Source organism: Hevea brasiliensis, chromosome 6 (assembly GCF_030052815.1).
Source record: "Hevea brasiliensis isolate MT/VB/25A 57/8 chromosome 6, ASM3005281v1, whole genome shotgun sequence".
Classification (NCBI taxonomy): domain Eukaryota; kingdom Viridiplantae; phylum Streptophyta; class Magnoliopsida; order Malpighiales; family Euphorbiaceae; genus Hevea; species Hevea brasiliensis.
Window position 1 is genome coordinate 2,949,199 of NC_079498.1, and position 72,089 is coordinate 3,021,287.

The 72,089-nt window shown below is 33.6% G+C and overlaps 5 protein-coding genes, 1 long non-coding RNA gene and 3 pseudogenes across 9 annotated transcripts; 5 read left to right on the plus strand and 4 right to left on the minus strand.

Annotated features, from left to right (window-relative positions):
* Positions 1-4,575: 4,575 nt before the first annotated feature.
* Positions 4,576-5,797, minus strand: LOC110672206 (protein SMALL AUXIN UP-REGULATED RNA 12-like). Its single transcript, XM_021834920.2, has one exon. It carries the CDS (start codon positions 4,939-4,941, stop codon positions 4,576-4,578), a length of 366 nt encoding a protein of 121 aa, XP_021690612.2. The 5' UTR covers positions 4,942-5,797.
* A 7,246-nt stretch (positions 5,798-13,043) lies between these two features.
* On the minus strand, positions 13,044-35,785 carry LOC110672221 (dolichol kinase EVAN-like; annotated as a pseudogene).
* LOC131180730 (uncharacterized) lies at positions 21,788-22,763 on the plus strand. Its single transcript, XR_009149358.1, has 2 exons — positions 21,788-22,038; positions 22,350-22,763. It is a non-coding gene; the product is annotated as an uncharacterized LOC131180730 (long non-coding RNA).
* On the plus strand, positions 26,938-27,646 carry LOC131180729 (uncharacterized). Its single transcript, XM_058148208.1, has 2 exons — positions 26,938-27,441; positions 27,535-27,646. The coding sequence occupies exons 1-2, from the start codon at positions 26,940-26,942 to the stop codon at positions 27,591-27,593; spliced, it is 561 nt and encodes a 186-aa protein (XP_058004191.1). The 5' UTR covers positions 26,938-26,939; the 3' UTR covers positions 27,594-27,646.
* A 249-nt stretch (positions 35,786-36,034) lies between the features above and the next one.
* Positions 36,035-37,773, plus strand: LOC110672218 (UDP-glycosyltransferase 86A2-like; annotated as a pseudogene).
* Positions 37,774-37,854: 81 nt separating this feature from the next.
* On the minus strand, positions 37,855-45,845 carry LOC110672217 (ABC transporter G family member 3). 2 transcript variants are annotated; one of them, XM_021834931.2, is made up of 13 exons: positions 45,721-45,845; positions 45,486-45,635; positions 44,122-44,741; positions 43,931-44,010; positions 42,520-42,806; positions 41,787-41,958; positions 41,438-41,551; positions 41,036-41,164; positions 40,235-40,426; positions 39,998-40,084; positions 39,178-39,450; positions 38,585-38,692; positions 37,855-38,343 (listed from the first exon to the last, which is right to left on the minus strand). In XM_021834931.2, exons 3-13 carry the CDS (start codon positions 44,591-44,593, stop codon positions 38,086-38,088), a joined length of 2,172 nt encoding a protein of 723 aa, XP_021690623.2. In that variant the 5' UTR covers positions 44,594-44,741; positions 45,486-45,635; positions 45,721-45,845; the 3' UTR covers positions 37,855-38,085. The 2 variants fall into 2 exon arrangements, with proteins under 2 accessions (XP_021690623.2, XP_021690624.2); XM_021834932.2 differs by lacking the exon at positions 45,486-45,635 and having other exon boundaries at positions 45,721-45,744.
* Positions 45,846-54,371: 8,526 nt separating this feature from the next.
* Positions 54,372-59,673, plus strand: LOC110672211 (cell division cycle protein 48 homolog). 2 transcript variants are annotated; one of them, XM_058148209.1, is made up of 9 exons: positions 54,372-54,524; positions 54,606-54,774; positions 55,432-55,660; positions 56,337-57,103; positions 57,393-57,614; positions 57,754-57,825; positions 57,927-58,208; positions 58,445-58,804; positions 59,161-59,673. In XM_058148209.1, exons 1-9 carry the CDS (start codon positions 54,496-54,498, stop codon positions 59,449-59,451), a joined length of 2,421 nt encoding a protein of 806 aa, XP_058004192.1. In that variant the 5' UTR covers positions 54,372-54,495; the 3' UTR covers positions 59,452-59,673. The 2 variants fall into 2 exon arrangements, with proteins under 2 accessions (XP_058004192.1, XP_058004194.1); XM_058148211.1 differs by having other exon boundaries at positions 54,373-54,524; positions 54,609-54,774.
* A 3,564-nt stretch (positions 59,674-63,237) lies between these two features.
* LOC110647179 (uncharacterized) lies at positions 63,238-67,077 on the plus strand. 2 transcript variants are annotated; one of them, XM_021800884.2, is made up of 4 exons: positions 63,238-63,370; positions 65,374-65,585; positions 66,464-66,612; positions 66,712-67,077. In XM_021800884.2, the coding sequence occupies exons 1-4, from the start codon at positions 63,325-63,327 to the stop codon at positions 66,797-66,799; spliced, it is 495 nt and encodes a 164-aa protein (XP_021656576.1). In that variant the 5' UTR covers positions 63,238-63,324; the 3' UTR covers positions 66,800-67,077. The 2 variants fall into 2 exon arrangements, with proteins under 2 accessions (XP_021656576.1, XP_021656577.1); XM_021800885.2 differs by having other exon boundaries at positions 63,262-63,370; positions 65,381-65,585.
* A 245-nt stretch (positions 67,078-67,322) lies between these two features.
* LOC110647174 (high affinity nitrate transporter 2.3-like) overlaps positions 67,323-72,089 on the minus strand; it is a 6,023-nt pseudogene continuing 1,256 nt past the window's right edge.

Genomic DNA, 72,089 nt, shown 5'->3' on the forward strand with positions numbered 1-72,089 from the left:
CCGGATCCCACGGACTAGACTGGCACTAGAACCTGGACTGACATAAAGCCTCCGATACTCATAATAAGCCTTACTGCTCCCCAAATCCATAATCAGGACCAAAATCTGATGCCCAACATGCAATTAAAATAAAATTAAAATATTATACTTTTATTCTGGCCAAACCAACCTGATAACCATCAGATACTAAAGTTAGGAGAGCGCAGCTCAACCCTGATACTACCATTTGCAAACAATTTAAATATTATAAAAATTTTGCATTTATTAAAAACACAAAAACTTAAATTTACATAACATCTGACAAGATTATTATTATTGCTAACACATGCAAAATTCTAGATTATTATTTTGGAAAATAATAATACAAGCAAATAACTACTAACAAACCTGCGAGGAAGAAAGTAGGTTATTCTGAAAAAGAATTTCTCCTGTAGCATGAAAAAATAGGGTGAACAGTAGTGAGCGTTTGACTTATAGAGTAAGATATTAATTTTACATATAATTTTTATAACTATCTAAGTCTAGTGTATCCCTAAGAATGAAATGCAACATCTTCACACAATTCAAACAAGTCAAATCATAATCACACCAAAGGCAATCTGGAGCACTCACACACCCGTGTGTTAAATTCATACTTATACATACATATATGGGAGCTGATCGCTTATACAACTCTCTTAGTTCCAACCTCTGTCAGCGAGATTAACTCAAAGCCGGACTTTCTCTTAATATCCAAATGCAGGGGCTAGCAAGATCAACTCGAGCCGTGCCTACCCTAACTTATTCATAATAAGGATCAGGTCCCAGCAAGTCAAACTCCAGCCTCGTCTACCCATCTTACCCATATCCTTATACACGCCAGACACACTAAACTCACGCACACAGCTCCAAATTACTATAAAGTAACATATACAGCAAGTCATCAATTACATATGCAACACAGGGCGTGCCTAATAATTAACTATGTACATATATTTATAAGTGATGCATGAGCATGCCTTGAATATATAATAATATTAAAATTATAAATAAAATCAATATCTGCTCACTAGTTAACCGGTGACTACTGTAGCGATTGGGTGGAAGAAGACGGCTGACCCTGATCACCTAAACAATTGTATTATATTTTCATTAGTACTAGCTCAAAACAGGACTTTAAAGAGACAAAAGACACTCTAATTTATACTAAAAATTCGACAGAGTTTTCCCTATACTTAGGACTTACCCAACCTGTAAAAGAGTTTAAATAATACTTCTAATCACAATTCCCACATCCATATCCCATCAACATCACATAGCCCTTTTGGGCCCTCCAAACCAAGCAAAACTCACAATATCAGAAAATTTTGTTTTAATCCTTAAAACTAATATTCTGCAAAAATTACTTAAATGAGTTTTAAAAATTTTAAAATTTTGTCCCACGGTCCTTAATAAGATTATAAGGCTATTGCAAAAAGAATTATAATTTTCTAATCACCCATAAATATTTTATGAATTTTTATTCTAAACTCGATACTAGAAAATTAAGGAAACTTAGGGTTCAAATTTACCTATGCCGATTCCAATACTTGGAACGCGTTGGGGTATCTGAAAATGCTAGGATCGATTATAATATTAACCACGTTTTGGGACGGGCTACCGGACAGTCAGGTCTGGCCGAAAACGTTGTCCTGAGCGCTAGTGAGCTATTATCAATCCGATTACACCTACATTAAGCCCAAAAATTATTAAAAATTTTCATATAATTATTTTAAATTTTCAGGTATCAAAAATTCGAAAATCTCATCAAGCGATCTTAACCATCCAATGATCACCTTTTTCAAACAGTATCCGATTGGAGCGGGGCCGGTCCCATCTCAAAGATTTTGTTGCCCTGAGTCCAACGGTGGTTTTGAATTTTCGATCCAATGGTCGGATATTCCTAGATCTGACCAAAAAACTTGAAAAATCCGAAATTTCTCTCCTTCATATCTCACTTATCTGACCTCCATTTGCTACAAAATTAATATCAAAAGAAAGTTTTCGGAACAAACTTTCCAACACCACCTGAATCGCTCGATCGGACGTCGGATGAAGTCAGAATCGCGCTTGGAAATTGGGCCACCTGCACGCACATTTTAGGAGGAAATTCCTCCATTTGCTCCACTACCAGCGTTGCTCTGGCCAGCAAACTGGTCGCCAACGTCACCCAAGGTGGGGGAAGCTCCTCGCCGGCAACGATGGTGGGAGGTTGCAGGAAAAAATGGAGAAGGGAAAGAAAAGGGGTGGGGGAGAGAAGAGAGCATTTTTTTTTTTGTAAAAAAAAAAAATTGCTAGGATGAATATAGACATACATATTATCTAGATTTATTCCTGAAAAAAAATTGCAAATAAGTCCTTGATCTTTTATATATTTTTCAAATAAGTCCCAAAATACTATATATGAAAAATTAAACCATAATAATAATAATAATAATAATAATAATAATAATAATAATAATAATAATTAAATCAATCTTAGAACTAAGGTTAGAAATAATGTAATACTATACCCTGTTAATTGATTAAATACTAATATTTAAAACTAATTATTTCAATTAAATTAGACTATTAAATAATTTATAAAATATGTTTAGAAATAATATTAAGAATATATATATATATATGGGGTTTTACAAAAATTATAAATTAGTTAGATAATATTAAAATATTATTAAAATATTATATATAAAAATATGAAATTTATATATATATATAATTTTTTTTTAATTCAGGTTATTACATTCATTAACCCGACAAACATTAACTCTGTGATGCTCACTTTTGCACAATGCAACTCTATCTTTATTAAGACTCAACCTTACACCTCATCAATATTTCCTCTTATAATTCAATCAGACTCACCTTGATAGTCTTAAAATATGACCTATTAATTCATTAATTAGGGTTTATTTTATTGTAAATTTAGGTTTAATTAGTTTTACTTTGGGGATTAGAAGTGTTAACCTAGAAACTATATTGGCATTTAATGAGACAATTAATAGTGAGGTTCAATTGTATTGAATTTCAAATTTCAAGATATATTTGTTAAAAAAATAATTTATGATACAATTGTAGAAAAAATGGTAAAGTTTGGGAATTTTTTTTAGACATTTTCACTATAAGAATTAACAACGGAAATAGATGATAGGATGTAATTATATAGAAGTTCAAAAATTATGGTGTTTTTGTCCAAAAAAAAAGTTTAGGGGAAAATTATAAAAAAAATATGAAAGTTTAGGATTTTTTGAGACATTATCCTAAAATTAAATTTAATAAAATTTTAAATTAAATATTTTTATTAAAAATTTATATAAAATAAATTAAAATATATACATAATTAAAAAAATAAATATATAAATTTTGATATAACTCTTAATTTAATAAATGCTATTTTTTTATAAAATGAATTTATAGTAATTGCATTTTTAACAAAAAGTAGTACTTTTAATCAAGGAATAATCGATTTGGGTGTGGTATATATATATATATATATATATATATATATATATATTCTTTAACACAGTAATTTTAATCAAGGACTAATTGCTAAATTCTAATATTTTGAATGAGAGGTTTCAATTTTTTTTAATTAAAAAAATTTATTTTTAAGAAAATAAATTATATGAAATTTAATTATTTTTTTTATACAAATAATTTATCGCAAATGAAGTCATTATGGTCACTTCTGTTAGGAAATGGTTCCATTTCCTAAGTTTAATTTTTACATGCCTTAAAAACAATAATTTTTACATAAAAACCATTATTGTTAATTGAATCAAAATTCAAAATTAGTCTACATAGTTTAAATTATTCAAAACTTTTTTTGCATTGATGATACAATAATAAGCAAGTCGTCCGATCATTTTATTATTTAACGAGATTATGGACCAAATAAATATTGATGTGTTATATAATAAGAGATATAGTTATTTTGTGTTACATAATAAGAGATATAATTATTTTCATTAATAACTTCACATTTCATAATTGGTAGATATATTCTCTCTTCAGTAAATATATAAAGGTTCATGTAATATAAGTTTGAAGTTATATTAAAACAAATTTAAGAATTATTATATTAAACATTTATATTGAAATTTATGTAAAATTGAATTGAGTGTGTATGAGTGTAGAAATCTAAATATAGATAAATATTGATCTAACAGTTATAAACTCATACTTGTATAAAGTCGAGCTGATGATAACTACACATAAAAATATATCAATGCCACAATTTTCTAATCCCAACAACTCCTTGATTAATTTCCCTTTCGGGAGAAAGCTACACATAATGCAGAACCAAACATCCAATTCCATTTGATATTTCCCAATGGAAAGGAAAAAGGAAAAAAATGTTAAAAAAAAAAATCCATTTATACAAAAGATATAAATGCATCGTGTTGTTCTTGTGGCATTACACATATAACGTCACAAGAATCCTAGCATTTAGTTCATTTAAAATAAAAATCTTTTTGTTATCATAATTTCCACGACAAAAAAAAAAAAACAGCAAATTTAACTAATAAAACTCAAATTAATTAATTAATTCCAGTGCTAGATAGCCCATCCTCTTGAGTACCTGCATTCCTCGGCCAGTATCCTCTCAAGTTCACAAGGACGACAGAGGATTGCAAGAACACCCTCAGGATTGAAACCAAATTCTTCAGCAGCTTGTTCCAGGAGGATCACAAATGCAGGGTGAGTCAAGAAACGCAATGGAACAACAAATCTTCTGCTTTCCTCGTTGCCCATAGCTATCACTGCAAAATGTCCTTCTTCAACATCTTCAGGAACATATTCATTATTGCAGGAATTAGATCTCTTCCCCAAGCGAAGACTCTTTTGCAGCTTTTTAACTACGGCATTGAGCTTTCTCATGCCACTGATCTTTTCGCGAGGACTGCTACTAAATTTAGCCATGGATTGTCTTCTTTATTTGGTTGGGTTTTTTTTATGGGATTTTGTTTTGGTTGAGCTTGATTTATAAGGCATTATGAGAGACGAGAGATAAAGATTATAGGGTTCCCAGGCATTATGTTACGCTCATCCCACATCGGTCAAATAAGAGGGGTTCTTGGGGCATATAAGTGGGTGTGCTGCACACCCCATTAGGTGCATCTTTTGGGGAGATGGTTTTTACCTTGTAACAAGTGGTATTAGAGCTAACCTCGTAATGATCCGACCTCACGCCAAGCTTCTCAACGAGACCGAGGTAGGCAGGGTGAGCCAGTCATGACGAGGGCATCACGAGTTTGGGTGGGGAAGAATGTTACACTCATCCCACATCGGTCAAATAAGAGGGGTTCCTGGGGTGTGTTGCACACCCCATTAAGTGCATCTTTTGAGGAGAGAGTAATGACTCCGTAACAACAATTCTCATTGAGTCATTGACAACTGACTGACAAGGATATTCTTACATCATGGGAGACCACTCCATGTGAAGTCATTTTCTTAAATTTGATGGTAAATCAAATTTACTTCCCTTTTCACTCACATCTTATTTTCTCTCCATCTTTTTTACACTTAGAATTCAATTGTTAGCCTCTATTGTTTCCTTTCTCTCCTTATTCCAACACATAGGTTGGATGTTTTGAGAGTTCTATTGATTTGGATTTATTCTTAATAATACAATAACAACAATTAAGATTTAATTTCAAACTAGTTAGAGTCAGTTATATAGATTCTTTTTCACCATTTAGCTTTGTTAGACATCAAGTTCGCCTCAACATTCAAAATTTGTAAATCTTGTGATATACTACTTCCTTTCATAACAGTTTACGTCTTTCCTTTTCCTACTAACTTATCACACTTTTAAACTAAGGCATTTAATTCTCTGTATTGTACATAACCAAAGCATTTTAAACGATCCTTTCATTTTATCTATAATATGTGCCGACATACATTTTTTTAGTAAATATAGTCATTCCTAATCTTATCCATTATCATGATACATTTATTCTAAATAATATTACATCTAAAATGTATCACCTGTATCACTAAGCTAAGACTCCAGTAGATTTATGTGGTTGAGATAACAATTCTTATTAATGATGATGATGTTACCCCACATGAAAGATAAGTGACATAGTAAATTAGTTTATAATAATCAGTATGAATCAACCATTTGCCCTAACCTCAAACTTTTCCTCGCCCCACCTTGAAATATACAATTCATTCATATGCAAGAGCACAATGGTCCTAACACACAAGAGTTTCTAATATTTGTGTGGATATGAGATTGATGTGTCTTTGTATTAAACTATTTCACTCTTCCAAGGCCATAGTTGACTGGCTAGCTACCAACATTCTACAATTTGATGATTTGAATCAAATTCTATGTTATATTTATGTGCCTTGAGTTTTGAATATGTTTTTATGAACTCGAATTGTGATCCAATTCAAAAGTTTTTCACTGTGACCCTGAGATTTATAGAGATGCAGGGACAACACTCCATGGTATGTACCAGTATAAATATTATAATATTCTGTCTTTTGTGAAGGAGTTATGAAATATTTCGAAAACATACTAAAATTAGAGTTTGAGAGTTCTAAATGATTGTATCTTACTCTTTTTATCATAGTAAAATTTTTTCTTTTGTCTTACCCATAAACATAAATCTTTTGATCGAAACATGTAAATCTTATGTTATTATTCTTCTCTTTTTTTATATTATGTGATTGTATAATTATATACATACCTTGCATACTATGACATTCTATTTGATTTTTCATGAACGATGAGCACTAGCATCTAATAAGAGATTAGAACAGCCCGTGTTCCCATGTAATACCTAACCATGTGGTGGCTACTTGCTAGAATTGGTACAAAACCCGAAGCTATTTAGTAGGTTCGATTTTAGACCTTAAAAGCTACTAATTAAAAAGTAATTTGCAAATAGCACTGGGAGGGTACGGCTGTTTAGTTCTGCTACTTGGTCAATTGCTAGTCGTCAATGGCTAGTAATTAAAGGCATAACAACTGAAAATTTCAGATTTAAACCTGCGAATTACATTTATAATTTACAATAATTCATAGTTAAGGAGATCTAGTCTTGCCGTGTGAAAATTGACCTGAAAATACTTTAGCTATATAATTATTTTTTAATAAAGTATATAAAGACAGGATCCCTTTCCTGAAGACCAGGAAAAAAAAAGTACAGATTGTCATAACACAACAGTAATATAACAGAGTTCACTGATTTTATACAAATCTTCAAAGTGGCTGACTAACTCTTTGAATTTTATATGCTAGGCCTAAAAATCCAAGAATTGGCTGACAAACATAGTGTATGAACCACAAATTTCACTAAAAGAACGGGCCGCACTACCAGTCCAGTATAAGAAAATCAACCTCTACAAAACAAGTTTTACTTGTTGCACATCGATTCAACAAAATAAAACTAATACTTCACCCTAGATCTGAAGACAACACACAAGAAAAACACGAAAACATTAGATCTAACATTATTCAAAAGAAACACAACTAAAAAAAGAAAGAAAATCATGGAAGAAAGAAAAAAAAAACACTAAAAAAAGAAGAAAATAGATGGGAAGAAGAGTAGCAAAAGGTGGGAAGGGAATGCTGTCGACCAAAATGGCCGGAGCATCCGACTGCGTGTCTTCTAGACGGTTTCTTCGATAGGCAGGAGCAGTTTGAGCAATTTCAAATACTCTGACCGTATATAGGAATCCAAAAAATGTTAACTTTTGAACCATTTTTCAATTTGGGTAACATTCCAAATTCAAGTACGATGTTTCTCTTCTTTGTAAACTCAAAAACAAGGTAAGTTCAGGCACAAAATATTCATTACACATTAGAAGATGCAGAAAACAACCATCAAAGAGTACCTGGGCATGGATAATTTTTTCCTTCACAAGGTTAGGATTTTTTTTTTCTTTTTTTTGATATTTTTGGTGTCGGAGATGCTCCAATCATGACTGGACTGAAAAGTTTCACTGAAGGGATCCAAATGGATCATTTTCACATGCAAATTTTCAGTGATATTCCTGTCTCTGAGAATTTAGACTAAAAGCGTTTTGGGGCTCCACACACAATTAAATCAGCTGGGAGAAAAGCAGGAGCCAAAAGTGCAAAAAGTTGATATACTATTACTTTTCTTGCAGTACATACAATTATGCAAAAAAATCCCTAGCTGATGTGAGATAGATATTTTTAGTACATAAACATCTTTGGCTATACCTATTATTGTCCCTATATAGCATGCATTATTGAAAATGGTACATTACAAGTGCAGACTGGGCAACAACTTAAACATGGTCCATGCCCAGCAGCTTCCATTAAAAGTGGGGAAGCTTTATGTGGTTGAGAAAGGTTTTTTAATTTTCCCTTTGGATTGTTAATTGATAGATGATGAATCAAAGATTTGCCAAGCCCACGTAATTAATTTGAACTCGACACCTTAAATCTTGAATTGCAATGGAGATTATGATCCATCGATCAAATCGACTGATTAAGCAAAATTATTATTAAGCACAATTTCTATAACTATCTAATACTAATGCATCCCTATGAATGAAATGCAACATAAATAATCATATTCAGCCAAGTTTAAACAATACTTGCACAAAGAATAATTTAGAGCACTCACACATTCATATATCACATCAAATATGTATACGTATGGGAGCTGATCCCCTATACAGCTCTCTTAATCCAATGCTTGCCAGCGAGATCAACTTGAACCGAACTTTCGCTTAATAATCTAAATGTGGGGGTCAGCAAGATCAACTCTAAACTGTACTCACCCCGACTTTAATAAAAAGGACCAAGTCCCATGCGAGACTAGCTCAAGCCGATTTACTCGTCCTACCCATATCTATTACACCATACCACACGTACGCCGACACACATATACAGCTCTAAATTACTCTAAGGTGACATCCACATCCATTTTTGCAAATAAGAAAATGCAGCATAAAGCGTGCCTAGTATTTAGCTACATACATATATTTATATAAGATGCATGAGCATGCCTTGAATATATAATAATATTGAAATTATAAATAAAATTAATATCTACTCACTGATTAATTGGTGACTACTGTAGTGGTTGGGTGAAGGAAGACGGCTAACCCTGATAACCTAAATAATTATATTATATTTTCATAAGTACTAACTCAAAACAGGACGTTAAAGAGACAAAAGATACTCTAATTTATGTCAAAAATCTGATAAAATTTCTCCTATACCTAGGACCTACTCAACCTGCAAAAGAGTTCAAATAACACATCCATATCCCATCAACATCACATGGCCCCTCCTGGGCCCTCTGAAACAGGCAATTCTCACAAAATCGAAAAATTACGTTTTAGTCCCTAAAACTAACATTCTACAAAAATCACTCAAATGAGCTCTAAAAATTCTAAAATTTTGTCCCGTGGTCCTTAACAAGTTCATAAATCTATTGCAACAAGAATCATAATTTTCTAATCACCTATGAATATTTTATTAATTTTATTCTAAATCAAGTATTAGGCAAAAATAAACATCTTAGAGTTCAGGTTTACCTAGGCCAAATGTGACACCTGGAACGCTTCTGGAAATCTTAAAACACTAGAATTGACTAATAACACGACTCCCTTCTGGGACAGCCTACCGGACACTCAGACCGGGTTAAAAACTCAGTCCCGGAGATAGGGAGCTATCACTGATCCGATCACACCTAAATTAAGCTAAAAAAACTGTCAATAATTATCATAAAATTATTTTTAATTTTTGAGAATTGAAAAAGCCCAAAAATCTCACCAAGCAATTTAGATCGTCCGATGATTGCCTTTTTCGAATAGTGTCCGATTGAAGCGGGGCCGGTCCCATCTCGAAGATTTCGTTGTCCTAAGTCCAACGGTAGTCTAGGATTTTCGATCCAACGGTCGGATCGTCCTAGATCTGATCGAAAACTTTGAAAAACCCGAAATTTCTCTCCTTCATATTTCATTCATCCGACCACCAAATGTTGCAAAATGAGTATTAAAAGAAAACTCTTAGAATGAGCTTTCTAACGCCACCTAAATCGCCTTGATCGAAAATCGGATGAAGCAGGAATCGCGCCTGGAAGTTGCTACCTGCACGCGTATCTTTCTCTCTCATCCCTTCCTACCGCCACGTCAGGTAGTGTTGCCGGCAGGTTGGTGGCTCACCGACGTCGCCTGAGGCCGAAGGAGGTGCTAGGAATGAATCTGGACAAGCATGTTGTCTAGATTCATCGCTAGAAAATTTTTTTAATTCTTTTCTTTCTTTTTTTTACTAATAATAATAATAATTATTATTATGATACATGTAAAATAATATTCATTTAACAAAAAATATTATTGTGAAAATATTAATTGTAATATAATGAATAAAATATCAATAAATTATTAGCTTAATAAATGAAAATATTTATTAAAAATTTTATGTTGTTACATTCTTCCCCCCTTAAAGAAAATTTATCCCCGAATTAAACAAGGGACATTAAAAAGAAGGTTATTAGGGTAGGTGCAAACGTTTACTCCTCCAGCTATGCAAAGATGGTTAAAACATTTTATTCTTCAAACTCTTCGCATACTATCGGTCACATTCTACTGCTCTCTGACTCTTCTGTAGTGTCCTAGCTATCATCATATCCTTTCCTAGAGAGACTCTTACCTCTATTTCATTGCACCTTAATGTGTCTCTTAGTGATTTCAATCCCCATTCCTCTATTTCAACAATCTCTGCTTCCCAAAGACATGACTTATGTTCCTTATTCTATAGTATCCTATGAGATGCTTTTCTGTAACACCTATTATAGGCATCTTATTCGAAATCTTTACTTGTCCTATGACCTCAATGTCTGTAATACCATCCTCAGATACCACACATGCTCTTGGTGTAGGGTACACTTGGCACTTGGATGGAGCTCTACATGACTAGTTACATAAGATGGACAAGAGTTGGTCTAAGGGCCTTAGTGATGACACAAAGTAAAATGGAAATTCAAAGTATCATGGGAGTAAGAAGGTGCACAGGTATTGACCCTATAACAACCCGCCTCTTCAGGATGACAGTAGCCACATAGAGAACACTACGATAAAGGGCTAGGCATTGCTTGAGATCCAGGGCATGGGGTAGAAATGAACCGAGTCCCACATCGGAAAGGGAGGGGAAAGTGATGGGCTATATAAGTGGCAAGCCTTTTAAATTGGATAGGGCGTTTTTGGGCCTCAAAGAAGGGGTCCAAAGGACAAAGCCATGAGGCCCAGTGGGCCAAAACGGACAATACTATCTAGTGGGATGGAAGGAGCGTTACATATGGTATCAGAGTCGACTTCCCTCAGTACAGTATGGTTCGAGGATGAACAAGGCGAAAGATGGTGGGCCTGTAACAACCCGCCTCTTCAAGATGGCAGTGATCACGTAGAGAACGCTGCGATAAAGGGCTAGGCATTGCTTGAGGTCCAAGGCAAGGGCCATGAATGAACCGAGTACCACATTGGAAAGGGAGAGGAAAGTGATGGGCTATATAAGTGCCAAGCCTTCTAACCTAGATAGTGCGCTTTTGGACCTCAAAGAAAGGGTCCAAGGGACAAAATAATGAGGCCCAGTGGGCCAACGCATACAATACTATTCAGTGGGATGGAAGGGACATTACATTTTCTAGAAAAAATATTTTAGCGAAGACTTTATTCCTTTTCAATGAATATTTTTAGCCAAGCCTTTATTCCTTTTCAATGCATAATAATAATAATAATAATAATAATAATAATAATAATATTTATTATTATTATTATTATTATTATTATTATTATTATTATTATTATTGAAAGTTGATTTGAGAATGTAATGGATTAGGAGTTAAGTCATGCTTCATGCTTGGCATTTAGATTTTGAGTTAAAATGCGCTTTAAAAAATTATTTTAGATGCTATTTAAAATACAACATAAAAAATTATTTTATTATTTTAAAATTTTTATAATTAAAATAAATTTAATTTAGTTTTAAATTATTTTTTAATATTTAGAAAGTATTGTTCTAAACATAATAAAAATAGAGTAAATTACTATGAAGTCTCTATATTATATCAAAATTAATTACTTAATTTTTATTTTTTAAAACACAATTAAAAAGTTTCTATATTTTGTAAAATTAAATTCTTTAATCTTTATAATTTTAATTATTTATACTATTTAGTCCCTATAATTTTAACCGTACATACTATTTAGTCTCTCTAATCAAAGTTAAAACAAGTTGACTAATGTTTTATTAAATAGAAATCTAACAAAAGGATTAAAGAATTTAATTTTACAAAATATTAGGACATTTTAATTGGATTTAAAAAAAAAAAGACTAAATAGTACAAGGACTTATCATAATTTACCCTTACAAATAAAAGCAGAGTGAGAGAGGACATGAAGATTGTCCTGTTGGTACTGAAAAGTTAGAAGCCAACCTGGAAAATGCCCCCACTACACAAATATATGATCGGTCGGTGAGCCTGAGCAGTCTTGGGTAAAGTACCAGGCTACTACCTACTGACATTATGTTTTGGAAGAGCAAAAGCTGTACTGGAAAGAAACAAGGAAACCTATCCAGGGAAAAAGCACAAGGGAGAAGTAATTAGTAATTTATCTGTGACGAGGTCAACCATTTGTAAAATGTGTAATGGATGTTAACTTCATTAAGGAATTCTGGCGTATGTGCCAAAAAGTAATGCATTTCAAGTTTCAAACTAATGCATGAAAGATGTGTGAATCCAAACTTCCCATCTTATTTTGAATGCAAGGAATAACATTGCCAATCCAAGATGTTGAAAAGAACGTACTCATAAGGGATAATTAAAGCCTTGTACAAGTTGAGTGCTCTCGCAACCTCCTAACCACATCAGGAAACTTAAAAGACAACCTAAAAATTACTTTAGATTATCAATACCAGCAGAAATTGACTGCTGATTTGCTAAATTCAAAATCCCCCTCCATATAACAGACATGATCACACAATGCACAGCAGTGAAATTACCAGAAATATCATGCATACTTAAAGTAAATTACTGAACTATCGTTTCTTTGCTCCATATTAATCAGTGAAACAATCTTTACAAATCAGACAAACTCACACGCCGTTTGCCCTACAGGAATTTCTATATTGAGACCTTCCATTAATACAACAGTACAAAAAAAAAGTTCCTAAAATTCTCTACTGATCTCTCTCTAGCTTAACTCTGTATGCTTCATTAATGTACATGTGGGGGCTCACCCCGTTTCGTGAATGATCAAAACACCCAGCAGTACCGTATGAAATATGGTCAGTCCTAAGCATACCCAAAAGCCATCTCAACCTATGAAAGAATATAGCAAACAACAAGCAGTTTGTAACAGTACAGGTTAGTTTGTATTCTCAAGGGAAGCATGTGATATAAATCATGAAATTTCTTGGATAATTTCATTATTGACAGTTACCAACATAAAAGGCTGTAGAAAACAAGTGGTATAAAATATTCACCACAAAACAAACAGTGCTAAGACTTGATATGAACTCGTTTAACTCTACCTCAAAAGTTAATTCATAAGGAGAGGCTTGCAAACCTATATACATGACACCCAAAACCTCCCTATAGAACTGATATGAGACACATCAAGACTTTATTCCTTTTAACGTATGAAAGAACAAATTATTATTATTATTATTATTATTATTATTATTATTAAAAAAAAAACTAGTAAGTTGATTTGAGAATGTATTGGATTAGGAGTTGAGTCATGCTTGGCATTTGAGATTTTGAGTTAAAATGCGCTTTACAAAAATTTATTTTGAATGCTATTTAAAAAATAATATAAAAAATTATTTTATTATTTTGAGATTCTTATAATTAAAATAAACTAAATTTCACTTTAAATTAATTTTTAATATCTTCTCATTAATATATTTAAAAAGTGTTTTCCTAAATATAATCAGAAATAGAGTGAATTACTATCAGGTATAGCATGTCAAAATTAACTAATTAGTCTTTATTTTTTAAAATCCAATTAAAATGCCCGTCTTTTGTAAAATTAAACTCTTTAATCCTTAAAGAACACGCTAAACTTGTTTTTAACCTTGAACAATTTATACTATTTAATCCTTATAGTGTTAATGATTCATACTATTTAGTCCCTGTAATTTTAACTGTACATACTATTTAGTCTCTCTAACCAACGCTAAAATAAGTTAACTAACGTTTTATTTGATAGTAACCTAACAAAAGGATTAAAGAGTTTAATTTTACAAAATATAAGGAAGTTTTAATTGAATTTTTAAAAAATAAGGACTAAGTAGCTAATTTGACAAAATACAGGGACTTAATCATAATTTACCCTTAGAAATAAAAGCAGAGTGAGAGAGGACTGAAGTTTGTCCTCTTGGTACTGTCAAGTTAGAAGCCAACCTGGAAAATGCCCCCACTACACAAATATGATCGGTCGGTGAGCCTGAGCAGTTTTGGGTGAAGTACTAGGCTACTACCTGCTGATATTATGTTTTGGAAGTGGAAAGCTGTACTGGAAAGAAAAAAGGAAACCTATACATAGAAAAAGCGTACGGGAGAAGTAATTAGTAATTTATCTGTGACAAGGTCAACAATTTGTAAAATGCGTAATGGATGTTCATTTCATTAAGTAGTTCTACTGTATGTGCAAGAAAGTAATGCATTTCAAGTTTCAAACCAATGCATGAAGATGCGTAAATCCAAGCATCCCATCTTATTTTGAATGCAAGGAATAACATTGCCAATCCAAGATGTTGAAAAGAACATGCTAGTTAAGGGATAATTAAAGCCTTGTACATCGTGGAGTGCTCTTGCAACCTCCCAACCACAGCCAGCATCAGGAAACTTAAAAGACAACCTAAAAATTACTTTAGATTATCAATACCAGCAGAACTCGATTGCTGATTTGCTGAATTCAAAATCCCCCTCCATATAACAGACATTATCACATAATGCACAGCAGTGAAATTACTATACATATCATGCATTCTTAAAGTGAAATTACTAAAGTATCATGTCTTTGCGCTTAGCCGGTCCCAAGCCCAGATAAACCGGATAAAGGAGGAGGGTTGCGGTAGGTGACAACCAGCGTAAAAATTTCGTCACACCTTATGATATGGATTCAAATGATATAAACGTTGGGGCGTCCTTTACTTACGACGCGCTACATCGGAGCCTGGGTGTAGCGAGAAATATGCAAGGGTGTAAGGCGTTCACCGAAAGCGACGTGCCATGCCGGCGCCCGGGTGTGGTGTTAAGTGAGCAAGGGTTCCCACATCACGGACGGGTGTGGATAAAGAAGTTAATTCATAGGACAGATAGTAGAACAGATAGTGGAACAGAACACAAGATAGACATAGAAAACAATAGAAGATATCATAGAAGGAGACCAATTAGAAAGGAACAGGATAGGAGGAGGATCAGGGTTGGTATTTAGAATGTTGGATCACTTATAGGAAAATGAATGGAGCTTATGGACATAGTTATTAAAAGCTCAAGGCGCACTAAGGCGCCAAGGAGTCCTGGAGCCTAGGCGCAAGGCGAAGGCCACACCTGAGCGAGATGAGATGCAAAAAAAAAGTAAATAAAATAAAATAAATATGAATATTCCATCAAACTTCAAATAACATAAAACTAAAAATAATAATAACAAATAAGCATTCAAGTACTAAATTATTAAAACTTTAATAGTCTTTTAATCTTTCATAACTAAAGTTAAAAAATTATAAAGTAACTATATCTTCTTCATCTTTTTCTACACCTTCATCCTCTTAATATTCATCTTCAAAATCAATATTTTCATCATTTCCCTCACCTTTAAAAACTAAAGGAGTATTAACTTTTTTTTTTTGAAAAAGATAATGAGTGGTAGTGTTGAAAATGAAAATGAGAGGTTTGTAATCCTAAGCATGTTAGTTTGATGAGATTTAGGTGACTAGTTATTACCAACGATACTAATTTTGAAAACTTCTAGATCAACAAATTTCGAGTTGGATGGTAGTGCTTTTTGTCAATGAAAGTACTCGCCGAATGTAGAAATAAAAGAGGCGCGCCTTTCTCGCCTTACGCTTGGAACAAGGTGCACGCCTAGGCTCATAAGGCGAGGGCCTGGTGAATGTTGCCCGCCTTTCTCCTGTAGAGGCGCTAGACTGGAGCCTGGTGAGCCTAGAGCTTGAGGCGCGCCTTTAATAACTATGCTTATGGATACCTTGAAAAGGAGAATGGTGAATATTGCTTGCATTCAGGAGACTAAATGGGTAGGAGAAAAAAACAAGGAAGTGGGTAATTCAGGGTACAAACTGTGGTTTACCGAAAAGGAGAGAAACAAGAACGAAGTGGGCATAATCATAGATAGGACATTGAAAAACGCTGTAATAGCAGTGAAAAGAGTAGGAGATAGAATTATACTAGTAAAGCTAGTACTAGAAGAAGAAACAATAAATGTAGTTAGTGCTTATGCCCCACAAATAGGACTAGATAGTGAGAGTAAATAAAAATTTTGGGAAGATATGGATGATTTAATGCAAAGCATACCAAATGAAGAGAATATTTTCATTGGTGGAGATTTGAATGGACATGTAAGAAGTGATAGGCAAGGTTATGAGAATGTTCATGGAGGTTTTGGTTTTGACAGTCGAAATGAGGAGGGAAAAAGCATCCTGGATTTTGCTATGGCATACGACCTAATACTAGCAAATACCTACTTTATAAAAAGAGAATCACATTTAGTGACTTTCAAAAGTGGGCAACATAGAAGCCAAATCGTCTTCCTCTTAACCAGGAAGACAAATAGAGCTCTATGCAAGGATTGCAAGATCATTCTAGGAGAGGCTTTAACAAGTCAACATCGGTTAGTAGTCTTGGATGTCAAGTTTAGGAACAATTCAAGTAAGGTCAGAAGAAATAATATAGCTCGAACAAAGTGGTGGGAGTTCAAAGGAGTAAAGCAAATGAAGTTCAAAAATGAGCTTCTCGAGTCCAAAGCATGGAAGCTGGATATGGAGGCCAATGATATGTGGATACAGATGACATCAAAGGTTAGAGAAGTAGGTAAAAAAGTACTTGGAGAGTCTAAAGGATATGAACCACCATCAAAAGAGAGATTGTGGTGAAATAAGGAAGTACAAAAGGCAGTAAAGAAAAAAAGAGAATAATTTAAGAAATTACCTAAATGTGATAATAATGAGGCATATGAACAGTACAAGATAGCAAAGAAAGAAGCAAAAAAGACAGTTAGTCAAGCAAGAGCACAGACCTTTGAAAAGTTATATAAGAAACTTGGAACTAAAGAAGGGGAGAAAGATATTTATAGATTAGCAAGGAGGAGAGAAAGGAAATGTCAAGATCTCAATCAAGTTAGGTGCATTAAGAATAAAGAAGGAAAAATGTTGATGAAAGATGAGGACATTAAAGAAAGATGGAGAAATTATTTTAATGATCTCTTTAATAATAGTCAAAATGGTAATAGCGTGAATATAGATTATAGAACAATAGAAAAGAATGTGAATTATACTAAAAGGATTAGATCTTTAGAAGTAAAGGAAGCACTTAAGAGAATGAAAGTGGGTAAAGCCTATGGACCCGATGGAATACCAATTGAAGTGTGGAAGTGTTTGGGAGATATGGAAGTGGCATGGTTAACTAAATTATTTAATAAGATTATAAACTCAAAGAAAATGCCTGATGAATGGAGGAGGAATATTTTAGTACCTATTTTTAAAAATAAGGGAGACATACAGAGTTGCTCAAACTATAGGAGAATTAAACTCATGAGCCATACTATGAAGTTGTGAGAGAGAGTTGTGGAGCATCGACTACGTCATGATACTTCTATCTCTCTCAATCAATTTGGCTTCATGCCCGGTCGTTCAACTATGGAAGCGATCTTTCTCATTAGAAGCTTGATGGAGAAATATAGAGATATGAAGAAAGATCTACACATGATTTTTATTGATTTGGAGAAGGCTTATGATAGTGTTCCAAGAGATATCTTATGGAGAGTGTTAGAACAAAAGAGGGTATCTATTAGGCACATACAAGTGTTGAAAGATATGTATGAAGGGGCAACTACTATTGTGTGCACAGTGGGAAGGGACACGAGATTTTCCGATCTCAATTGGATTACACCAAGAATCAGCTATAAGCCCTTACCTTTTTACATTAGTTTTAAATGATTGACGAAACATATACAAGAGAGTATTCCTTGGTGCATGATGTTTGCGGATGATATAGTTCTGATAGATGAGACATGAGAAAGAGTCAATAGAAAGCTAGAGCTTTGAAGAAGTACTCTAAAGTCAAAAGGCCTTAAATTAAGTAGAACGAAGACAGAATACATGCATTGCAAGTTCAGTGAAGGCCAAACTGGTAATAGGGAAGGAGTTAATTTAGATGGAGTGGTACTGTCCCAAAGTAATCACTTTAAATATCTCAGCTCAGTCCTTCAAGTAGATGGGGGATGCGAGGAGGATGTTAGTCATAGGATTAAAGCCAGATAGTTGAAGTGGAGACGTGCCATGAGAGTTTTATGTGATCGCAAGATTTTCAACAAGTTGAAAGGAAAATTTACCGTACAGCCATACGACCGGCTATGTTACATGATAGTGAGTATTGGGCACTGAAAGAGTCGTATGAGTCTAAGATAAGAGTTGCAGAGATGAAAATGTTAAGGTGAATGAGTGGCCATACTAAACTAGATAAAGTCCGTAATGAGAGTATTAGAGAAAAGATAGGAGTGGTACCAATTGAGGATAAATTGAGAGAAGGGAGATTGAGGTAGTTTGGTCATGTGAAGCGTAAACATATGGAGGCTCCAGTTAGACAAATAGAGCACATTAGGTTAGAGGATAGAAAGAAAAAAATGAATAAACCTAAATTGACTTAGATGAGAGTAATACAACATGACTTAGAAGCATTACACATTTATGAGGATTTAACCCAAAATCGTTTAGAGTAGAGAAAGCGAATCCATATAGCCGACCCCAAATTGTTGGGATAAAGGCTTAATTGAGTTGAGTTGTATGAGCCTTTGCTCCATATTGATCAATGTAGCAATCTTTATGAGTCAAACAAACTCACATGCATTTGCCCAAAAGGAATTTCTATATTGAAACTATACATTAATACAACGTTACAATAAAAAAAATGTTCCTAAAATTCTCCACTTAATCTCTCTCTGGACATGTGGGGGCTCACCCCTTTTCGTGAATGATCAAAACACCAAGTACTACCATATGAAATATGGTCCGTCCTAAGCATACCCAAAAGCCATGTCAACCTACGAAAGAATATACCATACAACAATCTGTTTTTGTATTCTCTAAGTACAGGTTAGTTTGTCTTAAAATGTTTCTCAAGGGAAGCATGTGATATAAATCTTGAAATTTCTTGGATAATTTCTTTATTGACTGTTAGTACACTTCATTTTTGAGGTTGAAGTTGCAGTTACAAACATAGAAGGCTCTAGAAAACAAGTGGTATAAAAGCATTATCAAGTTGTGCTGTGTAGGCTTCCAACAAACCACTCACAATCACTGCTAGGAGAAGAGAGACCCAATGCTGCATAAATTAGTGCTGGAAATATCAACCTGTGAATAAATAACACAAATAGGGCAAGTAGAAATTAATCAATCACATAATAAGATCTTCAACATACCTTCTTATTATTTAAAATTTTCGTTCCTTTTTTAGAAAGGGAAAGCAGATATTAGAATTATGAATATGGTGTGCACACACAATAGATGACAGGAGGTTTGAGCCCAGAAGTTTGTTATAAAAGCACAAGCAACTGGCAGGAACTTGTATGAAGAAGATTCAGGCATCAGAACTTGGAAAAAGACGTAATGAATTTGAAATGTGATAAAGCATAGGCATCTAAATCTCAACGGCATTAACTAATCCATAAGGTATTGGTCCATGATTATGAGGCTGATTTTGAAACCCTAATGCAGGAGCTCAATTAAATTGATTCAGTCAGGCTCATATCCATAAAAGAATAATAATAGACTAATTCACTTAGTTCAATCATCCAAGATATTAGATTCAACAGACAATAAGATGATCATCTGGGAAACTAGAAGCACGTGCACAGGCATGCACTTGCTAGTGTGCAAATACATGTGTATTTTCATGAGGGGGCTAAGGAGACAGACCTGGGTAAAAATATATCCAGTGGATGCAATAATTGGAAGCAAAACTAAGCAAGCAGCCAGTACAGATGTTATAACAGCTGCAGTGCCTTCAATGGTTTTCTCTAGCATGTAGGGAAATTTCACAACATATTGGCAGGGTAAAAAGTAGTACTGACCAAGAATAAACTCCTTTTCCTTTCATTCTTCTTTAATTTTTCTAAGCGAAAAAGAACACTTCAGTTTTACTCCACCTGAGAAAACCATATTTGCGCCCAACCATTGATGCCTGTACATACATAAAAGCAAAGCCACTTTTTATTCTAGAAAGGACATAATTACATATGCACAACACGAGAATAAAACGCTGGCAGGAAAAACAATGGGTTTACTCGAAGTTATATCCTGTTATGGAAAGTCAATCACTATGTTATGGAAAGTCAATCACTATATTATTTCTCTGTATATTCTGTATTCTGTATTCCTATTTAGGATTTCTTATTTAGGATTTCTTCCTAATTAGTAGAACACAATTATAGGAATCAATTGTATATATATACCCATGTACAGATTAATTGAAATTAATGAGAATCATCTCTTTCTACATGGTATCAGAGCAGGTCATTAATCTAGGGTGACTATTTGTTCTCACTACCCAGCTCAGGAGAGACCTTGGCCACCGACCGGCCGTTTCAACCCTGATCAACATCGCCGTCGTTGCCTCAACCCCCTTATTCCACCACTGTGTGCTGTTGCCTAATCCAGTATACCATTAAAGGACTTCTGAGGTTTAGCTCTCAGATCCTATTTCGATATTTGCTTGATTTGTGATTTTGGGTTATTTTGCTGCTATAAGCACTTTGGATTAGCGTTTCGGTTAGTTTTCTTTGCCTCAACAAATGGCAGACAATAAGAATGTTATTTCTGATGTAATTCCGGTGGTGACTAAGATCACGGAACATAAACTTAATGGTTCGAATTACCTAGAGTGGAGTAAGACTGTTAGGGTCTATTTGCGTAGCATTGATAAGGATGATCACCCTACTAAAGATCCACCCACTGATGATAAACGACAAACTTGGCTAAGGGAGGATGCTCGGTTGTTTTTGCAACTTCGGAACTCGATTAATAGTGAGGTAATTAGTTTAATTAATCACTGTGAATTTGTTAAGGAATTGATGGATTACTTAGATTTTCTGTATTCTGGTAAAGGGAATATCTCCCATATTTATGATGTTTGTAAGGCATTCTACCATGCTGAGAAAGAGGATAAGTCTCTCACGGCTTATTTTATGGATTTTAAACGGGTATATGAGGAACTTAATGTATTATTGCCTTTTAGTCCTAATGTGAAAGTTCAGCAGGCCCAACGGGAGCAACTGGCTGTTATGAGTTTTCTTACAGGCCTTCCTTCAGAGTAAGAGTCTGCTAAATCTCAGATTCTCTCCAGTTCTGAGATTTTCTCTTTGCATGAAACGTTCACACGGGTCCTTCGTACAGAAAGTACTCAATCTTCACAGCCTGCCAGTAGTGCTCTTATTAGCCGTAATCCAAATGGACAACAGGGTAATAAAAGAGGAAGTAGAAGAGGAATTACAGCAAATGTAGTAATCAGAATGGAGAGGCTAGTTCTAATCAGGACTCAAGAGGAGTCATTTGTTATTATTGCCATGAGCCTCGCCATACAAAATATAATTGTCTGCAATTTCAGAGGAAAAATCAGCGATCACAGATGGCAAATATGACAACAGAGAATTTTACAGCAGAGAATTTTACAGTATCTTCCTCTGATAAAACTATTTTGGTATCTGCAGAGGATTTTGTACAATTTTCCCAGTATCAGGCATCTCTAAAGCCTACCAGTTCACCTGTCACTGCGATCGCTAAGTCAGGTAAATCTACTACATGCCTTGTGTCTTCTTCATCCAAATGGGTTATTGATTCTGGTGCAACAGATCATATGACAGGTAATTCTAGTCTTCTATCTGCTTTTCAGTCTAATCTCACTTCCTCTACTGTTACTTTAGCTGATGGTTCTACTTCTTGGGTCATGGGTTCTGGAACTGCGAACCCGACTTTGTCAATTTCTTTGTCTTCTGTTTTGCGTCTATCAAAATTCTCTTTTTATCTACTTTCTTTTAGTAAACTTACTCGTGCCTTAAATTGTTCTGTTTCTTTTTTTCCTGACCAGTGTTTGTTTCAGGATCTTACGACGAAGCAGATTATTGGTAGAGGACGCGAGTCAGGTGGTCTCTACATTCTGGAAAATCATGTACCGCGGTCGCTTGTTTGCTCCAGTACCTTAACACCTCTTGAAACTCATTGTAGATTGGGTCATCCTTCTTTGTCTACCATGAAGAAGTTGTGTCCTCAATTTCAGTCTTTATCAGTACTAGAATGTGAGTCGTGTCAGTTTGCAAAACATCATCGTTTGCCTTCTGCGTCTAGAGTCAATAAACGGGCTTCATCCCCTTTTGAGTTAGTTCATTCTGATGTTTGGGGTCCTTGTTCTGTTACATCTAAAACTGGATTTCGTTATTTTGTTACTTTTGTTGATGATTACTCTCGTGTTACCTGGTTATATTTAATGAAGAATCGTTCTGAGTTGTTTTTTATCTTTTGTGCCTTTTGTAATGAAATCAAAACTCAATTTAATATTTCTATATGCATATTAAGAAGTGACAATGCCAAAGAATATTTTTCAGCACAATTTCAGCCTTATATGACACAAAATGGCATTCTTTATCAGTCTTCCTGTGTGAATACCCCATCCCAAAATGGCATGGCCGAAAGAAAAAATCGTCATCTTCTTGAGGTAACTCGTGCTCTTATTTTTCAGATGAAAGTACCTAAACACTTTTGGGCGGATGCAGTTTCTACGGCATATTTTTTTATTAATCGTATGCCGTCTTCTGTCCTTAATGGGGATATTCCTTATACTACTTTGTTTCCTACAAAATCTTTGTTCCCTATTGAACCCTGTATTTTTTGTTGTACCTGTTTTGTGCATGATGTTCGTCCATAGGTTACTAAATTGGATCCAAAATCTCTCAAATGTGTCTTCCTTGGGTACTCCCGGCTCCAAAAAGGGTACCGTTGTTTCTCTCCTACTCTTAATCGTTATCTTGTTTCTGCAGATGTCACATTTTTTGAATCCACTCCATTTTTTCCTCCATCATCTGTGTATGAGAGTCAGGGGGAGGAGGATGATCTCTTAATATATACTGTCCAACCAATGTCTAGTCCTCTCACACAGCCTGTTCCTTCTGTCTCTAGACCTACTCGACCTCCCGTTGTTCATGTTTATTCCAGGAGATTGGAGATTCCTGACTCAAATCCTCCACCAGCTACTTCGTTGGGAGATCCTGTACCTCATAATGATTATGATTCTGATCTAGACTTACCCATTGCTCTTCGTAAAGGTAAACGTTCATGTACTTATCCTATCTCTTCTTTTGTTTCTTATTATCAATTGTCTTCTTGTTCTCGGTGTTTTGTTACTTCTTTAGACTCTGTTCCTATCCCTAATACTGTTGATGAGGCACTGTCTCATCCTGACTAGTGTGATGCTATGAAAGAGGAAATGGAGGCTTTAGATGCTAATGGTACATGGGAACTATTGCCTTTGCCCACTGGTAAGAAAGCTATTGGTTGCAAATGGGTATTTACAGTAAAGGTAAATCCTGATGGTTCTGTGACTAGGTTAAAAGCACGCCTTGTAGCAAAAGGATATGCTCAGACATATGGGGTTGATTACTCTGATACTTTTTCTCCTGTAGCTAAACTTACTTCTATTCGCTTGTTTATCTCTTTAGCAGCTACATATGATTGGCCCCTGCATCAATTGGATATCAAGAATGCTTTCCTTCATGGTGATCTTCAGGAGGAGGTGTATATGGAGCAACCACCTGGGTTTGTTGCTTAGGGAAAGTTGGATAAAGTTTGTAGGCTTCAAAAGTCTCTTTATGGCTTGAAACAAAGTCCTAGGGCATGATTTGGGAGATTCAGTGAAGCAGTACAGGAATTTGATATGCAAAAGAGTAAGTGTGATCACTCAGTATTTTATAGGCAATCTAAGGCTGGTCTAATTCTCTTGGTAGTCTATGTGGATGACATTGTCATCACTAGGAGTCAGTGTTATCAAAGCGGCGGCGCCCTTGGAGGAGGCGAGGCGAGAGGCGGCGACGCCTCTTAAGTGGTTTTTTTAAATTAAAAGTCAATAAAATCCCACCAAAGATACACTTTTCTCCTCAACCTCACGAAGACGCTTTTCTCTTCAATGGCTCAACCTCGACTTCACGACGACAACAGGTACACTCTCTCTCTCTCTCTCTCTTCTTCTTCTTCTTCCGCTTCGATCTCTCTCTCTCTTACGTCCCTTTTTTTTTTCTCCCTCTCCACCTCTGTTCGATCTCTCTGGTCCTTTTTTTTTTTTTTCTTTCCTGCTGCGCTGCTCTGTTGATCGCTCTCATGTCCCTTTTTTCTTTCTTGCTGCGTTGCTCTGTTGATCGCTCACGTCCCTCTTTTTTTTTTTTTTTTCCTCTCCCTCTCCACTTTTCTTCTACTGCTGCTCTCCTCTGTTTCGATCTCACTTTTCTTCTACTGCACGTCCCTTTCCTGCTGCTCTGTTTTTTATTTTTTCTTTTTTTTTTTTTTCTCCTCTCCTTCTTCTTTCAGCAGTCCCTTTTTATTTTTTCTTTTTTTTTCCTTCTCCTCCTTTTAATTAATTAGTTATTATTATTTATTTATTTATTTATTTATTTAATTATTTTATTTTTGTTAATTAATTATTTAAATTTTATGGGTATTGATAAATTGATTATTTTACTTTGTATTCTTGTTTAATTAGTTGATTAATTAATATGGGTATTGTTGATTTGTTGGTATTTAGTTTAATTTTTATTTGGTATTTAGTTTAATTTCAGTGAAGGCCAAACTGGTGATAGGGAAGGAGTTAGTTTGAATGGGGTGGTACTGTCCCAAAGTAATCACTTTAAATATCTAGGCTCAGTCCTTCAAGTAGATGGGGGATGCGAGGAGGATGTTAGTCATAGGATTAAAGCCGGATGGTTGAAGTGGAGACGTGCCACGGGAGTTTTATGTGATCGTAAGATTCTCAATAAATTAAAAGGAAAATTTTACGTGGCAGTGAGTGTTGGGCACTGAAAGAGTCGTATGCATCTAAGATAAGAGTTGCAGAGATGAGAATGTTAAGGTGGATGAGTGGCCATACTAGACTAGATAAAGTTCGTAATGAGAGTATCAGAGAAAAGGTAGGAGTGGTGCCAATTGAAGATAAGTTAAGAGAAGGGAGATTGAGGTGGTTTGGTCATGTGAAGCGTAGACATACGGAGGCTCCAGTTAGACAAGTAGAGCACATTAGGTTAGAGGATAGAAAGAAAAAAAGGGGTAGACCTAAATTAACTTGGAGGAGAGTAGTACAACATGACTTAGAAGCATTACACATTTCTGAGGATTTAACCCAAAATCGTTCAGAGTGGAAAAAGCGAATCCATATAGCCGACCCCAAATTTTTGGGATAAAGGCTTAGTTGAGTTGAGTTGAGTATTCTTATTAATTTGATTAGTTTTACTTTTTACCTTGTTAATTAGACATTATTTATTAATTATTTATTTATTTTATATAGGTATTATTAATTTATTGTTAATTTAATTTTTTATCTTTTTATTATTGTTAATTAATTATTTAATTTATATGGGTATTATTAATTTATTATTAATTAGTTTACCTTTTACTTGTTATTATTGTTAATTAGTTTTAATTTGATTAATTTTACTTTTTTCTTGTTAATTAGATATTAGATGTTTATTTTATATGGGTATTATTAATTTATTGTTAATTTGATTATTTTTCTTTTTGTTCTTAGTAAGTAATTGTATAATTTATATGGACATTATTACTTTATTGTTAATTAGTTTACTTTTTACTTCTTATCATTGTTAATTAGTTGTTAGATTAATTAGTTTTACTTTTGTCTTGTTAATTAAACATTAGTTATTTATTTTATATGGTATTATTAATTTATTATTAATTTGATGATTTTACTTTTTGTTCTTATTAATTAATTGTTTAATTTATATAGGCATTGTTAATTTATTATTTTACTTTTTGTTCTTATTAATTAATTGTTTAATTTATATGGGCATTGTTAATTTGTTGTTAATTAGTTTACTGTTTTACTTTTTACTTATTATTCTTGTTAATTACTTATTTAATTTATATTGGATATTGTTAATTTGTTGTTAATTAATTTATTTTTTATTCTTGTTAATTTTTTTGTTAGATTATAAATGGGTGATAAGAATAATACATCTTGATCTTCAAGAACGGACCAGGATGGGCACATGTAATTCAAGTTAGTGAAAACAATACCAATGATCTTCAATGCATGTACTGTATGAAAGTTTATAAAGGAGGAATTAATAGAATCAAGCAACATCTTGCTGGAGGTTACAAAAATGTAATTCGGTGTCCAAAATGTCCAGAAGATGTAAGGAATCAAATGCAGGAATTCATTGCTAAAAAAAGAGAGCAAAAATCAATTATGAATATAGAAAGACCACCTGAATTTGATGATGTTGAAGTACTGGGATTAGATGAAAATGAGGAAGAAGAAGAGTTGATGCAAGAAATTGGCAGTGAAAGAAGAAGGCAAGTACTGGAAGTTACATGTACTAGTGCTTTTAAAAAACCAAAAGTTTTACCACCACAAAGTAGTAGAGGGCCTATTGACTGTTATTTTTCCCCTAGACCTGCTATTTTGAGAAAAAATATGAGGCAAACTACCATTGATGAAAATAGTCCAGCTAAAAAGGAGTTAAGGGAGCGTGCTTGTGTTGCCATAGCACGATGGATGTATGATGTGGGAATAGCTTTTAATGCTGTGAATTATGATAGCTTTGGGGAAATGATTCGAGCAATTGGAAATTATGGAAAAGAAATGAAACCTCCAAGTTTTCATGAGGCTAGAGTTCGGTTACTTAACAAAGAAGTGCAAATCATAAATGATCTTCTCGAGTCTCATAAAGAAGAATGGGAAAATTATGGATGTACATTGATGTGTGATGGATGGACGGACAGAAAAGGGAGAACCTTGATTAATTTCTTAGCTAATAGTCCAAAGGGAAGTGTATTTATTAAATCAATTGATGCAAGTGATGAATCAAAGACAGCGGCATTGTTGGCTAGTTTGATTGAGAAAGAATTGATGGAAATTGGTTCTGAAAAAGTAGTTCAAGTTGTTACAGATAATGCATCAAATAATGTTGCAACAGGTAAAATTTTTATTTAATTTTTTATATTACTAAAAAAAATATCATTTTATTTTTATTATTAATGGAATGAATTTTTCTACTTGTTTATGACAGGGAGAATATTGGAAGCAAATTTTTCTCATCTATCACTCCATGTGCAGCTCATTGTATAGATTTGATGTTGGAGGATATCTTTAAGATCCGTGTTTTCAAAGAAACATTCCGCAAAGTCGTCCGCTGAGCTTCTTGGTTTCACATATGGCTCTTCAGAGTTCTAAATATGTTAAGTTTACTAATGGAGTAGAATTGCTAAGGCCAGAGCAAACTAAATTTTTATTACAGGAAGGATTCATCTTAGCCAACATTAGAAAAATGTTTACTTGGAAAGTTGGACAACTAGTAAATGGGCTAAAGAGGTGAAAGGCAAAAGTGTGAAAGGAAGGTTTTGAGTCCCGAATCATGTTGTTTATGCTCTTAAGGTTTCCGGTCCTCTTGTTCGTGTGCTTCACTTGTTGATAATGAAAAAACCAGCTATGGGATATATTTATGAAGCCATGGATAGGGCTAAAGAAGCCATTGCCAACTCACTCAATGGCAATGAAGAGAAATACAAGAGCATTTTTGAGATTATTGATGCGAGATGGACACTACAAATGCATCGTACTGTTCATGCTGCTCGATACTTATTGAATCCTGAATATTATTATACAAATAAGATGAGAATAAAATCTGATGAAGAGTTCAATACACGATTGCAATCATGAATTCATAAAATGGAAAAAATTCAGCAAAAGTTGATATGATTCTTGATGAAATTGAGAAATACAAGGCAGAGACCTTTCGTTTTCCTTCAGCTATTAGAGGAAGAACAACCAAATCTCCAGGTTATTAATTTAATTCTTATTAATTTTTCATTTTGCTCATTTATTAATTTATATCATGAATTTAACAATCATTGGTTCTATATTTTAATAGCTGCTTGATGGAAAACATATGGGTCTTCAACTCCAAACCTACAAAAGTTTGTTGTAAAGGTTCTGAGTCTCACATGTAGTGCAAGTGGTTGCGAAAGAAATTGAAGTGTATTTGAGCATGTAAGTAATATATATATATATATATAGATTTCTTAATTTGTTATTTTATCTCGAGCCTTTTGAGTTTGAAGTTTAACTTATTTGTTACTGTAAAATAAATGACAGCTTCATAGTAAGAAAAGAAATCGGCTATTTCAAGAACGCTTGGACAATTTGGTATATGTGAAGTACAATAGAGCGTTGTTACGCCGACACACTTTTGGGGATATCACAACACCTATTGATTTGGCAAATATTGATGAGAGTAATGAATGGTTGCTTGGTGAATTAGAAAAAGGTGATGGGGATGATGATGATGATGATGATTCTCTTGTTTTCATGAATGACGTATTGACCTGGGGTGATGTTGGTAGAGCAGCTGGAGTTTCTGAATCTCGTTATGAATTGAGATCGGCTGCAAGATCAACACCACCAGTTGAAACTCCATCATTTCGAAGGCCTCGTGCAATAACAGGTGCATCCTCTTCGCAAGTTGATGATGATGAAGAGAAGGAAGAATTTGTGATGGCCGTTGTTGAAAATGAAGATGATTTTGGAAATCTTGATGATGATTAGTTTTAGTTATAAGTTTTTTATGTACTTATTGCATTTTGTTTATTATGACTTACAACTTATTTTTATGTATTAATGTCTGAACTTCTATAATTTATATTTTCTATTATGTGACTTATGACTTATTTCTAATTTTTTATTTATTATGTATAATTTTATAGCGTCACTTTTATCATATACATCTGCTGAAAATTCAGGTATGAACTATTTCTTTTTTTAACATCTCTTATTATTATGTGTGTTTTTACTTATGCTATATATTTTAATTTTACAGTCTCATACTTTCACTTGTATCTTATACTTAAGCTGAAAATACAGGTATGCACTATTTTCAATTTCTCTTATTTTAGATATAAACATAGTGTAAATCATATTTTTTTTCTTTTTAATATGTTTTTTTACTTATCAACTATTTAAAAGTATATATATATATATATATATATATATATATATAATTTAAACAATTAAGGTTATGGCACCTTGCTTTAAAAAGACCCGCCTAAGGCAATAGAATACTCTATCGCCTTAGTGTCGCCTTTCGCCTTGATAACATTGCTAGGAGTGACTCTGCAGGTATTTCATCTCTTAAAACCTTCCTCCAAACTCAGTTTCAGATTAAAGACTTGGGATTGTTAAAGCATTTCTTGGGTATCGAAGTTATGAGTAAGAAGGGTATTTTCTTGTCTCAAAGAAAATATGTCCTCGATCTATTAACAGAGACAGAAAAATTAGGTGCTAAGCCTTGTAGCGTACCAATGACTCCAACTTTACAACTGTTAGCAGGGATAGTGAGTTGTTTGAAGATCCAGAGAGATACAGGAGATTGGTAGGAAAATTAAACTACCTTACAGTCACTCGTCCTGACATTGCTTATGCCGTTAGTGTGGTAAGTCAGTTTATGTCTTCCCCAACTGTTGCTCATTGGGAAGCCTTGGAACAAATCTTGTATTATCTGAAGGGCGCTTCAGGAAGAGGTTTGCTATATGGTAATCATGGGCATTTGAATGTTGAATGTTTTTCAGATGCCGACTGGGCTGGATCTAAGGTTAACAGGAGGTCAACTACTGGACATTGCATTTTTATTGGAGGAAATTTGGTGTCTTGGAGAAGCAAGAAGCAGAGTGTAGTTTCTCGATCTAGTACTGAATCCGAATACAGAACCATGGCACAATCAGTATGTGAGGTAATGTGGATACTTCAATTATTAGATGCGATAGGTTTTAAGACCTCCCTGCCTGCGAAATTGTGGTGTGATAATCAAGCTGCTCTTCATATTGCTTCTAATCCGGTGTTTCATGAGCGAACCAAACATATTGAGATTGATTGTCACTTTATTGGTGAAAAGATTCAACAACAGATCATCTCAACAGGACATCAAAACTGGAGAGCAGTTAAGAGATATTTTCACAAAAGCTCTGAATGGAGCTAGGATTGACTACATTTGTAACAAGTTGGGCATGATTAACATCTATGCTCCAACTTGAGGGGGAGTGTTATGGAAAGTCAATCACTATGTTATGGAAAGTCAATCACTATATTATTTCTCTGTATATTCTGTATTCTGTATTCCTATTTAGGATTTCTTCCTAATTAGTAGAAAACAATTATAGGAATCAATTGTATATATATACCCATGTACAGATTAATTGAAATTAATGAGAATCATCTCTTTCTACATATCCCATGATTCCATATTCCTGTTTACCACCATAAGCCTATTCTGGATTGACAATGCATTTATGTGCAAGTGAAAGAACCTACTTTTGACAGAAACAGTAATTGCTGTCATAATAATTATGCATCTCAGATTTTATTGAAGAGCTACAGGTGCTAATGTTTTGTTGGACCTAGGATTAATGTGCATTTTGAAAACTTCCACAAATTCAAAACTATATATATATATATATATAAAAGCATTTCACATTAACATGTCAACAGTTACATACATAGTAACAACCACACTTAATTATCCCCAATTCCAAGGCCCAAAATCCTAGCAAAAGGAGCAAGAGGTCGATCATTGTACCAAGAAGACATCCAAAAAAGAAGTGCACATCCCAGTAAGAGTGAAAAGCGGCTGTCAAAGTGAAAACAACAAAAGAAGAGCTAATCAGTCATTTGCATCAAACACATGCATCGCAAAAGCAAACTGAGAATAAAACAAGCAGTCATGCCTGGTCTGTGAATGCATTCATGAATTGATAAATAAGTTGTCCCAATGGCCAAATTCTCCATATCTGGAACAAAATATATATTCATGAAACACATTAGTGGAAATGAAATATGAAAAAGCCATAGCATGTGAAGAAAGTCAGCTGCAGCTCATCAAATATAAGCATTAGGACTTCAAATGGCATTTTTCATGTATGTCAAAATTATAATCCTCGTTACAATTCCAGAATTTTCAAAAATAAGGTCTCTTGAGAAATCCTAATCCTCTCCTTTTCAACCCTAATTTCTCTCATTTAAATTTGCAAGCTAATCTCCAAAATTGATCCTTAAAAAACTTGGATCCGGTGATCCAGAACACTCCATAAAATTAATTATTTTGTTTAATCACAAAAAAAAACAAACCTGCATGGTATTCTCTTGAATAATTTCTAAGGTCAAGAAAACTGCAAAGGCTGCACCAAATGCAAGGTCAAGAAACTTTGGCTGAAAGCAAATAAAAAGCCAGTCAGCAGTGTATCTAAGAAAACCACAAAGACAGACAAAAGCATGCCCTCGAGCAAAAACAAAAGAAAGAAGAAGAGAAAGGATCTGAATCAGTCATTCATGATTCCAGATTACCTGGAAGATGACAGCAGGCAGAAACATTGAAACAGCCATCAGATGGTAGTACTTCTGAAGAAGAATCCTCTCAATCTTACTACTCCTTGAAATGTTGTAAAATCACACATACCCAATAGATGCACAAGGAAAGTCTTTTAACTGGCTCTGAAAAGACAAACATCACTATACTCTTGAAAAAATATAAGGAGGAAGTCTGAAAAGTAGGACTACAAATAATTTAACCTCAAAATAAATTGCACTCTGAAAAATTTCAAGCCCAAGAAAATAATTACCACGATCAATGGGCATTGCAGTGTGAAACAACCTCCATCTCTGTCAAGATGTTAAAGACGTTGAACCACAAAAGCTTCCCAATTCCCGTGCAGCAACAATCTTCCCTAAAAAGGGAAAGAATATTACCGAGGGAATCCAAATGTCAAGAAATGTCATGCCAAGCATGGATTCAGCTGTCCAAAAATATTAATACCATTAATATAGAATAGCTATTCATATTGAAGTAAATATTGCATGAAATAATACCATAATAGTGGATGAACTTGAAAATCTTGCACAAACTGCATCCATGAAGGGATGATAACAACCATGATAAGACCATGGGAAGCAAAAAATAAAAAAGCTTTTTCCCTATGAGTCCCTGCTGCTGAGATTGTTGCACCGAACAAGCAATCCCATTTGTGTAGCAAAAAATTAAAGACAACTGGGAAGAGAAGAAGACCAAGAAGTAGACCCTGTATGGAAGAGAATTATCTTTACTATCCAGCTATGTCATTCATAGCTAATTCCTTAAAGAATGATTCTCTTATCGATAATGTCAACAATTAAAAATATACCTGAATGATAGTACTAATCTCACTTCTCTTAATTCCATATTATATAGGAAATGAATCTGATGAAATCAAGCATCCGCGAAGCTGTTCAAACATCAATTACCAATATAACATAAAACTTCCTGGCTTAATCCAGGGAAGAATAATAAAACATCTTGTGAAAGCATTAGCCTTTGAAATGGTACAGGCCAACATGTCACCAAAGTAGAGAACAAGAGCCGCAGTCACCAAAAGTGACTCCCCTAGAAAGAAACAGAGCAGAAAGAATTATAGAGGAAAGAATTGGCAAGACCTTAATGAAACAGAGAAAATCATACATAAAATACATCTGAAAGTATAGAAAGGAACTTTTAGAAATTTAAGACCATTGGCACAGAAATGAATATCAGCTAATAATCACTTGTAAAATGTATATTGATGGCAATAAAGCCACTACAAAGTACAGTGTTTGCCAGCAAAGACCTAATATTTTGCGTCATCAATTAAAAAATCTTAATCGTATAATTGCTTATCATCTTGAATGTCATAATAGAAAAATTGGAGCCACCAAGAAATTAATGCCAAAGGGCTATTATTACAATTTCACAGAAAATCATTTTTTTAAGGTTTAACCATCAAGTGTTGCAATGGATGCACAGTAATGACGGCAAAGGCAATAAATGTACATAAGGTGTCACATGAAACTAAATGAGATATTTCAATTGTCATGGAATGTAAAAACATGCACCACAAGTTCTCAAATGTATACATGGTCTTAGAGTCTTAATTGCTGAAATGATGAAACCGATGATACTTTCAAAAGTGATAAGATTATACGGACGATTATGAGGATGCTTCACTCACCATATATTTTGTCAGTAAACCATAAATTAAAGCATGCAGCAATGATACATTGTAAACCATTTTCTGCATGATAAGGAACGCATACTAGTTTTGTAATATAATAAAATTATTAAATCCAATATCCATAAAACGGTTGGAATAAACAATAACCATTAAAACAAAGCAGAACTATTTTAGCACAGCCATGCTACCTATGGAAACACATGATAGAAAGGTATCAAGTAGATGCTGCACTAACTTCACAGCTGCAAATCCATGAAAGAGCACCCACAGTAATTTTAATGTTGTTTGCATACCTGTAAAAAAAATAAATATTTTAATCAGGAATAGAAGTCTCAGTGATACAATTATTCCTCCACTGAATCACAAACTAAAGACACTGTTATGCACATCTCTAATTATCTTAGATGAGATGATAGGTTCAAATAATCGAAAGAAAATGCATAATTTTGTTACTTTTTGGATATCTCACCCAACAAAGAGAAACCCCTCAACACACACATAACACTAGTTGCAGAATTGCAGACTCACCAGTACTAGATGACATGAACAGTGCTGCATATAAAACAATGAAATTTAAGCCAAATTAGCAGCCCATGACCAATTTGAAGAGGAATGACCACTGTCCAATGAATGACACATAAAACAAGGAGAGGAAGATAAGCACATTGAAGCAGCAAGCAGATGTGACCCAGTACTGCAACACCAGATAATTAAGTTCTACACAAATAATTAAGCAGAGGAAGTTAAGCACATTATCATAAACCAACATGTAAAGAGGTAGATGGTTGAAGATCATACTAAAGTAAACTTTGCCTCTCGATGGACATTAAGAAATCACAGTGCATATAACTATAAACTGATGAATTCCACAAATGTAAAATATGGTGACTCAATATCCAGGTAATATAACTACATCTCAGTACATTAGGAACAAGGGAAACTCATTCATAGAGATAAAATATTCATATGCTCTAATTCAGACAAGCATCTAACGATCACATTGGCTAAGATATCATTGTGCTTGCGCCTAGGGTAAATGCAATAAATTTACCACCAGGACCAAGTATGAACTAATTCATACTATTATTAACCATTGTATGTGATTGAGTTAAGACACAAATCGATCAATAAGTGAATCCAAGTGATTATTACATGTTGATATGGAGACTGCAAGCGTTGATAATGCCATTTGAGACCAAATTGTGCGCATCACTAGTACCTTCACATTCAATTTCATGAAATAAAAATGCTCTTGACAGCTGTATCAACTTAGAGAACATAAAAGCAGGTAATGTAACTGCACCAAGCAAAGCACCAGGTCTGAAAATTCATATATTACCCAAAAATACAAAAAAGAATGAATGAACGAAAGATAACTTAGTCTCACTATCAAATACATCATATTGCACTAAATAATGTCATTCTCATCGCCATTAGCTCCAGATTGGCTCAAGAAGTCTCTGGATCACTTGTTGACTACCGACTTTCTGGCATAATGGCATGAAATGACTAGCAAAACAAAGCAAATATAAAAAGCAAAGATGGCTCCAGTTTAGTCCTACCTTAATTAAACCTCAATTCGGAAAACCCCAAATACCTGGTTTTGAATCGAGAAATGGAAGAGAATGTCTCGGCTGGAATCTCGACGTAGAGGGCGAAGAGAGCAAGGAGAGAAAGAGCAACGCCGTGGAGGAGCAGAGAGAGGGGGAGAGAGAAGAGCACACAATCGATGAAAAGCAAAACCACGGCTCTCTCGCCGTTAAAGAACGGCGAGAGAGCGGAAAACGTGGCGGCTAAATGATCAATCTGCTTGCTGGTTTGCAAAATGGAGGAAAATGGGAAGAAGAGAATGGAAATTCGAAATGAAATTTTGGTGATTCAAAGAGAAGGGCATTAGAAATGGAAAACTGGTGGAAATTGTTTCGGCGGGAAGCATTTGTTTTGGGGGAGGTTTTTGTCTGAGTCGGAAACAAACAAGGAGCCCAGCTCAAGCACGTGTTACAGCACGTGCTGTAAAATATCCTACGTGCAGTGACAACACAGCGATTCCATGGGGGCCACCCCCAACAGATGTTGACAAGTTTGCAGAAACAGATGGATGAATAAGATTTTGCATGCCACGGTTTAACCCAGACGACTGCAATGGCTGCCATTGTCATCTATCATTAACTCTTTATAATTGTCTTCCTTTACTGCAATGTCCATTCCAGATGTTGCATTGGGCTTTTGATGATAATACAAGGTAAGCAAAATGAAACGACATGGAAAAAGAATAAGATAACTGCAACCGCCATTGAAGTGATAGGCTTGGTGCCGCTTATCCGCCATGGACATTGAAGGCATTGCCTGATTTCGACTGAAATTCAGCATTTAAAATTTAAAATTACCTTATTTAATAATAAAAAGAATTTTAAATTTTAAATTTAAAATATGTATTATTAATCGTTATTAACTCCAATATAATCACCTCTCTGCTATTGGTAAAGCATACAGAGAATTATGACATTAATTTCAACCTATGAGAAGTCCGTAAATAAGGCACAATCAGTCGTTCCAAGATTATATATGGGAGCTTCACAGGGGAATGATAGAACCTCGTATTCTGTAGACATTTCTCTCTTTATCTCTCCCACTTTCTTCCTGCAAATAAACCCTTGTGAAAATGGCAGACAAACCCAAGAAGCCTCATGCCATCGTCATCCCCTACCCTCTCCAAGGTCATGTAATCCCAACTGTACACCTTGCTCTGAAGCTAGCCTCCCAAGGTTTCACCATAACCTTTATAAACGCCGCCTCAATCGACCACCAAATCTCCAAGGCTCAACACAAAACTGATGTTGACGTGATTCAGGGCTCGACATCCAGTACACCACCGTCTCAGATGGGCTTCCTGTTTGGACCGATCATTGAACCATGACCAGTTCATGGCAACTCTATTGCATGTGTTCTCAGCTCATATAGAGGAGGTGGTAGCCCAGATAGTTGCTTCTGGGCAGGATGTTCATTTTTTGATTGCTGATACTTTTTTTGTATGGCCTTCAAAGATTGCCAAGAAGTTTGGATTGGTTCAAGTTTCCTTCTGGACAGAACCTGCTTTGGTATTTACCTTGTATTATCATTTGGATCTTCTAAGGTTAAATGGTCATTTTGCTTGCCCAGGTGAGCCTGTAAAATTTTTTCTTTTTTACTCAGTTGCTTGAAGATTATATTCGATGCATGTCTCTTAATGCATGAAATTTTGTGATCAGATTGTCGAGAAGATACAATAGATTACATATCAGGGGTGAAGGGAATCGAAATGAAAGATACGATGTCGTATCTTCAAGAAACAGATACTACGTCAGTTTGCTACCAAATTATTTATAGCTGCTTCACCGACACTAAAAATGCAGATTTTGTTTTATGCAATACAGTTCAAGAACTTGAACCTGACACCATATCAGCTCTACAAACCAAAATTCCATACTACGCAATTGGACCCATTTTCCCTAATGACTTCTCCAAGACCATTTTAGCCACCAGCCTGTGGCCCGAGTCACAATGCACCCAGTGGCTAGACAAAAGGCCCCATGGCTCGGTGTTGTACGTCTCATTTGGCAGCTATGCCCATGTTACAAGAAGTGACCTTGAACAGATAGCAAATGGACTTTCCCTTAGCCAAGTGAGTTTTGTAATGGTGCTTCGCCTTGATGTTGTTGTGAGCTCAGATGATGCCTGATCCATTGCCCGTTGGATTTCAAGAAGAGGTTGCCGACCGTGCTATCATTGTACCTTGGTGCAGTCAGAGAGAAGTCTTGGCCCACCCGGCAATCGGAGGGTTCCTAGCCCATTGTGGGTGGAATTCCATACTAGAAAGCGTATGGTGTCAAGTACCATTACTGTGTTTCCCTCTGTATACTGATCAATTCACAAATAGGAAATAAGTGGTTGATGATTGGAAGATTGGGATTAATTTGAGTTATAGGAAGGTGATCACCAAAGAGGAAGTTTCAGATAGTATAAACCGTCTAATGTGTGGAGAATCAAAAAGATGAATTCAGGAACAGAGTCAAGGAGGTGAAGAAGACACTGGGAAATGCAGTGTCACCTACTGGATCATCAGAGAAAAATAAGGTCCAATTCATCAAGGATTTAAAGGCCAAGATTGAAAAGATAGACCAAGCCAAGAACACCAAGTCCAATGGCCATGTGCAATAAGACCTGGAAGGCCAGAACTCACTTGTCCATAATATATTTTGGATAGAATTTAAATTAATTTTATGCATTATAAAATATATTAGATTGGATGACTGATTACTGATCAGCATCTCATTAACATTAAATGAAAGTTAATGGGCGTATATTTACACCCACTTGAAAAACCATTAAAGAAATTGGTACAACATACAATCCAGGCTAACCACCCCAGAGAAGACAGACCTGAAAACATATGTGATGGTGTAATACTATGCGTTTGCGTATTTCATCATTAATTTCCAACTGTGAGAAGCAGGCCACGGTAAAAGGGAATCATACAGCTTGAACAGAAACAACACTAGCAGTGCAAATTCCATTCATCTTGGATTGCTTGTATCCTGATTGCACTGGAAAAACTTAGGTGTAGATTCATTCTTTCCAACATGAAAATACAGTACAATAAGCACTAGTATACGATATGCAATTGCCATGAGAAACAATACCAACAGATTCTCCCATTTGGAATTACTGTCAGAAGAGATATCGTATGCACTTCGGAGGGCCTGAATCCCAGAAATGGTCCTTACTTCCCCAACAGCAAATGAAGTCCCCAGGTACTCATTCTCCAAAAGTCCCTACATTGCAGAAACAGATAACATTCTAAAAATCCATCCAGAAGGCCAAACTTACTTTAAAAATTAGCAACTTTACTGACATTTGAAAATTTTAATGTTATAAAACGTATTCTCAATACTGCTGCTTTCTAACAGCAGGATATTCAGATTCAAAAAAGTCGAAAGATGGCCCAGGGAGTAGATTAAGCAACACAGTATTTCATAAGGAGCAGATAAAAGATTGAATTACAAGCCTACTTGCCTGAATAGAGTATGTGTGAAAAGCAATATAGGATATTGGATATGTCCATACTGGTCCTGGCAAAGCATTTCGAATTCTAAAATATCCTGCAGAAAGCATCATTACCACCTGAAATAACAAATGTACTCAAAATGAGATTTGGAGATGCCAAGTCATCACTGCTTGCTAAATCCACATATGCAATCAATCATGGGCGGTGAAACGTCAATCAAGCCAATGATGAATTTACAATATTTTCATCCAACAGTTTTTTGCAAACCTATAGGCATCCCAAAGGTTATCAAACTCTGTAAAACCATTTAGTGCACATTTTTTAATTTGATATTAAAAAAAAAAAAAATCTTTGCAATGCAGCTTTAGTCCTATCCAATAGAACTGCTTATTTTATAGGAAATCCACATACAAGGATAGAGAAATAGAGATGTAACACCAACCATCTAAGGAATATTATGCAATTGTGCATACATACAAGTGTGTGCATGTGTGTGGGTAAAGCAAATTACTTCTCTGAGATATACTATCTTGGCAGAAGCTAAACTCTGAAAAGAAAAATATAGTAACCTCAAAAATGTTTTGTCCACAACGAAACTCACATGCATTAATACCAGCGTCAAGACACTCGAGAAAACATGTTGCCAAAGGGCAGTGACAAGCAGCATTAGTCCTTCATTTACTAAGAGACATATGAAGAAATTCAAAACAAAGTACATTAACAAGCTGAATTCGTCTCGCAACCCTATAAGGAAATAGAAGACTAGACTTGATGAAATGGAGATGAGAAAAAGAAATGGGATGCTGGAGAGAAGCTGCCCAAGTAAAAAGACTAATGCCCCAGAATGCTTATTTGATTCTTCACTGGCATATATCTGCAAAATGGGGAAACATATTGATCAAATACAATCATGAAAAAGATAAACCTCAGGTAATAAAATATAATAGAAAAATCTTGGTCTTTCAATATATTTCAAGATATCATCTGCCATTCATAATATATATATATAGTCAATTTCTTAAATGTTTTGATATAGCACAAGTGAACATATTCTAACAGCAAATGGAACATAAACATATTTCATTCAATTGTATTGAACCAGAAATATTGAAATAAACAACTGAATCACATTTAGTGTGACAACTTCACAGGACATTTAACCTTTAAAGAATGATATGTCCACTTTTCAGAAAGGATTTGGCAACAGCAAGAGTAAGTATATGAAATGCATATCTTATTGGCATTTGAAACTTCTCATTTTTGGCATCTAAGGTCATCAACAGAACTCAAGATGAGATGACAATTAAGGAACAGAACTACATTATTTTCTAAAACCAAATATGGCTTATCCTTTATCTCATACATTAATAAGTTGACAGAGTTCTTGAAGTTAAAACCGAACAAAAATGGCAACATAATACCTTGATTTCCCTCCTAAGCGAAGGTACTCCTGCAATGCCTAGAAGTGAAGTAAATGATATAAATGTGAATATTGCCGCGACCCTTGTCTGAAATATGAAGGCAAAGAGATGAGTAACCAACTTACGTAACTCATTAGTGTACCAGAAATTGTAGATGCATTCAAGAATGCATTCAACAAGCAGGGATGAACCAGAAAACCATATGCATTATTTAAAATTTTATTTTAAGAAACTCACCACAACGGAAGACAAAGAATGCCCCAGGCCAGAAAATACTGTTCCAATACAGAGTGTGAGAAGCATACAAAGAATAAGACGAAGCCAGTAGTATTTCCACTCCCTCGAAATAATTAACAGTGATCTCCATGTCAAAACTGCAATCCTTGTGGCACTGCTAGCTTTTCCCTTGCTTTTAAGATACGGACCCTCCTGCATAAGTGATCACATATGACAACAGTTATTGAAGACTAAAAGCTAGGCTTTAGTGGACCCTTGCATGCAGTAGTGCTTTCACAGCTTCACTTCAGTTTACATTCAATGCAAAGAGCAAAATGACTGATTAAAATCTAACGCAGGAAATGTAATTGTTGATGGCATTCCTCAGATTTAAAATTTTTCTTCAGAATGAAATTTATTACTTGCATCTTCATTGAAACCAGAAACAGACAAGAAAACTAACACAAATGTGCATGCACACACAGATAACAGGTGAGTTGAGGCTGATGATATCATGATAGTCATATGTTTTAATCATCATGAACCAAGCCCTTTTCCTCCAAGCATTGTGGATCAATCCAGGAAATTTGGGTCCAAATACGCTGCACTGCTTGTGATGACACAACCACAGTAATATGGTAACAAAAGTGCAAAGATTCTATTCCATCTGCAATCAATCAAGGCATGAACCAACAACATCCTGACAACAAGAAACTCCAAGTGCCCCATGGGAGTCAATAACAATGTGCACAACAAAGGCTCAGAATGGGTATAGGCCAAATAATAGTATAACGAAAGGAGTTTGCAAACTTTCATTCATACCTTTTCTGTGAGTTTCAATATCATTGTTTCAACTGCAACAACATCTGCAGATGATTTATATGTTGCTTCTAAGGTATGAATGGCAACAGCAGTATCCATATTCACTGATGAGAAGTCTCCATGGTCATCCTGTTACAGTGAGTCCATGATTTCAGGTGTGTTAAATTTAAATATCTAAAGTTGACCTAGATATATAGGACACACATGTACAATATTGCTTCTGTTCTTAGAGTTCCGCTCACCTCTAAGACTGAAAGAACAACCGAGTACCAATAAGTACCAATAAGATCCAACAAGTTCAAACATTAGTGTCACTGTTATTTGCACTCTTCTGTTTTAAGGACATCTTAATTGTGCCATTTAGGCATGAGAATCATTATATTTGCAATAGTAAATAAATACCTGCCAATTTTTGCACATTGCAATTATCCTGTCAAAATCAGTGTTTATTGCACGTAAGAAGTGATCCGAAGGGCTTTGCATAATTGGGCAAGGAAATCCAGCATTTGAGAAGTGCTGCCAACAAATGAAAGTAAAAAATTATTGTTCTTTGAGAATATAGAAACATTAGTAAGCCTTTTACTATCACCAGCCATATAAAGAACAAAAAACAACTAAGTTACTTGCATAAATTCTCAATTAATGCTTTGTGCATAAAATGTCCCACTTGAAGTGGCCTTCACTAATTGCAAAAACAAGCTCCTTTATCCAAAGCTGAACAAGGGATAAGTTCAAATTTGCAGTAACTTACCTGCAAGCAAGCCAAAGTTTCTCCAAAAAATAACGTATTTCCATTTGATAGCAGGCAGATCTGATCAAAGAGCCCAAATACTTCTGTACTGCTCTGGTAAATGGTAAAGATAAGGGTGCAACCAGTGCTTGCAAGTTTCTTTAATGTAACCATCATCAGAAGAGCAGAGACACTGATCAGAGAAAAGTCCAAAAATTAGATATAACATGGCAAAAAAAAAAAAAAATTGAAAAAGACACAGATCATTACAATCATTAAGGGACTGTTATAAGATCAGTTACCATGGATATGAAAAAGAAAAGATGATGGACAACTGATTCCATTGGATCCCATATAAAATGACTTAGTAGTTTTCTTAGATCCAAACTTCATGCAAGTTACCAAACTGTTTTACTAAAATTTGAACAGATAAATTTTCCTGCCGTTGCCAGTACTCTGTCCCAGTAGTTGTAATATTCTGGTAAGTTTGCAGGACAGAGAGGAACAGATAGTCAAGATTCATTCTCACACACATATATGTGCAACCAAGTACATTTGAAATGTTTCGGGATAATATAATCTAGATTTTTTCCTAGATGTTATTCCTATCCGTGAACAAGTGCTACAAGTTAATAATAAATTTAGCAGAATACTCATTTAATTATGCATGGTAGACCACGTAAAATGTGTGTGTGGAATTCCAGGTAAGTCACTTTGAAATCAAAATGAGGATGGAAAGAGTAAATATGATAACCTGTCAAGATGATAAAGGGGCTCATCTATAAATAAGATATGGGGCCTCATCACTAGCTCCCGGGCAATCCTAACACGCCTTCTCTCACCGTTAGGAAGGCCCTTCGTATAACAGGGACCCCCAATCAATTTATTTGCATAATCACTCAAGGACATGGCATGGATGGCATCCTCTACCACACCCTTTTTCTGGCAGAAGAAACCAGGAAGTTGAAGCAGTGCAGAGTAGTATAGGTATTCTCGGACAGTGAGGGACCCAATCAGAGTAGTTTCCCTTTCAACAAAACCCTACAAATTGACAGGCAATCCAGAAAATCAAAAACCTCAACTTCATTGCAAAAAAACAATAAAATCTTTTCTGTCCACCACTGCATGACAACCTTTTTTTATTTTTTTGGTCTGAAGGCAACTTCCTCCTGTAACAGAAATTAATTTCCAAGATAAGACAGCTAAGTTTACCACTTACTATGTGAGAAATTTTGTCAAGTTGTGAGAGGGATGTGATCTAAACTTCCAAGCTAGCTCAAGAAGACAAGAACACAAAATCTACAGAATTCTAACTCATGATCTTCATTACATTAAACGGACTCAATGCCTAGGACAGGCCATCAGAAGTGGGTTGTCCATAATGATTTTAAACAATACTATAACAACTAACAAGTAACAAGAGAGGTCAAAAGAATGAGATACTAAAGATTTAAGCAGATGATTACTAGTCAGAGTCCTCATCACATTTTGATTTGAGATTTGAAACAGGAACAGCATCCAATATGTGTCAAGGACCATTATAGCCGTTTTTGAGTTAGATACACGTCTAAACTTATATCAAAAGAAGAATTGAGAATGCACACCAATTATCATGGGAATAACAGTCAGAATTAAGAAACTGTTGATATTGCAGAATCTAGACTGATCCTTTTTATACTTTTTGTCCTTCTTTCTTTCTTTTTTTTTTTAGCATGAATTAAGATTTTCAACATTTAAATGTCAACTAACAAAGTAAAAATGCTTTTGAAATTTCTCAGTCAAGATGGCCCCAGTGGGAAGCTGGGCTTCAAGCTCATAGTTAAGTAAGGAACAAAAGCATGTGCATTAGCTACTATGGGACTGGTTAGTCAAAGCTATGTAAATGCACTAGATTAATCTTGAAAATTCTTATTCTCATAATAACTCGACCAGCTTTTGAATGTAAGAAATAAACTGATCTCAGTTCCTTGAGAACATGAATGCATTTCAACATAAACACCACATGTTCTAAAGCAAGTGAGAAACTTTCTTTCCTATGTAGCAAGACAAATAGGAGGAGAAGATCAAGAGTGTATGATTAGAGGAAATCTACATTTTACAAAACAATAAATTAAATTGCTGAGGAAAAAAAATGTAAAGATTCGCTTGAATGACTTAGAACTTACATATGAGCCATAAGGCAAGTGTGATTTTGTGCCATTCACAAATACTTCACCATACATTTTGGCTGAATGATGCAATCTTCCTGAAATACAGAAAAATGCTTGTTCAATTCCACACCCCCCAAAAAAGATATTTAAAATCTTTATATTCAACAGTTCAGCGGCTGATCACAATGAATAAAAAGCTAATAAACCTGCAATAGCCCTCAACAATGTGGATTTCCCTGATTTTGCAGGACCCATGATTACAGTCATTGTCCCTGGCAGCACATAGCCACTTGAGCTCTTTACAACTTTATCAGAGTACTTTCTTTTATTCTTGATTGTAACAGTCAAGTCTTTCCAGACAACAGAAGCTCCTGCAATCTTTCTTGCAACAACTGCATTCTCTGGCAATGGTGGGGAAGGCAATGACCCACTATTGAGCTTTGATAGAGACGGGGACACTGGTGTTGCAGCAACATTGATACAGTCACCTCCTTCCTCCACCCTAACATCAATATCTGTATCCTCCCACTCTGGTGAATCCTCAAATGAGATCGGTTGTCTAAGTGAACCAGGCTTCCGCAAGTAAAAAAAGTTACTTGAAGGCACCCTGCTTGTAGGACTACTGGCTGAAGACGATGAAGATCTATAATTATCTGATTGAGACTGTATCTCCTCCATCTTCTACTCTAACTTTTTCAGACCTCAAATCGTCAAAAGCAACATTGCACAACTGAAGGAATGCTTAAGCTGCTTTCCCAACTTAAAAGTCCTCAGCAGCTCAGCACTATTATTCACACATTTCCAGCTAAATGGTGACTGCCAGCTCCTGATCATCGATGAAAAAAATCTCGTGCATAACAAGTCAAGGATAATGCAAAACAGAGAAATACAATTCCCAAATAATAAAGCATACACTCATACTCCATTACCGCTATCCATCATAAACCAACAGATAAGAATCCAAGAAACCATAAAAAAGGAAAGTAAAACATTGAACATATAATGCACCGAATAAGTTAAATGCAACCCATTGCGATTCAGAAAACGAAATCAGTTAAATAGCATCCCATTTTGATTGGCAGCTGAGAGAGAGAAAGACTGAGTATCAATCTAATTTCTGCTAATCCAAAAATCAATACGGTAAAATCAGGAGACAAAAACAATGTAGAAAGACATCATTTCATTCACGTTTTCTTTCCCTTCAGTTATCTCATTTTCTCAGTAACCAAACAGATTGTAAGGGCGCAACTAACATTTATAGCCCCTCAGTTTACTTCCATAGAACATAACGACAAAAAAAATAAAATGAACAGAGGGGCAGAAACCCAAAAGGGATAAAACCCAGCCTCAACTAAACCAGCAAACCACGACTAAACACCTGCTTTTCTCTACCTCGCTATGATAAAACTAATCAAAGATCACGTAACAAAAGAAAACAAGTTAATCCAACTTCCTTTCCTTTTTCAGAACTCAAGTAACATTCATTATACTTGCTCAAAATCCAAAAACCTGGTGTGCTCAGCTGTTTAGTTGCCAAGAAAATGAAGGAAAAGCTTCAAAAGATTTATACTTTATGAAGAGTCTCAGCTTCAACACTACTGTTTAGCTCATTTGAGATAAGTTTTCCATTTGCTTTTCCAAAACAAACACACACAAAGCACCACAGCTTCACCTTTCCATTCCTTTGTGTCAGTGACTAAGCAGAATCCAATAACAGCTACTACATCAATCAAAACCCACTCCAATAAAGAGAGAACAAGATAAACTAATAGAAAGCTATAAGAAAAGAGTGTAAAGGGACAAACCTGGATCTGGGTGAAGAGCTCAGAGGAAGAATTAATGCGGGAAGACGGAAACTAGTGGGAAATGAGAGAGAAGACAGAAGAGAAGCTGTAATATTAAGTATGAGAGTTAAGTAGAAAGTGGATACTATCTGACCCGCTTCTTCCGGGTCATACTTTGTTGGATTCGCTTGGCATCTTTGCTTTATCTATTTTTGCTTTTTTTTTGCCTTTTTCTTTTCCTATTTTTTCCCTTCAAATATTTTTTTTATTTTTCTAAAATTTGAAAATGGTTTGGTCTTTCTCAATTTCAATTTAAATTTTAATAAGATTTTTAATTTTCAATTTTAATAAAATTTAAAACTAATTTTAACCTCATTAATTTTAATAGTTTTCTAAAATTAAATTATTTAAGATATTAAATTGATTGGAGTTATTTAAAAAAAATATTTATAAATGTATGACATAAATATATACTATTAATTTAACACTACTCGTCTTATTTATATTATTTCATAATATAATATTTATACTAATAATTATAAATTGAAGTAGTGATTCATAAAAGGTTATCTCTTATAGCTAGATTGAGACAGATTTTAATTAAGATTAATAAGATGGTATTATTATTTTTATATTAAATAGTTAATTTAATAAATATTTATATTAATATTTTTATTTTAAATCACTATATAAATTATTAATAGCTAATAAAATAATAAATAATTATTGAAATAATTAATAATTATTAAAACAACTAATATTATTTAAAAACGCCTGAAAGCTTGATGGTTGTCAAATTAGCATAGCCAATCTATTCTATAAACTCAATCAACTAATGAGAAGGCATTTTTTCCCTTATTTTGTATAATTTAAAAAAAAATAAAAAGGGTTTTCAATAATTTTAGAAATGAATAATACTTGATGGTGGGTTAATAATGTGAATGATTTCATGAAATTTTCTTTTGACCAAGTGGGCTAAGATGCCGTGTGGGTCACATATGAAAAGTTATAGTTGTGACGCAAAATCTTTCAATCTCTTTAATTATCACTGTACAAAAACGACATAAAGTGAAGATATTCATATTTTAAATTTCATATCACTCATTCTAAGATAAGCATTATTGGATTTGAATTAAATTATTTTAATTTATTACTTTAATTTGAATCAATTTAAAATATATATAAAAAATAATAATTCATTCAATTCAATTTTAATTTTAAAAAAATTTAAAATTTAAAATTGAATTAAAACATAGGATTTGTGATTTAGATGTTATAATTATTGTGTCTCTTCCCATTTATATAAAAAAAAAAAGTCTGCAATAAGTAAAGTAAATAAATAAATAAAGTTCAAAATAATGAATAAAATCAAATTGATTCGGTTCAGTTTTATTTATAATTTACTTAATTTAGTTTAAATTATTATTAAATTTAGCTTATTTAATTTATATATATATCATTAAAATGGGTAAACTGTAAATATTTTTTTTTATCAAAGATAAATATATATACATATACTCAGAAAAAAGACATGTTTTTAGTAAAATTATGATAATTTTATCAAAACATAATAATCCTTATAAATTTACACATTCACCTATCCGGACAAGCCTATTGACAAATGGGTTCACCCCAATTTATCGCATATGAATACGTGCATATTGGCTCACTCCTTGACATTTTATCTCTTTTCTTTTTTTTTTTTTTATTAAAGATAAGTATACATATATATAAATTCAAGAAAGAGTGACACACCATTTAATATAACTATTACAATTTTACCAAAACGTGTTAATCCTATAAACTCACATATCCACCTATCCATATTAGATATGGGATACAGAATGATCAACTTTAAATATTTCAATGAAGAATAATGATGAAAAGAGATTATACTTTAAGTCTAAGAAGATATAAGAGAATGGGCGCATATGGACAAGCAATGAGCAGATATCCTAATACCTAAATTTGCCTTGCATATAGACTTACATTATTCTTCATTATTATGGAAATAAAATATATTATCCATTGGTGAGAGGTAGCATTACTCACATAATCATAATCTTACAAGGCCATCAAAATGCCAAGTCATTGTTCTTGGAAACTTTTATGGACAATGATTTGATTTCCCTTCATATTCAAGGCAAATAATAGCCCCATGAGTTTTCTTTTTCATTTTTTGTTTTTGGTAATGACCATAAATTATAGTGATCACACATTGTAGTTTTCTTGGTTAATCATGGTAATAATTGCTAGAGAAAGATGGCAATGATCAGAAGACTTCTGCTCAACTCTTCCATAGCAAGCAGTTTTGGCCAATTGTGCTTACTTTTTTCCCCTCAAAGTAGAGTGTTTGAATAATGAGGAGTGATTGGTGGTTGGGATGAATTAATTAAAAAAAGAGAAGCAACTAAGCAAGATGAGGAAAGAGACAGATTTTGACTAATAACAATTAACACAATACTCTTGGCAATTTAGTGGTTGGGATGAATTATCAAAAATGTTAATTTTGTTGGCAAATTCTTTTAAGCCTGATATAAAATTAGAAAATGTCACTAAAAGTGGCATTTTTTAACTTATTTCTTTTTATTTTCAATTTTATTCTTTACCATACGACATAAATTATTAAAAAATATTAATTAAATTAGCTTTTTTACTGCACTATATTATTTTTCAGAATGTTTTCATTTGGCATTAAAATAGTAAATAATTTGATAGAAAACCACAAGTAAGAAGAAATTTTATTTATTTATAAGGATTGAACACTCCATCTGCTGAAGAAATATAAAACTTTTTTATCACTTGTATCAATTATGTTAATAAATGGTAAATAATTTTTTAAACAATATTTAAATAATTAAATTATTTTGTACTCGTGAAGTTAAAATTGAATTAAAATATATATTTAAAAATATTTAACTTATTGTCATTCCTAACCATGTAGAGAGTTGAATGATGGCATTGGGTTGCGTTGAAAGCCATCTACCATCAAAGCTTCCCCTTCAACTTGTTGCTTCGCTTCATTGGCTGAAAGAGTCACATAGAAAGTAGAGGTGTTCGGTTCCAGTTTAGTTCGAAATTTGCGTAGAAACTAGAATCGAACTGAAATTTTGAAATTTCAATACGGCTCCGATTCAGTTATTTATTGTTTCGATTTCAGTTCGGTATAATTCTCGGTTTTTCGAATTTGATTCGGTTCGGTAAGATTTCAGTTCGATTATCGGTTCTTAAAATAATTTTATCTAATTATTTCCTTAAAAAATCATACTTAATTAGCATTTAAGTTTTAAATTGAATTATTAATATATAATATATTATATAATATATCTTTTAGCTATATCTAAATTATATAATCTTTAATTATAAGGTGCATATATAACTTAGGATTAAATATATTATATAATATAATAATATACCATATAATATATATTTTAACTATTTATTAATCATATAATATTTAACTATAATATACAAATATAATTAAGAATTAACATATATATATATTAATATAAGATAATAGTATAATTATAATTAAGAATGATAAGGTAATTTAATGTATTCATAACTAAAATTATTAAGAAATATAAAAAAATGAAATATAATATTAAGTTATATTTAGTTCATAATTATATATACATACATAAGTATATATAATTATATTAAAAGTATATAATACATCTAAAAAAATATAGAAAAACATATATATAAATTTGATTATCGGTTCGGTTCCAGTTCGGTACGGTTTCGGTTCGATTCTTAGTGAATAATCATAATAGAACTAAAATATTAAAATAAATTCGGTTCAGTATGATTCTTGTTGGTTTGGTTTGGTTCCCCCAAGAACCATGCACAGCCCTAATAGAAAGGGACTAGAGTTAGAAGAAATTAAGGATTGTCCTTTTTTTGTTAGAATCAGTGAATATGTTTTGCTCTTTTTTTAAGGCTATAATATCGTAGTAATCATAGAACTGAATTCTCTAATACTATATTTGGAAGAAATTTTTATTTTTTCAAAGATAAAGAATATATGCATATTGATCAAATATAAAATTAGACAATTATTAAAATCATGATAATTTTAACATAATTATTAAATATTAGAAAAAAAAATAAATCTAAGTTATCAATGAGTTTTAACTCAATAATAATTGAATTTCCTTTAAGATTGTAAAGTCTTAAGTTTAAATAAATTTTATATTTATTTAGAAAGAATTCTTTTTAAAAAAATACAAAGTTTTTATTGGTTTCAAAACCGATGTTTTCATATTTTTTTATATTTTTATACAATTAAAAAATAATTTATCATATTAAATATTAACTTTATATTTAAAATTTTTAAATTTTAACTATTAAATTTTTATCTTATAAAAAAAATAATTATCTAAAATTCTTTTCACTATATCTTTTAAGAATTTTAAAATTTTTAAGTTTATAGTTTTATATATTACAAAATTTTGCTAACCAAATTATATATATTTAAAAATTAATATTGTTTAATTAAATTTTTGGTGATATTATGTAACATCCATAATTTTCAAATAATTATTATATATATTATTATAATCCTGGTATTGTGTATTTCGTGTATGTACTTTCATTTCGGGGAAATTCGATCGTCGCCCGGATCTGCAATTTTAGGCCGAGCAGATAAGCTGCCGGAACCATTTCAGAACCGAGTCAAGATTATAGGCTAGCCCACTGTTTTCAGAAGTTCTGAACGCATTCCAGTTGTCAGATTTGGTATGGGTAAACTCGAACTCCATATTACTTAATTTTTGCCTTGTACTGGGTTATAATAAAATTTATAAAATATTCGTGAATAATAAGAAAATTACGATTCCTATTGCAATAGCCTTATAATATTGTTAAGGACCGCGGAGCAGGTTTATAGAATTTTTAAAGTTAGTTTGAATAGTTTTTAAAAAATATTAGTTTTTAAGTCTTATAATTGAGTTGTTTGATGTTATGATTATTGCTTGGTTTGGAAGGCCCAGGAGGGGCCATATAATGATGATGAGATATAGGTTGAGTTTAGAAGTGTTATTTGAACCATTTTGCAGGTTAGGTAGGTCATAGGTATAGGGGAGACTCTGCCGGATTTTCAGCACAACTTAGAGTGTCTTTGGTATTTTCTAAACTTGTATTGAGTCAAATATATTAAATAATTACAATGAAATTGTCAGGTGAGCCGGAACAGGCTTCCTCCTCCGCCCAGCCGTCGCAGTGACCTCGGTTCAAGTTTGTGAGTAAAATATTAATTTTAATTGTAATTTCGATATTATTATATATTCAAATATGTCCATGCATTACTTATAAATATGTATCTATATAATTAAACACTAGGCACGTTTTATATTGCATTTATAATTGTTGAAGTGCCATGGATATTGTTTGTGGTAATTTAGAGCAGTGTGTGTGCGTGGCGTGCGTATAGTATGGTATTGGATATGGACATGATGGATAGACACGGCTTGAGAGATACTCGCTGGGACCCGATCATTCGGGATACACACGGCTTGAGAGACACTCGCTGGGACCCCGCATTTGGTTTATTAAGCGAAAGTCCGACTTGAGAGACACTCGCTGACAGAAGTTGGATTAAGAGGGCTGTATAAGGGATCAACTCCCATATATGTATTGCTTAACAGTGTTAGGTGTGTGAGTGCTCAAAATTACCTTTTTGCTGTTATGATTTGAAAATTATGACGATGTTGTATTTCACTCCGCATGGTGCATTAGCTTTAGATAGTTATAGAGATTATGATTAAATTTGTATTTTACTCTCTGAGTTGAACGTTCACTCCTGTTCATTTATTTTTCCAGGCTACAAGAGGATTATTTGTTGTGGCTAACATGCTCTTCTTTTTCGCAGGTCCATTAATAACATTTAATGTATTTTGTACAATTGAGTTAAATTTTAGACTCTACATGTGTTAAAAGTACTTATTTTTATTTTGGACATGTATTATAAAAGTTATGTTGGACCTGTAAAATTATTAACTGTATGCATGATGGGATTGGATGAGAGAGTTGAGCTCCTATTTGAGTTATGACATTTTGATTATGTGAAGAGTAAGTTGAGCTCCCCAATTTATTATATATTGTGTTTACAGGTCAGGCGAGTCAAAAACTCTCCGTTGAATGGTCTATTTTATGGTCAGACTCTATCCGATTGAATTCTTGAAATTGAGCCCAAATAGGCCTTAGAGTTGGGTTGAGGAATAGTTAGGCTTACTATTAGCCTCGGGGGCTTTAGGCTGGCCCAGGTTCTAGTGCCGGTCCGGCACATAGGTTAGGTCGTGACATATTAAAAGAATGTGAGTTATTATTTTAAAAATTATTAATATATATTTAAATAATTACTCAATAAAAATTATTTATGAAATTTAAAATTTATTTTTAAACATTTCTTATATTTAAAGTATATAAATTTTAATAATGATACTTCAAAAATCATTATGTGTTATATGTATTTTTTCTACTTTGTTTATAATTTTATTGGTACATATTAACTAATTTAAAAATAATATATCAAATAACTTATTTATTTATTAATACATAAATAAAATTATAATTAATTAAAATTTTATAATATAATTATAAAAATATAAAATATAAAAAATACAAATTATATTATAATTCCCACAATGTGTAGACAAAACCATTAGTAATAATTTATATTTCATTAATTTCAATACTTCACCAATAAAAATGTATGGTTAATTTATAAATACATGTGGGGATAATTTTTTTTTTTTAAAAGGTGAAATCTCATTCTCAAGAGGCCTAAAGCCCAATACTGTTATATTCCACATAATTGATCTTATAATAAGGTCTAGCCCAAAGATTGAATAATGTATCAAAACAAAACTTGATGCCAAAAACTTGATCCAAAACAAAGTCCATAAAAAGCATGAGAGAAAAGAGGCAAAGAAATTATGTAACTTAATTATTTTTGAGTTACATAATTATTTTTTTCCCTATAAAAATTCAACTTGTATTGTTTGTTAATTGAAATTATTAAAGAATAATCTAACATCAAAATTTAAACTTATTGATGAAAGCTTATTAACTTGAAATATATATTTTAATATCTCTAATACACCTTAGCTCAATAATGAATTTAATATTTATAAACTTCTCTCTAATAATAATAATAATAATAATAATAATAATAATAATAATAATTATTATTATTATTATTATTATTATTATTATTATTATTATTGTTATTGTGCTTTAGAATCAAAGGAGCCAATATGTGTAACAGTTTTTTTTTAATTTTTAGAAAATAACTTATATATTGAATATGTTTTCTATGAAAATTATTTTCTAAGAAAATATTTTTTATAAAAATATTTTTCATTATTTGGTTATAATGTTAAATTAATACTTACATGTTTATGTCATACATGCATGAGTATTTTATATTTTAATAAAAATATTAAAATTTAAAAAATAATTTTTTTAAATAAATTTATTTTTTTTAAAAATCACTTAATTTTTTTTATTAAAAATTAATTTTCACTAACTCTTTTTTAAAACAATTAAAATATTATTTTTAACTTTTTTTTTTTTTTTGCAAAATAAACAGTATGTAAATGTGATTTGGATTGTTAAGGATGGAATGCCTACATCCATGACTTGAAAGGTTTGCATGCAAACAATATTCACCCAATGGTACAAATGCAAAAAGCCCAAAAAGACGTACAAAGACCCACTTGTGTAGACATGGACATAATGGCATCCAAATGGCTTAAATTCGGCCTGAATTCTTCAATAAATTCACCAAATTAATAAAAATACATATATTTTTTGCTATTTATATATATAATTAAAAATAATATTTTACCTCGCATCAAATGCTTGTCTTTCTATAAAAAAAATTAACATGTCAAATATCTTTTATGAAATTGTGGAGTTTTTGTGAATTGAAATATTAAAATGTAAAAAAAAAAAAAAAGCCATGGAGAACAAATATAGAAAGGATAATATATCATATTAAAATTGTTTTTTAAGAATGGCAGACTATAGATTTTCACGAATATTCAATATGTGCAAATTTAAATATAATAAATTTTAAATTTAAATTTTAAAATTTATATCCACTACGGATTTAAATTTAATATCTCAAATATAATATTTAGATAAATGGATAGTGGATATTCGAGAGTAATTTTATTTTTTAAATTATTTTAAAATTTAAGATTTTTTGTTATAGTATTTTTAATAATTTGACTTTATATTTTATATTTTGAATACTCGACTTATAAATCTCATAAATAATTAAAATTTTAATAAAAATATATAAAAATTGAATGAGTATGGATAAGAAAATATATTTTTAAGTAGGTTTGTGATGAATTTAAATATTATATATAATTGAATTTAGATTTAAATATTTTTACGAGCATCTTATTTAATATTATTATTTTATTTTTTATTTTTTTACCATCCTTATTTTCTTAATAATAATAATAATAATAATTTTTTATAAAATTAAAATAAAAATTTGTTTATTTATTTATATTATTTTCCCAAATGATTTTTTTTTTCTCTTGTGAATAGGAAGAATAAGAATAGGAATAGGACATTCCGAATTCAAACAGAAAACTGAATTCTAATCGAAGTCAGGAGTTGCCAAGCCATACAACCAATCAGACTTCTTCTTTTCTTTACAAACACGACAGGCTCAGGCTCGCTCTCTCTATATATGCATGTATACATCTGAGTGGCAAATTCTTTTATTCCTTTGTTCTTCTTTAATCCTTCCTGCACGAAATTCAAACAAGAATAATGTCTGACCATGCGGAATCGTCCGATTCGTGAGTTGACTCGCTCCATATTACTCTGTTTCGAGTTCATCATTTCTTTTATTATCTTTCTGATTATGTCTTCTTTTTCAGCAGGAAATCGGGGAAGAAAGACTTCTCGACGGCCATTTTGGAGAGGAAAAAGTCGCCGAATAGGCTGATCGTTGACGAGGCTGTTAACGATGACAATTCTGTCGTTTCGATGCATCCGGAGACTATGGAGAAGCTCCAGCTCTTCCGCGGTGACACCATTCTCATCAAGGTATTTGTAGATATAGTGCTTATGTGAAAGATTAGGGATTCAAATTTCTAATCTTAATGTTAGTTTTTGTGTTACTGTTAATTATTTGGGCTGTTGTGCAAGGGTTATGGTTTTAATGGTCTTTTTTTATCGGCGTTTTGGATGATTTTGTAATGGTATCATTTTTGCTGTTGTTAATAGATAGTGGGATAGAGTTCATAGTTTGTGGATAAGCTGTTTTCATTTTCAATTTCAGTTCTAGATTTGGGCTGTTTCCGGTGTTAATAGTTTGCTTCAGTGTTGAATTATGATATTGTGGAATTAAAAACCATTATAATGAACGCGGTGGGTTGGGGGTGGTAGGTGTTTAGATTAACCACCACTTGGATGGTGTCTTAATTTTCCCATTCCCTTACATTCATCCACAAGTAAATGGTTTCATATTGAGCAGAGAGTATTGTTTAGTTTTATTTTATATTTTAGCTGCTGTTATAAATGCTTATTCTATTTTGAAAGTTTGCAATCAGTGACTTAGGAAGAAATTCAGGCTTGTTTTCTGGCAGTTTTAATAGTGTCTTTTTAAGTTGAATATCTTGTGTTTGAATAGGGAAAGGGGAAATCAATAAAGAAAGAATAATAGAAATGTTTTTCTCTCTCTCTCAATAATTTGGTTTGCAGGGCAAGAAACGGAAGGATACAATTTGCATTGCTCTTGCTGATGACACCTGTGAACCACCAAAAATCAGGATGAACAAGGTTGTTAGATCTAACCTGAGGGTTCGACTTGGAGATGTTGTATCTGTGCACCAATGCCCAGATGTTAAGTATGGAAAGCGTGTTCACATACTGCCAATTGATGACACCATTGAAGGTGTTACTGGGAATCTGTTTGATGCATACCTCAAACGTGAGTTTCTTGTCTGCCTTTCACTTGGTCGTTGTTTTGGCTGTTTGTATATGCTCTTGTGCTTTAAAAACCGAAAGACATCATGTCTCTTCTAGTGTTTCATTAACTGATGACTTTACATGCATTTCAAGTTTCAACTGCTGTCCAGAATTTAATGGTTGTTGGGACCTTTACTCCATCCATATTCTCATAGAAGAAAATGACTTTACTTCTCTGCAATTCTTTTCACAACTGAATGAAAATGGGAAACACTACTTGTTTTTGCAAATCCTTTTGCATTCCCATGCTTGCACAACAAAATTATGAGTTGTTATTATTATTATTATTATTATTATTATTATTATTATTATTTTGTGGAGCTACTTGAGACTGAGCAATAGTTTTTTTACATGGAAAGAATGAGGGATCTTTTAGTGGAAAAACAAGGAAGCTTTTGTATAGGATGTAGAAATAGATTTGTGTCCCTGTTTTCCTGGGAGGTTCTTTGTCCACGTTAGTTTTGGATCTTTAAGATGGTACTTGAGCCAAATTTTTATGTTAAACTTCCTTCCCCCTTCTTAAATGTATTAATATCTGGGACTTTTGTTGCCTTGGTGAGATGTCGTCCGCTTTTTTCGTCCCTCTTCATAATTTGGGGCACATTGTAAACTAACTTTTGTCTATGATATATTTACAGCTTATTTCTTAGAGGCTTACAGGCCTGTGAGGAAAGGGGATCTTTTCCTTGTCAGAGGAGGGATGAGAAGTGTAGAGTTCAAGGTCATAGAAACTGATCCAGGAGAGCATTGTGTGGTTGCCCCAGATACTGAGATTTTCTGTGAGGGGGAACCTGTGAGAAGGGAGGATGAGGACAGGCTGGATGAAGTAGGATATGATGATGTTGGTGGTGTTCGGAAGCAGATGGCTCAGATTCGCGAGTTAGTGGAGCTGCCACTGAGGCATCCTCAACTTTTCAAGTCAATTGGTGTGAAGCCACCAAAAGGAATTTTGCTTTATGGACCCCCAGGTTCGGGAAAGACATTGATAGCTCGAGCTGTTGCTAATGAAACTGGTGCATTTTTCTTTTGTATAAATGGGCCAGAGATAATGTCCAAATTGGCTGGAGAGAGTGAAAGCAATCTGAGAAAGGCATTTGAAGAAGCTGAGAAGAATGCTCCTTCTATCATCTTTATTGACGAGATTGATTCAATTGCTCCCAAGCGCGAAAAGACTCATGGTGAGGTTGAAAGACGGATTGTCTCACAGCTTTTAACTCTTATGGATGGGCTCAAATCTCGGGCACATGTTATTGTCATTGGGGCTACTAATCGTCCAAATAGTATTGACCCAGCATTGAGAAGGTTTGGAAGGTTTGATAGGGAGATAGACATTGGTGTCCCAGATGAAGTTGGGCGCCTTGAAGTTTTACGAATCCATACAAAGAATATGAAACTCTCTGATGAGGCAAGTCTCTTTATGAATCTTTAAACTAATTTTTTTTTTGTTGTTTTTTTATATCCAAAGGACTTGAATTGTTTAGACAAGCGTATTCAGGTTGATGTTTCTATTGAAGCATTGCCATTGAAAAGATGAAACCTAATGGTTCCAAGCATTTGTTGGATGTGGCTTTTACAGAATTCACCACCTAGCCATGCTCGAGTCATGGGCTAGTGTTTCCACATTCATGCCCTACCCTTTTCTGTTGTGACTTTCTTTATTGGCCAATTGACAAAAATGGTCTCCTGTTCTGTAGGTTGATCTGGAAAGGATTGCAAAAGATACCCATGGTTATGTTGGTGCTGACCTTGCTGCCCTATGTACTGAAGCTGCACTTCAGTGCATCAGAGAGAAGATGGATGTGATTGACTTGGAGGATGACTCTATTGATGCTGAGATACTTAATTCCATGGCTGTTACAAATGAGCACTTCCAAACTGCCCTTGGAACTAGCAACCCATCTGCTTTACGTGAAACAGTGAGTATTTCTGGGAAGTCCCTCGTGATACAGCATTGATCTTTTTCTCTTTCCCATTTTGCAGAGCTCAACTTTTCTCAACTGTACTCTAATTGTGAATATATATATATATATATATATATTTTTTTTTTACTGGCAGGTTGTTGAAGTGCCCAATGTTAGCTGGGATGACATTGGTGGTCTCGAGAATGTTAAGCGGGAGCTTCAAGAGGTATTATTTTTTTTCTCTGTTTTTATATAGTTTATTGTTCTGATTTGTACTAGTGCTCGGAGTTAAATTATTTTTTTTTTTTGTGCTTTTTTACTGCATAGACTGTTCAATATCCGGTGGAGCATCCAGAGAAGTTTGAGAAGTTTGGCATGTCACCTTCTAAAGGTGTCCTTTTCTATGGCCCTCCTGGATGTGGGAAAACTCTACTGGCTAAAGCAATTGCAAATGAATGTCAAGCTAACTTCATAAGTGTCAAGGGTCCTGAACTACTTACAATGTGGTTTGGTGAGAGTGAAGCCAACGTTAGAGAAATTTTTGACAAGGCCCGACAATCTGCACCATGTGTCCTTTTCTTTGATGAGCTCGACTCTATTGCTACTCAGGTTAATTTCTTTGTTGCATCAATTCTTTATTCAGTATAGGATATTATTACCTAGATATATTTTATTATTTAAAATTTTTTGTTAGTTTGTATTTTTGAATATTTTTTCAATCTAATTATTATAATAGGTTGGTACTTAGGAAATTCCAATTGTGAAACTTAATCCTTTTTTTCCATGATTTATAGGCTTCAGCTTATTTCTAATAATTTATTTTTGTTTTTACTTAATTGTTGCAGAGAGGAAGCAGTGTTGGTGATGCTGGTGGTGCAGCTGATCGGGTTTTGAATCAACTTCTAACTGAAATGGATGGCATGTCAGCAAAGAAGACTGTTTTCATAATTGGGGCCACCAACAGACCCGACATTATTGACCCAGCACTCTTGCGGCCTGGCCGTCTTGACCAATTGATTTATATTCCTCTTCCAGATGAAGAGTCACGTCATCAAATCTTCAAAGCCTGTCTGAGGAAATCACCTGTCTCGAAAGATGTTGATTTGAGGGCATTGGCCAAGTATACTCAAGGATTCAGTGGAGCTGATATTACGGAAATTTGCCAGCGGGCATGCAAATATGCCATAAGGGAGAATATAGAGAAGGTATGCTACTGTCTTCTAAATCTGTTGCCTGATATAAAATTTAGTTTTTCTTTGAACTTCCCTTTCTCTCTAGTCTCAGACTACAGCCTGTGCATACTCAAAAGAACAAAATAGCAACCGCTAAATTGTGCAGTTGACAACAGTTGTGATAATTGCCTTTCCATATTTTCTTCCATTGTTTTTTAAGAGGTTGCATTCCACTTGCAGCTTAGAATTGTAGTAATTTTATTAATCCCGAAGAGAGTTTTTCATATGTTCATTTTTTGACTATGTGAAACTATTGGAGCTTTGAATCTTCCTTTGAAAATTTATTAATATGTGGACATAATCTAAAGTATTTTTGGGAATTATTGCAGGATATTGAGAAAGAGAGGAGGAGAAGTGAGAATCCAGAGGCAATGGATGAGGATATTGAGGACGAAGTGGCTGAGATCAAGGCTGCTCATTTTGAGGAGTCTATGAAATTTGCTCGCAGGAGTGTTAGTGATGCTGACATTCGCAAATATCAAGCATTTGCTCAGACGTTGCAGCAATCTAGGGGATTCGGATCAGATTTTAGGTTTTCCGAAACAAGGACCAGTGGAGCCGCATCTGATCCATTCACAACTTCAGCTGGTGGGGCTGATGAAGATGATCTGTATGATTAAGTCTTCTAGTTATTCAAATATATTCAACTGACATTTTGGCTTTGCGAGAATGCATGACATGTTTAGCTTTTGGTTAAGACAGGGCAATTTGTTGCTGGGTGGTGTCTGTTATAACTTTCGCTTTCTTGTAATATGGAATTTAGCGCTTAGCAGTGCAGGCTGACGTCTGTTTTACACTGTACCATATTACTATATGCGGATACCTTGCGCTTGGAGGGCCAATATCCTTGTTGCGGTGTTTAGAAATTTATTAAACCTCTGTTCCTTAGCGATGTGAAATTATATCAAGCGCTTCTCTTCTCGATGTTCGTGATCCTCTTGATCCAATTAGACTTCTGAGTCTGCCTGTGCTCACGGAGGATGATCAATTCAAAAGCTGTACTTTGATGTGATGGGATGACTCGATATAGTCATGTTAAAATGCCAGTAAATTGTAGTATGGAGTAAGCTCTGGCCTCGGAGCCTATTTCATCGTCAAAGTTAAAAAATGATTTCCGTCTTGTTGTCTACTCGAGGGTATGGATTAAATAGTAATAGTCTAGGTGGGTTACGGTCGCTTCGTATGAGTCTCGGGATTCGTAGCTAAGTTTAAGAATTTCTGACACAGGCATCTCTTATGCGTGAACCTCCTAGCCGCAGCAGGTTATCTGATTGGTAGTACTCAAAATTTTCACTCATGAACCCAAACAGTAAAAGACTGAAGGCGGTTCAAGAGATCAGAATCGGTTTTTTACAGTTCTGATTTGATTTTTATTTAACTTCATTTTAAATTAATTTAAAATATTTAATTTGAACTTAATTTACTTATAAAAAGTAAAGAAATTTAATTTTTTAATTTTAGAGTTAAATTTTTTAATTTTTTAATTTAATTAAAAATACAAAGCCTAATTTTTTTCATTTAAGTTAAATTAAATTAAAATTAAAATTTCTGTATTAATTTAAATAAAATATTTAAAATGAATTATATTGAAAGTATCAATAAATATAAGAGTGAAATTGAATATTAATTTTATATAAAAAAATAATTTAACTTTTAATTAAATGGCTTAATTTCAATCTAATTTTAATTTGATTCAGTATTTATTTTCATTAATTTAATTTAATTTTATTTTTAATTTAAATTAATTCAATTTCAGTTGTATTTTAAATTTGAATTGACTCAAGATTAAAAAAAAAAGAAAAAAAAAATCTGAATTGACTATTGGCCAAGTTTACACGGAACTCAGGTTCATAAGTGCATGACTAGGAAGAGGTTCACTTTTCCATATAATTTTTCACCCTTTGATGTTTAAATAAATCTTATGTCATTGCATGATATGCTGCCACAATTAAGGATCATAGAAAGCAAAATGAAAATTAATGAACTTCATTTCATTTTATTTTATTTTATTTTTTTAATTAAAAAGGGCGGAGGTTAAGAAAATGGTGCTCTCACACTATACCATAGACATAGAATATAATTAAGAGAAAAATTTATCAAATAAATAAAATTAAAAAGAAAATCATCATTTAAAGTATACATAAGATATGTAAACTTACATCTTTCTCAAAACTATGGAAGTGAAATACAGTTCATATCCTTCCTTAGATCCTTCTTAACCACTAATCACTTACCCAACATGGAAATGAGAGCAGGGAGATTGATATATATATATAGGCTACCATCTTCCTCAAGTGATGAAGCAATAATGAAGTGATTATGGCTTCTCAGCTGGTATATTAGAGCAAGAACCAAATGGCTGGTTATTGACATATCTGCTAGGAGCTGAGGAATGCCTAAACCCTTTTGGCAAGCAACCGTTGGCTTCTCTTCCACCAAAAACTGGTTGCTGGTGGTTCAAATGAGGCCTGATTTTCACAAAATCACCACCTTGTGCACTCAGAGGCCTCATGGTGCTTGGAACACTTGAGGGGATGACACGTCCGCCTGTAGTTATGCCTATAATAGAAGATAACAACAGGAGATAGATGAACATAAGAGAGAAGTTTCTACTCGTTGGCATTTTCAAGGTTCTTGAAGTTTGATTGATGATGGTTTCTTTCAAATTCAGGTGATTTTGCTTGTGGGTTTGAAGTTTGAAGCTGGGGAGATGGTTAATTTCTTGAAAGGTTTTTATGGGAAATGAGATGAGATGAGTGTGGTCCGTGTGGAGGTGGTGATGAAAGTTGCCTTAAATAGGCTCGTGAGTTTGCTGAAGAAAGCAGTTATGACACAGCTCATAGCTACCATGGCATTACTTTGAAAGTGTGAGTTGGTGAGGTGGGTTCTCTTTCTTCACCGTGATAAAGTGAGGATGCCCGTGAGTTCTTGTTAATTGCACCACTCCAACCAACAATTTCTCGAGAAAATAATTATAATGTAATTATTAAGCAATCAACTCTCTTAGAATGTGTCTCGATTTTATAATTTTCTTTTTCTAATTACATTGATCAACTTCACTAATTAAAAAGATTGTAATTTTAGGGATTTACAATCCCAATTGAAGCACATGATTGACACAATGTGTTGACATTAAGTTGTTGCTACCGTTTCATTGGATTTGAAGATGAAGTATTAGGCAAGCTTTTATGTTTGCAGGTGTCCTTAGCAGTAAATTCTGAGGGACCATAAGAGGAAAGCATTAAGTTTAAGTCCCACAATGGCGTGTATGCATCAAAAGATTATTGAATTTGAATTCATATAAGTTCCCCATCACTATTAATTAGGGTTGCAATCAGACCAATTTCGAATAAAAATCGTAAGTTTCAATTCAAAATTTAAGGAAATCTAAGTCAGAATTGTAGAATTTCCCTCTGTTTTAATTTAGTTCTAATTTCAGTTCGATTTTGATTTTTATTAGACATGGGATGGGATTGAAGTTTCTGCTCCACCTTCAGGCTTCAGCTCGTGATTCTCTTTATTACTTCTCCGAATAGATGTTATTTCAAAATCATCATAAAGAGCCATTACTAACCAAATTATGAACTTTTTACAGCCACTAAAAAGAGAGAAGCATTTGTGAATTGTGACTCTGCAAAGCATCATCCGAAGAATTGTATCCTTCATTTTGAGCAGCAATTTTACCTTTAATATGTTCTTTTTTTAATTAAAATTTTTAAAAAATTATAATTTTAAAGACCACTCTATATCTCATTCATAATATATATATATATATATATATATATATATATATTTCAACTTCCTTTTCTAGCATTTTAAAAATTAAAATAATTAAAAAGTTAAATTCTTGATCATATGAACTTGATTAATCATGATATAACATGGTGAATCATGAAAGTCAACCTTAAACAGCTTTTTGCCTTGTCCAAATGTTGTGTTTCGGTTAGGAAACTTAGGTGAATCTAAGCTGTCTCCTTTTATCCAGCAATCTTTATGTTGTTAATGTTGCCCATATTATGGTCCAACCAACCAAACTATGGCCTCTGCCACGTGGCTTAATACCCTAAACAAGTGTTTCTGGTGGTATTAATGGTTGCTAATGCAGTTAGTTGAAGGCTGCTTGTAAGGGTTTCAACGCCCTTCTTTAATATCCTTCTTGTTTGGGCACAAATCAGGTGGTTAAAATTCATTGGAGTGCGTATAAAAGTAGTATTATCTTTTTTTATTCTTCAGCTTGGTTAGATACTTGTTTGGGTTAAATTTGTATAATTGGGATAAAATTGAAAATTTACCAAAGATATTATTATTAGCTCTTCAAGATACAACCAAACGGGTTTCAGGGTTAATGGTTGGCAATTCTGAAATTGTTTGCACCAATAAGGGCTCATATGGAAAATATGTCTGACAGCCAAGATAAGAGAATTTCAGAAACTGGGTAGATATTAGATAGTTGTTCCTATAGCTAAAAAACGCAGGACAAGGCCCTTCTTGAAATGGAGTTTGCAGTGCCCACTTTATCATTTGCCTCCTTTACTTCAAGTAATTTACACAGGCTCTAATCTCCTTCTTTATCTTTAATACTCCATGTTCCTCAAGTTGTTCTAGCTGTTGCATATCTATCTTTTCCCATTATAATCTCTTTAACTTTATAATTACTGCAACTTAATTGAGGTAGTTGTCGAGTGTGATAATAGTTATGACAAAGTTAATGGAAAATGCCCATTTAAACATTGGGACTTTGAAGCTTTAAATGGATGGTTGTTGCTTTAATATGTATTTTCTTGATCATTTAGATGTGGGTTTTTTTATTCGGTGAAATCACCAAAGCCATTCATAGTCATCTTTATGGAGGAAGGTCTTTGTTATAATGGTAGTTTTAATTGAGATAAGGATGGTCATTTGTATATGGCTTATCACACCAATTAGAGTAGTTGTGGGTTTTAAAGGGGACACTAGAAGTAATGTTGAGTGCTTGAATAAGGCTTCTGTAATTTGATGGGAAGAATGAATGCGTAATATCTTTCTTGGCCTGTTCAGTTATATAGAATATGGGTTCCTGGTTAAGCCTTAGATTTCCTAAATTATTTATATTTTATGCTCACTGGGGATTCCTTTATTTGTTGTGGGTGGTGGATGGAATCATGAGAAGTGGCTTTATTGCATTTATGTTGGTTCTTGATGAGGTTTCTGCGATTGATCAATGTATGAATAGTTTGTTAAACCACCTTTCTAAATTATGCTATTGTTAAACCCTCACATTTATGATTTAGTGTTATGAATTTGATTTTGTATAGAACTGGGCAATTATGATTTGGAGTGTATTGCATACTTTGTTTAAGCTGCCAAAACTGTCTGTAGGGCTTTATCTTTTACTCTGTTTAAGCCTTTGCTGGAAGAAGCTAACCAAATCTATTGCTTGCAAATATGGACACATTAATTCTATAATGAATATGGCTGGGTACCAATTTCCTGGCTTTCAAATCTGTTTTCAATGGGCTAGAGTAGGTGTGAGGCTTCTATTTGTCCACTTAGAGTTTAATTTGTTGTGGAACTACTTAGTGTCATTCATTTCAGAACTTGCTTTGGGCTACCTATTAGAATGGTGATGTATCCCTTTAGATAAGAAATTAAGAAATTCTGTAGTAATTGAGTTTTCTAGATGAGGTTTCCTTTTAGAGTGGTGATACAGCTACTGAAGAAAATTTCTTACACTCCTCTATGTAAATTACAGCATAAACTGTCTTTATACAGTTAAAACAGCAAATTTATCTAATAGGCTTTTGAATATGTTGCCTCAAGGATAATAAAGTATAATATAACAGATAATTGAAAAGCTCCCTCCATTTGCTGCCCAATTGTACTTATTTGTTTCCTTGTGTAATTCCATGATTTTATGAATACTTAAGCATGCCTGGTATACTGTAATAGAGCATAATGGTGATGAAATAGATTATTGTTCTATAGAATATTTATTTCAGTACTGTTCCGTGTTGTATCGATCCTCTTGCTAATTCATTGTAGGGTTCTTGAGGTTAAGGGCTTTATGTCTTTGACAAGCTTCAATCTCAATGTCTTTGGGCAATTGGGTTAGGGTGTGTAACAGTAGATTCTTTGGGCTTGTTCTGCCTATTTCCAAGTTTTTTGTTCTTTAAAGAGTCCGAAACATGATACTTTTGACCTTTCATGCTTTCCTATGTGTTTCTTGCTAAGTTATATCTACTTTTGAAGTAAATATTTGTTTCTTTTTAATATCTTCCCTCTTGTTGAACTGTAATCTATGGTGACTGGTAATGTTGTTGCATTTTTTAGTCCTGTTAGTCCTGGGACAGTTTTTTTAGGCCATGTTGATTATGAGTCTTAATGCTAGAAGGACAATTCTGCCGGTTACATTTGTAAAATTTAACTCTTTAACTTAAAGCACATTAAGAGTGTAGGATTTCATTGGAAAGGGACCTTTTGTTGGTCACTTGAAAATAATCATTTTGGATTCTTATTTGGAATTCTTAGTGCTTGTGAGTTATCTAACTTTTGACGTCGTGAAGCAATTAGGATGCCCAAGCCTGGAGTTCATAATATACTGAATCCCATTGCGCAGTCTTCAGTTGATATTAAATTACAAAAACAAAAGAGAAAAACATGCTTAGTATCTTCTGCTCTACCAGAAACAGCTGCTTCTGTGGCAATTGCTGCCACAGTTGTGGGTGCAGCAGCTACACTTCTTGTGAGAAGAACCAAAGCTTCTAAGACAAATGAGGTACATATTTAACTTGGAAAGATGTAAAATGCTTTACTTGAAATGTAAAAAAAGGCATTGATATTTGGATATATGCAATTGGCAGTTTATATGATGGTGGATATAAGCAAATGCATCTTAGAAAAACTCCAGTGTGCTTCCTCTCTCACATTATGTGACTATAAATTTTCCTAGAATCTTTCCAATTTTCTTATGATCTTTTCTTTCTAGAAGTGTTTCACTGGAACACAGCAAATCAAGTGGTGTATCTTTTTCATTTTCAACATGAAAGAGGCACAAAGTATATTTATCTGCAGCATCCTCTATTTAGCTTAGCTTCTTTCCTGGCTTGTATGCTTGTTTATATACAAATAGGGGCATGCAAATGGTCGGTTCGATTTCAAACCGAACCAAACTGACAAAACCAAAAATTGAAAATCAAGAATTTTGAAAATTGAACCAAACTGATCACTAAGAGACAACTGAACTCAACCAAATCGATAAATATCAGTTCAGTTCAGTTTTAAATCGATTAAACTGAATTTTGCAAGATTTCATATTTTTAACATCAAATCTCAATAATGAAAACATAAAAAAAAAAAACTTAGAAATCAGAACTAAAAAATCTTAGGGTTTCTTTTATATATATATATAGTTTGGTTATTTTCATAAAAATCAGTTTTTTTTTATGAAAATAACCAAACCGAACCGATTAATCAAAATTATCAAAATTTATAAATCAAACCAAACCGATTGAATTTTAAACCGAACATATTGAACCGAATTGATTCGGTTTGGTTTGATTTGATTTTTTGGTTCAGATCGAAATCTACTCACCCTTATATGTAAATGTGTACATATTGCTGATTTAACTAATTAATATCATTACTAAATTGCAGATTCAATTGAAAACATGTGAAGATTGTGGTGGTTCTGGTATATGTTCTGAATGTAATGGTGAGGGATTTATGCTTAAGAAACTGTCGGAAGAAAGTGCTGAGAGAGCAAGGTTGAATGCAAAGAATATGGCCACAAGATATACAGCAGGGTACATTCTAAGTCTCCCTTTCTCATGTGCATCCACACTCACACTTGGTTTGAAATGCTCTTATTCTTAGAGGGATCCAATGAAATTCATTTGTTTTAGGCTTCCAAAAAAGTGGAGTTACTGTACAAAGTGCTCTTCTGCTAGATCTTGTAGTACTTGTGGTGGCCGGGGAAAGTTAAGCTACTAGTTTTGCTCTAATAATGTTCTTGCCTCTAATTGAGATTGGCTCTCTACGCTGCTCGGTTCAAAATTATGGAAAGGTAGAGTGAGCTTGCTATTGATGGTTGAAACTGGAAATTTTCTTGTCGAGTTCATTAGATGATTAATATATATAGTTTTATTAAATTTTACATTTCATCACAATGTTGCAAAGTTTTATCTATCATGTAATGAGCAAAGAAATATATTTTTTGACATTGTATTTTGCATTTGCAAAGATCATATGTATGAATTTTTTGGCTTTTATTTCGGTATCATTAGCATTCTGTAAAAACTATTTTGTGGGTATCATCCTCTATTATAAGAGGCATTTGATAGTATTCATAGCATTACTGCTATATCCATCAAAAGAAATCTGTGACATTATCAGAGCTGGTAACTATATACCTAAGAAAAGGTTTATTCTTTAATCTTACCATTTGCCTTACATGAACAAAGCAATGGTAATTATTGCTATTTTACATATGCGTTCTGCACTAAACATTATTGATTCATGTAGCGTTTGCTACCGGAACAAGGGTATTGCATCTGCCTCTCTCTGACCGGCTGTTCTTAGCAAATAGGAGGCTTCCTTTATGCACCCTTTTGCATCTCCTCCTCCATCCGCTCTGATGTGTAATAGTACTCTTCAAAAGATTTTGTGGGGTTTTTGGAAGGAGGGAGGAACATGCTTCCCCACTGTGGAAAATGAATTAATGCTATTGGAAGGGTACATAATACTGCCAAAATACCCATCAAAGATAAACCTGTTGTTGTGCAGAATCTTGATTTAGAAAAGAACATTAGCTGATTCAAGTCAGACCCAAAGTTCCCTCCTGCACCTGTTAGACTAGATAATAGACCTAAAAATCGTCTGGAAACAAAAGGAATGATCCAATAAGTTGCTTCACAAGTGGCTTGAATACCAATAGAAGATAGCATCATTGCTAAGATTGCAATGGGGAGTGAATTGGCACGGCCTAACCAGATACATATGATAGCCCTAAGGTTTGGAGGATCTAGAGGGTCCAGAGCTTACCCCTTATGCCATATCTTTTAGCTATTAAATCAAAGGCGTAACCACCAAACGAGCGAGCAAAGATGTTGGTCATTCCAAAGCTAACTGCTATTACTCCAACTGTGTGGAGCTTCAAGTTAAATCTATCATAGAAATATTCAGTGATTATATTGTTGGTGGTCAATTGGATTCCCATGGAAAACTCATACAGCAGGCAAAAAATCCATGTTCTGTAGTTTTTGATTCCACATTTCAGGACCTGAACAAGAAATTAAACTAGTTATTAATATTATATTGTGGAGATTGACATGAGTTGAACATAATGGAGAAGAATAGGAGTTAACATACTCGGATGATTACCTTAGAGAATTTTTTTTTTTGGCAACATGACCTTTCTTTTGTAAGGTGCTGAGGTTTCCATCAGGCAAATCTTAGCCAAGGATTAAAACAACAATTCCCATTATCACATGAAGACAGCCAGGAACAAAGAAGGAAATCCTCCAAGCAGTGAATGGAGTGGCACCTGCTAGTTTGATAATGTGAAAAACCAAAGGCATCAAGAGTTAAGTGACTCCACCACCATATCACCCCACCCACCTGCACATCCATTAACAAGCCCAACAATCTTCCCATTGAACATTGTGGTTGTCCAGTATTGGCATGAAATGAACGTTGCAAGATAGAATCCAATCATGAATTGGATGGTTAGGTGTCCTCGTGCATCGGATACAAATGACATACAGAATACAGTAGAAGCAAATAACATTAAGAGAAATGCAGTGCCATATCTTGGTCCTACAAGGTCACAGATTACACCCATTACAAGCCTAGAGAGTATGCTCTCAGAAACAGAAGCAAACCCAGCATTACCAAGTATGGACTTTGGTTGAACCATCTAAAGAGATAAAACCCATTGGGTGCAAGTCGGTCTTTAAGAGAAAGACTGACATGGATGGCAATGTGCAGACATATAAAGCCAGGCTGGTTGCTAAAGGTTACAGGCAAAAGCAAGGCATTAACTTTGATGAAACCTTCTCGCTAGTAGCCATGCTCAAATCCATAAGGATTTTGCATGCTATAGCTACATACTTTGATTATAAAATTTGACAAATGGATATCAAAATCACATTCCTAAATGGGAATCTGCAAGAGGATGTGTACATGACACAACCTGTAGGTTTGAATCCAAAGAATTTCCTGATAAAGTATGCAAGCTCCAAAAGTCTATTTATGGACTAAAGCAAGCTTCACGAAGTTGGAACATCCGTTTTAATGAAACAGTCAAAGAGTTTGACTTCATAAAAAATGTGGATGAACGTTGTGTTTACAAGAAGGTTAGTGGGAGTGGAATCGTTTTCCTTATTTTATATGTGGATAACATATTATTAATAGGAAATGATGTGCCATTACTCCAATCTGTAAAGATATAGTTGTCTAAGAAATTCTCCATGAAGGATTTGGGAGAAGCAGTCTATATTCTGGGAATTAAAATCTATAGAGATAGATCCAGAAAGTGCCTTGGTCTCTCATAATCTGCGTACATAGACAAAGTGTTAAAACGGTTTGACGTGGAAGAATCAAAATAGGGATTCTTGCCCATATTGCATGGTATTTCTCTTTCCAAAGACATGTGTCCTAAAACACTGATTGAGAAAGAGAAAATGGATAGGATCCCTTATGCCTCAGCTATTGAATCTATTATGTATGTAATGTTATGTACAAGGCCAGATGTATCTTATGCTTTAAGCATAACTAGTAGATACCAAGCTAATCCAGGTGAACATCATTGGACAGTAGTAAAGAACATTCTTAAGTACTTGAGAAGGACTAAAGATATATTTCTAGTCTACGAAGATGGTGAACTGGTAGTTCAAGGGTATTCTGATGCCAGCTTTCAATCTGACAAAGATGATAGCAAATCTCAGTCTAGTTATATTTTTATACTTAATGGTGGTGTTGTGAGTTGGAAAAGTTGCAAATAGGAAACTATAGCAGATTCTACAACTGAAGCTGAGTACATCTCTGCATCTGAGGCAGCAAAAGAGACTGTTTGGATCAAAAAGTTCACCACTGAACTTGGTGTGGTTCCTAGCATTGTTGATCCAGTAACTTTGTACTGTTACAACAATGGAGCCATATCACAAACTAAGGAACCAAGGTTTCATCAGTAATCCAAACATGTACTTAAGCGATTCCATTTGATAAGAGAAATCATTGAGAGGAAAGAATAATAGTAAAAGTCCCCACTGAAGAGAATCTTACAGATCCTCTTACTAAGGCATTGTCCCAGTGAAGACACGAACACCACCTGCAGGGTTATGGTATTAGATACATGGGTGATTGACTTTAGTGCAAGTAGGAGATTGTTTGTGTATGTGCACTATAGTCAATGTATTAGTTACAAGTGTGATCACTTAATACATGTATATATTTTGTTATTAATAAAGACTGTTTTATCTTTAATGTTCAATTTAATTTTAATGAATATTAATTAATAAAGATAAAGTCCATGGAATTATATGCATAGCAGTGAAAATTATAATGTTATTATAATTATGAAATTTTGACTGCATTATAGCATTATTCTAAAAATGTTCCTGATCAATATTATATCGAGACTGAACATTGATATAACTGTTGAGACCAGTACATATTGCATTCTTTTCTTTATGAAAGGAAGCAGCAATTCTTATTAAATTGAGCTATATGAGACACCTAGAACCAATGTGTAGGTGCTTGTGGTGACAAGTTTACTAAACTAACCCGCATGAGGATTCCATATGGAAGTTTACCTGTGTCTATGAAAAGACTCGCGTCACAGTAAGTAATCTTTAAACTGGAGACATTATGTTATCTTATAGAGGAATCACTATATTTTGATATTGCTCACATATCATTCTATATAAGGATAACAAATATGGCAATTGTTGGATATAGTATGAACTATGTGTAGATATTTAATTGTCAAGATAGAATTTATCACCCTAGGTAATAAAACATATTTCAATTATTCTTAGTTAGTATGAATTGTTAAATCCTTGCGCAAGGTAAAATAAGTTTGAGATCTTATTTAATTAATCAATCATACTGGGGGGACAGAAATGATTTATACATAGCAGACACATTCCATACATCAATGTATAAATCAGAATATTATGATGAAAAGATATTAATTACATTGGCAGACTAATCATAGAAAGGTTAGTCAAACCACTTTAACAAATTTTAATATTTGGGTAGTCATTACACATTACTAGATATCAATAATGATCTATAAATATAATTAATCAATTATATATGAATTGATGATAAATTTAAGTGTTAATTTTATTTAATTATATTTGTTGCCAGCATATTAGGAACTTAACAGGTCATACACATAAAGATTGTAAGTGAGGAATTAAATTGGGTTATCAAGTTGGACTTTATAAAAATAAAATAAAATAATTCTAGAGACTTATGGACTAAAATATAAATTTTATTTAGACTGCTTAATGTCCTAATAATTAAGTGTGGACTTAATTTAAAATTTCAAGGATTGTAGGAATTAATTATGTAAATTTTAATTCCTAAAAGGGTCCATTTATAATTAATAAATTAAAGGGTTAAATTTATAATTATTGAAAGTTGCTCCCTGTGAAAGGAAGCTTGTCTTCCAATTTTAAGAGAGAACTTCCTTTTTAAAGCTAGCACTCAAAAACTTTCAAATTCTCTAAAAGGAGTTTTGGAGAATTTCCTCACAAGTGGACTGTGGATACCATCAGAATTCGGACATTTGGATGGCTAGTGGTTTTCTACAATGCGGCCCGGTGGTTAGCAAAGTCTCAAAAGTAATTAGAGGTAATTTGCTAGACAATAAAAATTTTAAAAATTCCACCATTCCATAATATAAATAAAATAAATTTTGGGTTTAACTTTCTGCTCCAATTTAACGTGCATTAATGCTTCCTAACAATTTAATCAATGAGAAAGTCAAAGGGAGGAAATTCCAAATTAACCTGTCATAGAAATATTCAACTCCCATGGAGTAGCCATAGAGAAGGAAAAAGATCCAAGTCCTGTAATTTGCGATGGCATACCACAAAACCTTGGAGAACTTATCCTTAGTGACATCACCCTTCTTCTGCAGGGCTCCGAGGTTCCCATCAGGCAGGTCTTGGCCTAGAGTCAAGACCAAGATTCCCATGATCAGATGAAGACATCCTGGAACAAAAAATGCTATACTCCAATCAGTGAATGGAGTTGCCCCAGCTCGCTGAAT

Bases quoted from the DNA above. Each gene is read 5' to 3' on its own strand.
- LOC110672206 (XM_021834920.2), bottom strand. From the start codon at position 4,941: ATGGCTAAATTTAGTAGCAGTCCTCGCGAAAAGATCAGTGGCATGAGA.
- LOC131180729 (XM_058148208.1), top strand. From the start codon at position 26,940: ATGAGGCAAACTACCATTGATGAAAATAGTCCAGCTAAAAAGGAGTTA. The intron at 27,442-27,534 runs GTAAAATTTTTA...TGTTTATGACAG, and splicing joins ATCAAATAATGTTGCAACAG to GGAGAATATTGGAAGCAAAT.
- LOC110672217 (XM_021834931.2), bottom strand. From the start codon at position 44,593: ATGGAGGAGATACAGTCTCAATCAGATAATTATAGATCTTCATCGTCT. The intron at 42,807-43,930 runs GTAAGTTCTAAG...GTCAATTTGTAG, and splicing joins ACTTGCCTTATGGCTCATAT to GGTTTTGTTGAAAGGGAAAC. The intron at 41,552-41,786 runs GTAAGTTACTGC...ATTTGTTGGCAG, and splicing joins AAACTTTGGCTTGCTTGCAG to CACTTCTCAAATGCTGGATT.
- LOC110672211 (XM_058148209.1), top strand. From the start codon at position 54,496: ATGTCTGACCATGCGGAATCGTCCGATTC. The intron at 54,525-54,605 runs GTGAGTTGACTC...CTTCTTTTTCAG, and splicing joins CATGCGGAATCGTCCGATTC to CAGGAAATCGGGGAAGAAAG. The intron at 55,661-56,336 runs GTGAGTTTCTTG...ATATATTTACAG, and splicing joins GTTTGATGCATACCTCAAAC to CTTATTTCTTAGAGGCTTAC.
- LOC110647179 (XM_021800884.2), top strand. From the start codon at position 63,325: ATGGAGTTTGCAGTGCCCACTTTATCATTTGCCTCCTTTACTTCAA. The intron at 63,371-65,373 runs GTAATTTACACA...GACGTCGTGAAG, and splicing joins ATTTGCCTCCTTTACTTCAA to CAATTAGGATGCCCAAGCCT. The intron at 66,613-66,711 runs GTACATTCTAAG...CATTTGTTTTAG, and splicing joins GCCACAAGATATACAGCAGG to GCTTCCAAAAAAGTGGAGTT.